The 61,139-nt window shown below is 38.8% G+C and overlaps 6 protein-coding genes across 23 annotated transcripts; 3 read left to right on the plus strand and 3 right to left on the minus strand.

The window, feature by feature from the left end:
• Window positions 1–5,090: 5,090 nt before the first annotated feature.
• On the minus strand, window positions 5,091–16,048 carry LOC131301673 (SNF2 domain-containing protein CLASSY 2-like). 3 transcript variants are annotated; one of them, XM_058328053.1, is made up of 7 exons: window positions 15,752–16,048; window positions 13,581–13,705; window positions 12,323–12,576; window positions 9,867–11,591; window positions 9,439–9,588; window positions 6,500–8,445; window positions 5,342–5,862 (listed from the first exon to the last, which is right to left on the minus strand). In XM_058328053.1, the coding sequence occupies exons 2-7, from the start codon at window positions 13,627–13,629 to the stop codon at window positions 5,838–5,840; spliced, it is 4,149 nt and encodes a 1,382-aa protein (XP_058184036.1). In that variant the 5' UTR covers window positions 13,630–13,705; window positions 15,752–16,048; the 3' UTR covers window positions 5,342–5,837. The 3 variants fall into 3 exon arrangements, with proteins under 3 accessions (XP_058184035.1, XP_058184036.1, XP_058184037.1); XM_058328054.1 differs by lacking the exon at window positions 15,752–16,048 and adding an exon at window positions 14,096–14,714; XM_058328052.1 differs by lacking the exon at window positions 15,752–16,048 and having other exon boundaries at window positions 5,091–5,862; window positions 13,581–14,704.
• A 4,955-nt stretch (window positions 16,049–21,003) lies between these two features.
• Window positions 21,004–24,339, minus strand: LOC131301462 (dehydration-responsive element-binding protein 2C-like). The gene is made up of 2 exons (XM_058327779.1): window positions 24,114–24,339; window positions 21,004–22,632 (listed from the first exon to the last, which is right to left on the minus strand). Exons 1-2 carry the CDS (start codon window positions 24,131–24,133, stop codon window positions 21,651–21,653), a joined length of 1,002 nt encoding a protein of 333 aa, XP_058183762.1. The 5' UTR covers window positions 24,134–24,339; the 3' UTR covers window positions 21,004–21,650.
• Window positions 24,340–32,097: 7,758 nt separating this feature from the next.
• LOC131302034 (putative pentatricopeptide repeat-containing protein At1g17630) lies at window positions 32,098–38,187 on the plus strand. Of its 14 annotated transcripts, XR_009191572.1 has the most exons (6): window positions 32,105–32,228; window positions 32,344–32,365; window positions 32,525–32,656; window positions 33,247–33,325; window positions 33,414–37,173; window positions 37,474–37,850. XR_009191572.1 is itself a non-coding variant. In XM_058328604.1 (3 exons), exons 2-3 carry the CDS (start codon window positions 33,261–33,263, stop codon window positions 35,653–35,655), a joined length of 2,307 nt encoding a protein of 768 aa, XP_058184587.1. In that variant the 5' UTR covers window positions 32,098–32,656; window positions 33,247–33,260; the 3' UTR covers window positions 35,656–37,174. The 14 variants fall into 14 exon arrangements, 1 of the variants encoding a protein (XP_058184587.1); XR_009191571.1 differs by adding an exon at window positions 38,053–38,177 and having other exon boundaries at window positions 32,098–32,656; window positions 37,474–37,640; XR_009191575.1 differs by having other exon boundaries at window positions 32,098–32,656; window positions 33,414–35,998; window positions 37,036–37,173.
• LOC131302038 (alpha-amylase-like) lies at window positions 38,097–39,094 on the plus strand. 2 transcript variants are annotated; one of them, XM_058328607.1, is made up of 2 exons: window positions 38,097–38,675; window positions 38,848–39,094. In XM_058328607.1, the coding sequence occupies exons 1-2, from the start codon at window positions 38,463–38,465 to the stop codon at window positions 38,899–38,901; spliced, it is 267 nt and encodes an 88-aa protein (XP_058184590.1). In that variant the 5' UTR covers window positions 38,097–38,462; the 3' UTR covers window positions 38,902–39,094. The 2 variants fall into 2 exon arrangements, with proteins under 2 accessions (XP_058184590.1, XP_058184591.1); XM_058328608.1 differs by having other exon boundaries at window positions 38,098–38,675; window positions 38,774–39,094.
• A 1,555-nt stretch (window positions 39,095–40,649) lies between these two features.
• Window positions 40,650–45,724, minus strand: LOC131302037 (laccase-12-like). Of its 2 annotated transcripts, none has more exons than XM_058328605.1 (7): window positions 45,383–45,724; window positions 45,098–45,249; window positions 44,752–44,996; window positions 44,520–44,648; window positions 43,174–43,681; window positions 42,429–42,883; window positions 40,650–41,005 (listed from the first exon to the last, which is right to left on the minus strand). In XM_058328605.1, exons 1-7 carry the CDS (start codon window positions 45,512–45,514, stop codon window positions 40,875–40,877), a joined length of 1,752 nt encoding a protein of 583 aa, XP_058184588.1. In that variant the 5' UTR covers window positions 45,515–45,724; the 3' UTR covers window positions 40,650–40,874. The 2 variants fall into 2 exon arrangements, with proteins under 2 accessions (XP_058184588.1, XP_058184589.1); XM_058328606.1 differs by having other exon boundaries at window positions 42,429–42,880; window positions 45,383–45,722.
• An 8,728-nt stretch (window positions 45,725–54,452) lies between these two features.
• LOC131299864 (receptor kinase-like protein Xa21) lies at window positions 54,453–58,191 on the plus strand. Its single transcript, XM_058325438.1, has 5 exons — window positions 54,453–54,661; window positions 54,725–54,991; window positions 55,127–56,220; window positions 56,380–57,003; window positions 57,767–58,191. The coding sequence occupies exons 1-5, from the start codon at window positions 54,453–54,455 to the stop codon at window positions 58,189–58,191; spliced, it is 2,619 nt and encodes an 872-aa protein (XP_058181421.1).
• The last annotated feature ends 2,948 nt before the right edge of the window (window positions 58,192–61,139 follow it).

Genomic DNA, 61,139 nt, shown 5'->3' on the forward strand with positions numbered 1-61,139 from the left:
TGGCTAAATAAGCCACTTATTATTTTATTTTTTTTGTCTTTATTCAAGTTTTTCGCATTTATTAGATTCGCGTCAGATTTTTGGTTTGTCTCGACGATGAATTGGGAAAAAGTAAAAATCTATAGTCCAAACTTAATTTTTTTCTAATAAAGCCAAAAAAGATCAGATTTTTTCGGCTTTATTCAAAAAAATTTGGTTTGTATCACATTTTTTTTACTTTTCCGATTCTACTCGCCGTGACAAACTAATAATCCACAAAAATTTGACACAAAACTAACAAATACCCAAAAAAATTGAATAAAGACGAAAAAAAGCCAATTGGCTTATTAGCCAAAACACCTAAATTACTGAATTTAAGTTCTTACTTAATTTCTCGCTTCCTATATATTTTTTGTTTTCTATTTTCATATCTCAAAATTAAAAAAAGTGATTTTTTGATAGCCCAAGGATGGCGATGTCTTTGCAGTACTTTGAGCTGAAATCTGAGATGTGAAAATAGAAAGGGCAAATTTCACTTAGACCCTCTGAGGTATCTGACAATGCAGAAAGTACCCCTCAGTTTTAAAAAATGACAGAAACCTCTCCTATTTCACAGTTTGGATTTCATTCTGTTAGTTCCGTTAGTGAAATGGACAGAAAACGTACGGAAAATGAAATTTTCAATTTTATTTAGTTCTACAGCTATCTTAGGGCTCTTATTGAACGTCCTAGAGCAAAAAATTAATTATGACCCTTTTGGATAAAATGATCAGAAAAATAAGATCTTCGCACCGATTCAAACGGATTAAAAATTGGAGTACTTAAGTATCTTCTCTTCATTTGGTTCTATGGCTCTCTCAGGGCTCTCATTAAAAGCCTTGGGGCCAAAAATTAACTATGACCATTTAGGATAAAATGATAAAAAAATAAAAATCTTTGCACCGATTCAAACGAATTAAAAATTGAAGCACTTAAGTATCTCCTCTTCGTTTAGTTCTACGGCTATCTTAAGGCTCTCATCGAAAATCTTAGAACTAAAAATTAATTATTGCACTTTAGGATAAAATAATCAGAAAAATAAGATTTTCACACCGATTCAAATGGATTGAAAATTGGAGCACTTTAAGTATTTGCTCTTCATTGAAAGCCCTAAAATCAAATAAAGAGCAAAATTTTAAATGCTCCAAATTTTAATTCATTTGAATCGGTATGAAGATTTTATTTTTTTAATTATTTTATCCTAAATGATCATAATTAATTTTTGACTCTATGACTTTCAATGAGAGCCCTAAGATAGCTGTAGAACTAAATAAAATTGAAGATTTCATTTTCTGTACATTTTCGTACATTTTCCGTCCACTTTACTAACGGAATGAAACCCAAACTGTGAAATAGGAGAGGTTTCTGTCATTTTTGAAAACTGAGGGGTACTTTCTGTCATTGTCAGATACCTCAGAGGTCTGAGTGAAATTTGCCCAAATAGAAAACAAAAAATCTAAGGCATTAATTCATCTTATTATTTTAAAGACTTCTGATCGCACACATTTATTCGGAACATAAATATATGGGATTTCCGATAAGAGGTCCTTGTTATGGTTTAATTGTAAATATTATATAATAACAACTTGAGGAGTCGTACTGATTAAAAACAAAAACTGAAAACCAATTAGTAGTATTTAATTACTGACTAAATTATAATCTGCCTAGCTCATGATACATTGTATGTAGTTCCAGAAACACATTCATGCACAAGTAAAATAATAAACATAAATTTAAGTTTAATTAATTAATCAACACTCAAATACTTATATTTTCATGATCAATTACCACATAACCAGGCTGGTTGAAAGATGTATCCAACATTGTTATTAAATTTGAAAAGAAATAAAAGTGACCAAGTCAAGGAAACGAATCTCTTCTGCCGGGTGTGTGTGTGTGTGAGAGAGAGAGAGAGAGAGAGATGGAATGTTCATCTAAATTTGCCAAATATTGGTTAATTAATTGAATTGTTTGTCCACTAGAAACGAGCTAGTGTTAGGTCCGTTCCAGTTTCTTTAAAAATGAATTTTTAAAAAAAGAAAGTAATTTCAAGCTCAAAAATCATGTGTTTACGCAAATAATTTTTCTACCAATATAAATTTTGTTTGATAGATCTCATTGAAATCTTTTAAACAATGCAAAAAAAATTAAAAAATTATTTTTCATTATATTTGAACTTTAAATTACTTTTTTTTTTAAAAAAAAAATTTAAAAAAAAAGCAGAACGGCACCTTAGACCTGGTTTGAGAATGGTTTTACCAAGAACCACTTGTGTTATATTTTTGAATTATTTAACTAACAATTAGTCCAACATGCATACTATATTATAGTGTAGCAATGATTTTCTGTTGAGCTCATCATTATACTGTAGTATTTTGGAAGTGATCTAAAACTGAGCATGCATGACATTCCTGCTCCAATCCTCTCTCTCTCTCTCACACACACAAATACACACACACATAATTTACTGTTATATTCTCTCTCTCTCTCTCTCTCTCAAGTCTCATTTTAGTATTTCGAGTAAGGAAAAAGTATTTCGTCCTAATTAATGTCAAGTTGGAATGCGTAACAAGTTTTAAATAGTCCACTTGATATATTCCACTAGTAGTAAGTTTAAGAAGCTTGGAATCAATGACAATCTTACTCCTATATATTATTATTAATTTTATCACCTACTAAAGTGTGTGTATATATATATATATTCAATCCCCGACTAAAGCCTACATGCACATATCATATGCTCTCATACATCAATTATAGTTTTCTTCATCTTCTTATAAGCGGATATCCAGACCAGCTTGAGTGCGTCTCAACTAATTCCGAGGTTCTGAAGTTTACGACCGGAAAAACCACAGTCAAGTGGTCCCGTAGTCTGAAATATTTAGCCTCCGAGAAATTCAAACATGAGACCTCGTGGAGGATAAAAACACATTCGTTACAGGTTGCGATGAGATCAAGTTTCGAACTCCAATTTTTTTTGAATAAAATATGGCTTGTTTATAGGGCTGTAAACGAACCGAATTGAGCCGAACCCTGTTAAGTTCGGCTCGGGTTCGTTAAGGTATGAGTTCAGCTCGGGTTCGGCTCGAGTTCGATTCGAGCCTAAACAACTTGGCTCGAGTTCGGCTCGTTAAAATTTTTCAAGGCTCGGGTTCGGCTCGGTTGGGTTCGTTAAGATACTAGTCTAGCTCAAGTTTGGCTCGGGTTCGATTCGAACTTAAACATCTTGGCTCGAGTTTGACTCGTTAAACTCAAATGAATCGAGCCGAGCTGAATCTAAGCTCGAATTGAGCTCGTCAAGACTCAAGTTTGATTCGACTCAGCTCATTAAACTCAAGCGAACTCAAACTCTCCCATTGATCGTATAGAATTTGGGAGAAAAATAACTATTGAATTATATATACAAGCTTAAAATTTTTTACATTTACAAATAGACCTCTATTGAATTATTAATTAAATTTAAGTATAGGTTCGCGAACTTAACCGAGCCGAATACCATTAGGCTCAGGTTCGGCTCATTTACGGAACGAGCTTAGAATTGAGTTTCAGGTTCAGTTCGTTTAGCAGACGAATCGAACTCGAACGAGCTTTTACCGAACCGAGCCTCGAACAGTTCGCGAATGGCTCAGTTCATTTACAGCCCTACTTGTTTACAACATTCACGGAAAACAGTGTCCAGCCCATGGGTTTCTTTCTCTCTCTCTCTCTCTCTCTCCTGCCTGCAGTCCAATGCGATTCTTTCCCTATATATAATTATGTATAATGCGGTGAAATATTAGTAGCTGAGAGTTTTATAGTGGTGTCAGCGAAGGCTACACAAAAGCGATCGATGAACTGAATGTAGTCTCGTTCCGGAAAAGAAAAAAGAAAAAAGAAAAAGAAAAGTCTCGTTCAATGTTATACAGTAATTAACTGTTTCAGCTAATGGTCGTTCGATCTCAACAGTCTGTTTCCTACAGTACTACATGGGATGAAAGTATTGTATGAAACGGGTGCATATCTCCTTGATCTCCTCTCACGTGAGGAAACGGATATACACCCATTTCATGCAATATTCCAAAACGGCATTCGGGAGGACCGAGGGAAAACATTGGTGGTCCCAAATATAATTGATGTGAAATCACGAACTGTCCAAATTAAGCAATTTACGTGAGAGAGGACACTCCTTGTCCTCCAACGTGCATTGAACAATACCTCAAACATTACCTCAGAAACATTGATCTAGAAACACCTAACGAATTTCTCCGTAACACAAGGCGGTTTCGCATACTCATTGTTACAGTGTCAGGTAGATGGGACATATTGGGTCTCCGCTAAGTTTAATTTTTCAAAAAAATTATTGGTCCGTAAATAATGCTTAAGTTGCCCAAACTGGCTCATTTGCCACCTCTACACTCAATATTTGTTGTTACATAATTGTCTGTGTACATCAATATATTGTTCAGTTAATTCTAACAGTACTGTGGGTAAAAAAAACTTGAAAGCCCGAAGTCTTCGCTGGAAGATGTGGCTCAAGTAGGCCCATATTTCAGCCTTAATATGGAAATTTGGGCCTTTGCAGTCCTTTCATCTAGGAATGTGGCCCGTTAGATCTTTTCGGGTAGTTGGCCCATTAGACTTGAGGCCTATTAATTATCAAAACACGTTTTGGACAGTCATTTTTCCATTCCCTTAATGTTAAAAAATTGTACAAATAGTTAATGCATCAAGTATTGTTAGCGCCACAGAAAGATCGGCTTCTCGGCAATCCCAGCTGGAGAGAAAGCCGGTGCAGTTCTATCTCGATCGTCCATCTCGACAATTTACGTGTCGGGTATCCTTCTCTACATTATTGCATCAATGCAAGAAGAAGCAAATATGATGTGATTTTAACTGTCGTCGTTTAGAAGAAGCATATACCATCATTCCTTTTTATATGGTTTTGGACAAGATGATTTTGTGATCAATCTTATGTTTGTTTGTACAAACTAGGTGATAGCCAACGTGCTACGTACGCACGAAAAACTTATGCTCGGTGGTTTGGAAGCGTACGATTTCGTTCGGGTATATATGCACAACACAGGAAAAATAGGAAAGTAAGAACTGTACATATATCACGTATCAACATATTGAAAGGTATCATGACGTTCACACGCCTTTCTTACGGGACATATAATCATTTATCACGGATTTGCGATCGAGCCCCATCTAAAAATCAAACAGTTTAGCTGGTTAAGTTTCTGAACTTCATTGGGGGATCAACTCCCATCTTCTTGTTTAATCTTCTTTCCTACGGGATTCTAGTGCCTCGACTACATAATTAAGTGCCTATACTAGAGGAAAGCAACAGTAAAAAGCGAAAAAACGAGTCTTAGTGCTCAGAGCAATGCTGCAAGATCACTTTAGCTGAAACAAGCTTTTCCAGTTCGAAATCGGATAAATGGGCTTCGAAATCAGCATCAAATAGCACGTTTTGGGGTTTGAGGTCTCCATGTACCATTGAGGATGAGTGCAAGAAGGCCAATCCGCGGCTAATTCCTAGCGCGATCAGGTGGAGCATTGGCCAATTCAGAACATCTCCGTCTTGGTGGGATGCTTCTTGAAGGAGGGTTGCTAAGTTTCCATTGGGCACGTACTTGTCGACCAGGAGTCTAAGGTCCGGTGCGCCTGTGTAGTAACCGGGAGTATCCGGGGAGAACGGTTAGGTTCCGGTGCTTCACTTTTCCGACGGATTCCGCTTCTTTCCTGAACATGTTTTCATCGAGGGAACCATCAGGGAGTCCACGAATTGAGAGAACCATTCCATCGTGGTAACAAGCTTTAAAGATCAACTTTGATCACTAAGAAGGAGTTGAGATGCAGGAGCTGCAAATGAAAAAAAAAATTCTAAATAGCCCAAGATAAAGGAACGGCAACAGAGGAAAGGATTGAAAAGAAACTCAATTTCCAACTACATGCAGATGCAGTAAAATCCTCAGTACCGGTTTTTCTATGTACCCCTCTTCCCATGTAATTTTAGCCCTTAGATTACATGGCAGTTTTGAAACACATAAATTTTAGGACATGATCTAATGGCTCACAACACATGGGTACACGGGAACAGGGGAGATACATTACAGAGGAACTGGCATGGAATCCTAGGAGGGTTTTTCTAAAGCTCCAGGGAATGCTCTAATGGCGGCACAAACATTTCTATTATGTGATGCATTTCTATAGCAAATGGTAGTATTGTCAAGTAAAATGTTAAAACACACCAAAAAGGGACTTATCCTTCCATTCAGCTTCAAGTCTAGGTTGCCCTTAAACAACAGTACATATTACATATAATAAGCTAGGAAAGCAAAATTTTCAGCTTCGGCAAAAAACCATTTGCATACACGTCTTAGGTGACACAAAATGATGGTGATATGTACGGATGCATATTTACCCACATATATACAAATACCTTGTACAAAAACCGAGACAACAGAAGGAGAACAGGGGGAAGGAAGTTATTTGTTACCTCTGACCGCCCACCCATTTGAAGCTTTTTTCATTCTGTGTGATCTTATGGAACAAATTAGCTCCATCTATCTCCACTATCTCCCTTAGTAGATCATCCTCGATCTTTTCTGTTTGCTGCTTTGAATGCTCCTCCACGTGCCCCTCGCTATAAAGAATCATACTTGAAACCCTTTCCTTCCACGCGGTCCTATTATATTTGTCTTCTTCCATACAACCGCTAGCCAATAGCTGATAAACATATACCTCTTTCTCCTGACCGGGACGAAAAGCCCGCGCTATGGCTTGTTTTGTTTTAGAAGGGTTCCACTCTGGATCCAATAAGATCACTCTTGATGCTGCAATCAAATTAATGCCCTCACAACAAGCTGTAATTGAAGCCAGCATTACTTTTGCCACCCCTTCCCTCTGCTCAAACTTATCCATTGCAATTCCACGTTCAAATAGTTCCATTTTCCCTTGAAGGACCAAAACTTCTTCCCCTTTCCTCCACCCGTAGGAAGATGCAAATAAATTAACAAAAAGATCAATCGGGGAAATATTGTGGCAAAAGATTAAAACCTTCTCTTTCCTCATGATGCATTCAGGCACTAGACTCATTACAAACCTCACCTTGGAACCCAACTTGAGGTCAAACTTGTATTTCTCAAGACCTTCAAGTTCTTGCTTATTGAAGTATTGACTGGAAGCAGGTGTAGTTTTGAGCAACCAAGGATGTATTGAAACTAGAGTGGCCAGAAACTCCTTTTCCAGTGGAAACCCTTTGTATTTGGCGACTTGATTTAGAAGTTTTTTCAAAAGCTTTTGTTGTTTCGGCGTCGACTTCATCGTGAGCGTGTAACATTGTAACCCAGGAAGATTGACGGCATTTCCTCCATCATATACATCTATAAAACTACTCGTTAAATTCCTCAACAAATTCAAACCACGCATTCTTTCTTTTCCTACACTTGAATCGATCTTCCTAGCAATTTTAACAATGAATAATCTTCTTGCTTTGTTTTCAATTGCAGTGCGTGTTTTTCCGCCTTTATTTGTTGTCCCGGAGTTTCGGTCCAACTTCCTCAGCACATCATCGACAAACCGTGGTCTTGCCAAAGTGAGAGTGTTGAAATACTCTCCAAAATTATTCTGAAACAACGTACCGGAGAGCAAAATTCTCAACCTCGTCTCAACTTTCATCAGAGCCTTCCTCAACCTAGATTTATTGTTTCTAGGGTTATGCCCCTCATCAAGGATTAGGATCCCAGGGCATTGCCGCAACAACTGGCCTAAATACCGCCTATGAGAATCTTTTGAATCTTCCCGTGTGAGTGTCATAAAATAGGAATAACTCATTAGAAGAATGCTTGGGTGATCAAGCCACTTTTGAATTTTTTCCATGCAGTCCACAAGATGCAAAGCATTGCGGTCGGGTTTTGGGAATCCATGTTCAAGAGATATTCCCTTTTTCTTTCTCAAGACTTCACCTCTGTAGGTTTCACCATCGTGGATTTGATAAACTGGAACAGGAACTTCCCACTTAATGGTTTCTTTGGACCAGGTGTAGAGTGCTGTTTTTGGAGCGAGGACCAAAGGGCGCGATCCAGGGAACAACTTCAAGTAACTCACAAGGAATGCAATGATGAGCATCGTTTTACCAGCCCCAGGAGAGTGAGAGATAACACAACCACCTCTGTTCTGGGTTGTTAGATCCATAAGTATAGGTACCAAAGAACCGGCACAGTGTCGCCAGAGAAATTCAAACGCTCTCATTTGATGCAGCCGTAATTTCCTTTTGAGATCAGGTATTAAGGCCCAGACATTTTTGTCCCCCTCTGATAAGGGCGTGTTTGAGGCAGCAGGAGTGCGGAAAAGATCAGAAAATCCCACATTATCATCCGGATTTGGCTCTGCATTTTCTCTGTCGCGTGACCACTTGTTTGGAGTCCAACTTGGAAATCGCCACTGCATATTAAAGGATCAAGGACTAGTGAGGATGAATTGCATAGATGTCACCCTAACACAAAGATAAAATCCAGAGACTAGGCTAAGAAAGTAGGAACCTAAATCCATGGACCAACTTAAAAATAAAGGCTAAAAGCCAACAAATGACTAGTTCAAGTTGTTCTTGGTCAGTTGGGTTGTGCCGATACTTTCTATTGGACGCTTCTTGTGTGATTGAAGAAAATGTTGGTTTAATTTAATATTTTGCTTTAATGTTAATATTAATTTTGTGGGTTTATTTTAAAGAGGTAATATATGCAATTAGAGATAAAGGAGTGTAAATATCTTTGAAGAGGTCTCCTTGTTTTACTCCTAATTATTAGTAGCATGTGTTGCATAGTAACGGCAGAATAAACCCTGTCCTTGATAATCTCCTAATTCTTTTCCTAAAAATTTGCCACTTTTCTCTTGCCCAACAAACTATTGTTTACTATAAAACAGTGTTTATTGTTTCGGCTGAAAAATAAGGAAAAAACTCTATCTACATCTTATTCTCTCTCCTGCTTTAGAAATCATAAACAGTGACTGATCATATTCGGTTCATATATACATATTTGGTTCGGTATTATATTTGGATTTTGAGTGTCGGAAAACTATACGGTTCGTGAGTTCAATTCACTGCACAGAAGAGAACTTGAAGGTCGATGTATCTTAGGGAAGGAGTACCATTCAACCCTGTGCAAGAGGGGGTATATCGTTAGGAGAGCGCTATCACGTGCCTCGACTACCCCACAGGCTATTCGATTCCTTTCTCTATTTATTCATATTGATGATTTTGATCGATGAATATTATTTAGAATTGTTATTCTACCAGAAAATTCCTATCGCATATATTTTTTCCAACAGAAAATGCCTTTTTCAATCTCAATTTACTGAAAACACCATTTTATCTAGCACAATAGTTTCTAAATATAGCAGTAGAACCTTTATGCCAAGTCCGTGTCTTTGACTTACAAAAGTGGGGGAGACGTCCTTTATTTCTGTGTTCACAAAGCCGCACAATTGGCAAACAATGCCAATTTCTTCATTGAGTTTGTATTCATGCGGGCAAACGTATGCACACTGTATACTTGTATCTTGTGCGACCTCAGCAACATTGGAACCCTGAAAAGCATTGCAGTAGGTAAATCAAGCATTAGATCCCACTCCAGTCACAAGAAAAATGTTCCAATTCAATGGACTTTATATGACCGATATCCTAAAGTTCCCTTCAATTTTGTTTTCAACTATCTGTCATCCAAAACCAGACATCTTATACCCACAAATAAGACATTAAAATCCCAAACCCTCCCAACTTCCAGCTTCAGCATAGGAGATTCTTTCAACCAAGAAAACAATATAAATAATGCAAACAAGCTGACGACAAAGTTTAAACATCATACCTCATCGTCTTGAAGAAGATAAGTTGATGCCCTGCAAAGTTCCATTTGTTTCCACAATACTTGAATTTCTGGTTCCTCTTCCCCATCTGGTGAGGGTGCATTATCTCTGTTCCGTCTGTCTAAGAAATTAGTGGCCCGGAATTCATTCCACTTATCAATAGCTAGTGGATGTTCTTTATTGACAGAGGACTTTATGTTCTCCATACATCTCTTTAACATTTCCCCACATATACTCACACGACTGTTTCTCCTTCTATAAGTTCCTGCATTGTCAAAACTCTCACGTACTGAAAATGAAGAATAGTCCCGTTTCCTTTGGTATTTCTTATGGGAAGTTTTACCCTTCCAGGCACCTTCAGCATCCAAAAAGTCCAACTCGATAGTACCGGTTCTATGTACATTACGAGTACCATTCATGTGCATATACCTGGAACCCACTTCACCATCCTCTCTTGAAAACTCTCCCGTAATGTGAGTATCAAAAGAATCCTCATTGTCGACCATGCCATTAGTTTCATCCTTCACAGGAGAAATAGAAGGTTGGGATTTATGTTTCCTTTCACCTCTAGATAAATTGCCAGGAACATGAGTATCAAGAGAGTCCTCCTCACTGACAATTTCAACAGTTTCCTCATTCACACGACTACTAGAAGGTTGAGGTTTATGTTTCCTTTTACCTCTAGATAAATTGCCAGAAACATGAGTATCAAGAGAATCCTCCTCACTGACAATTTCAACAGTTTCCTCCTTCACACGACTACTAGAAGGTTGAGATTTATGTTTTCTTTGATGAGCAAGGGGAGGTTGATGTTCTCTTGCTTTGGAATACCCCCCTGTTGAAAAATTTACAGGAACACGAGTGTCAGGAGAGTCCTCCTCACAGACCATTTGATCAGTTTCATCCTTAACAGCAGCAACAGAAGGTTGAGATTTTTGTTTTCCATGAGGAGCAAGGGAAGGTTGATGATCTTTCAGATTAGATGCCATTGATTTCAACTCCCTAGATTTGATCTTTCCTTGGCAACTAAAAAACTCTCTTCTATATGAATCAACCCTGCCATCACCCTCACATTCCTTTCTTCTTGTTTTACATGACCCCAACCAAACCACATCAGCATCTGAGTCTAGCAAATCACCACCACCCAAGTAAAGCTCAGGTTGTATGCATCGACGCTTGGATCGCCGCAAACCCATTAGTTCATAAAGTGACGATGGTTCATCTTTGTCCAGGTAACAACCAATTCGCTTCCCCAAAGTAAATGTGACAATGAAAGGGACTGAAATTCCATTCTGTAACTTGAAATTCACAGCCTTTGATCTGGCTTCCGAACTTGGTGAATGCTTGTCACATTCATCTTCCACAAGCTGATAGACAATTTTAGTTTGGATTGACCTGACATCAACTTCAATTTTCTTCTGCACAGATGCCACAAGGAACCAAGAAACATCGTATGAGAACTTCCCTGGAAACAATTTACATTCCTGCAGTGAAGAGCAGTCCTCAGAGATGCACCAACGATAGTGCTCATTTTGATAGGGGTTCCTTTCAAGCTTTTGAAGGATGAAAATTTGATCAGTTTGCACTGTCACGGTATCTTTCCGAAGTTTTTTCTTTGTTACACCAAGAGGGCCTTGTGGAACATAAAAGCTAACATAAACTATGCAAGCACATTTGGATTCATGCGGCTTCCTCTCAATAGAACGTATTTTTGCATCTAACCAGACCTACATAAAAAGGGTATAACAATCATAAAAGATGGCACAAACCCTTCTCAAGGCAAGAAACATATATGGCTAAACAAGCAAGTATTTCTGAAGCAATAACTTGACCAGGAAATCCATGAGACAAGAAGTAAAGTAGGTAATAAATAGTCAACTTCGGCCTATGAATCTTATACAATTTCGACACGACTTTGGTTATCACATCGTTTGAACATTAGTCTCACGGTCACATTGTGCTTCAAATAAGTACAATTTTGTACCACTCGTGCACCAGAATCTATTTTCTGCAAAAGGAACAAGGTATAGAAAGGTCCATATTCTATGATTGCAGCACAATAAATGCTTCAAAAGAGTGCCAAAACTGGTGTCTAAAACTTACATGTACAGTAAAGAAAGTACTGGAACTAAAGCTTAAACAAGACACTAAAATATACACTTGGAATCCCCTCCAGGAGGAAATTGCCCCTACACAATGATTTGAGTTCACTAATAAATGCCTATCACGCAATCTATATATAGACAAAGGAATTTAGGGATACACGAAACATTTGGTCATATCCAAAAATGTAATAAGCCTAAAATGAGTGCGGATTTTAGGTATCAATGTCACATACTTGTAAAACCAATTCAACTCACTGAAATCATGATGCGAAGGTTTTGAGGTCAAAGTCAAACATTACTATTTGATTAAGTGCAAGGTTTTGAAGCTCCATATAATAGAAATGGCTACTTACAGGCTCCTGGTTTTCCTCTTTGCTTGAACTTCCTGTAAGTTGACAGGTTGAAAGCACACAAACATCAAGTCCAGGCCTTAAAAAGCAGCTGCAATCTGACAAAGTTGCTTTTCTTGACCTTATTCGAAGGTTTGTGATGGGAACATTTTCTTTAATCACATGTCCGTCTCCTGCTAAAAGCGTGGTTTTAGCCCCAGCCCTAATTTGTAAGCATTCAACAGTTTTCCACGAACCATGGTAGAACGCCTCGAACGCTGTCATATGCCCATATAAAATAACAAAACTCAGAGACCATACGAGAAAAGAGTGCAAATATGTTTCCTATTGACAGGCAATATAGTACAAATATTGCAAGCAAAATCGTGCAACAAAAGTCTTAGTGGCACACGAAAGACATTCTATTCTTAGTGGCACGTGAAAGACATTCTATCCTTCTGCGTCAAATTTTTTGAAAGAATCCAACTGTTTCTTGCACCAAAAGAAGTTCTGTCGTTTTGGGGGTAGGAGCCACAACCTAGTTTCTACGTCCTACCATCAGTCCTATTGCTCTAACTAAATTCACCCTATCACTCAAGCATACAATAGCAAATTGCCCACAGAAGTTCGAGTTAAACCCAAGGAAACGTTGAAAGCTCAAAATCTGAATGAAGTGGATTGAACCCGAAGTCACACTAGTTCAACCAGAAATAGCTAATACATTTCTTTCGGCCCAATTAGGATTGCTGATTAGATAGGAAAGACTTCCTTTTAATGAACCAGCCAGTTTTAGTGTTCGTTGTGAGAAACCAATTAAGCAAGAATTAAGAGAAAAAGGTTGAGGTGATTAACTCAATAGCATGAATTCTTATATTGGTGCTTCAAGGTGATAAATAGCGTTTTTATAGAAATAACTAAAAGCATCACTATGTAGGCTATTCTAACAAAATCAAAGTCAGAAAATTGAAAGAGCATTGAGATCCTAGCACTTTTATTTCTTTTGGTTTTACAACCTCAAAACCATAGTTTTAGTTATTCAGTCTGAGAAAAAGCTACATTTGTTTCATTTCTTTACCAAAGTCAAGTGAGCTCGGAAATTATTGCATATCAAGTACAGATAGTGTCAAGCCTTAATATGACAAATCTACCAAAGGTTCGACAGGGGTATTACTAAAAATTAACATGAGAACCAAAGTTCGAGTAAATCTGTTTAAACTAAAATGTCATCTGGAAAGAACGAAAATACTGGGAGGAAAGGGGAGGAAAGGGCGTTCATTCTTACGGCATGCATCAAAAGGATGTGTGCTTTCACGTATACTCCTCATCCTCATGACTGCTTAACCAGTGAGATCAGTCTTCCCTGGCAGTCTGGCACCCACCAAAATATTCCTGTGTGAAGTTGTGTACCTGCAATTCATTTGCCAACCACGCAGATCTTTAATCAGTGCTCATGCCTGGTAACATTCATGGTCCATCTGCTCTACAAACACACACAAAAAAGAAATCTCAAACAGAAGTCGGAAAACCTGCAATGAAATAGTAAATTTGCCTTGATACCACGTTTGCAAAAGGTCAGTAAAAAGTAATGTAGCTTAGGCCAAAAAATAGACTGTAACAACCAACATGGTCAACCATGGGGTCCATGACTGGTCCCTGCTAGGAGGCCCATGAAACCTGGGCTAATTCAGCTGACCGCGTCATCGGCTTTAGCATATTCTCAAGCTGCATGCTGTTTTCCTAAATGTAATTAGCAAGCAGAAAACCAAATATACATATGTGGTCCAATGAAATCATTACTGTGTTATTCTTCTTGTAACTCAGACCAGTTGCCAAGATGCCAGAATCACAGCCAAGCCCCTTACACATCCATATATGGAAGGCAGTCAAGTATACAGAATCAATTAAATGATCTGAATGATGAAAATAACAAGTTTAAATGTCTTTGAAATTCCCACCAATCTAACAACACAAATTTATCTTCTGATGATAAGCAGATATATCCTGCCAAAGTGAGCACTCACTCATTTTCCTGTTTCTGTAAATTCACATTAAAATGTACAAATCATTTCCACTTAACAACTTATGATTAACATAGTTTAATGTTAAAACTCAAGTACCCATCTTCATGCAACAAAAGAATTTAATCTCAGCATAGAAGTAAAGATGGCAGCGTACGGCAATAAGCCATCCTTTGAGCAAGACAATTGGATTTCAAAAAGCATGTAAACTAGTACTTTTAGACAGCTGAGCAACAACTGTAGGCACTAAATCTAATTCAATTCTACTATCACAAGTCCTATCACTAAAATGTAACCTTTTAATCACCGAGACCAACTCTATTGACCACCACTACTTCGGGTTATTAAACAACCAAGAACAATCGTGCAAACCCACATACACAATTCAATATCCAAAATTTAATAACCACAAAATCACAAATATGTAATAACCCTACAATTAGGTAGCTGCACCAGTTTCACTAAAATGGAAAAAACTACAGAATTACATAGGTGTTGCTCTATCGCGACGATATATAGGTAAGGTTACAACTACTGTACTATCAAGCTCCACACTCTACAACAAGTGAAGCATAAGAGTCTATTTGTGACACCCATGCACTCTGACATCGAAAGTATACATAGGTAATCTTGGGGAGACAAATTACAAGAAACCATGTAAGTTACCCCTAACACTCGGACATAAGCATTTTGGGCCATTTGGTTCGGCTACGATAAGTTGCTTGGCTGGTTGTCTATCTGAGACGTCTCAGATAGTATAAAAGTACACAATTGTCCGGGATCAAGCTAGGAAATGACAGTAAAATATCATGGTGATTCCGGGCTTGGGGCAAATGTGGCCACAAGAGAGAAAAGACCCACGGAACGTCGAGATAACTCTGGTCACTACAGAAAAGACGAAATATCGTGATGACATTGACTCCAGTGCTCAACTACTCCCAAGGACACAAGGCCATAAAGGTGGGGGATTGTGACATGCAGTCCCACATCAAAGGTCTGCATGAATGATCTTCGGTATACAAACAAACATGCAAACTACTAGTACTACTAATTTAGACCTAAAGCATTTTTGGCCCCATGCCATTAGGTCCAACAAGTTACTACTCTAGTCTCTAATGGTCCACACGAGGCGTCACACTACTTAGCTGGAAAGAATGCAAAAATGTGTTGTATTAGAGCAACTACTGACACAACTTTGACACACACAACTGTATCCGAAACCATGTGCATTGAACATGTGCATTGAACGGTTCCAGACTCAGTTGTGTTCAGAGTTGTGTTTTAAAGTCGTGTGCGTAGATTTTCTCATAAAAAGGGATCAGTCACGATCGTACACGGAACAGTTCCGTAACAGAGTTTTCCAAAACAGGGATACAAAATGCAGTCATTAGCAGAAATTTTCAACGAAAATCGGAGAAAAAGGCGGAGGGATTACGCGTAATTGAAGTAAATTTGTGCCGGAAGTGGGTTGATGATGTCAGATTCAGGCGAGCTGGAGCCAGAAGATTGCGATCAAGCGGCTTTCAGCAAATGTATGAGAGAGAAAGGTGTGGGGAAAAGTGAGAGGGTACGGTTTTGGAGTGGGGAGGAATCGCCGGCGGATTCTGGGTCTTGTCCTTTCTCCTGCATGAAGAATGATGAGAGAGAGCAGAGCAGAGCACTTATTTTAGCAGAGGTCCTTGGGAGTCGCGCGCCAAGTGGACTGTCAATACTCAAAGTAGAACAGTACTCCCTCCTTTCCAAATTTTTGATCTCCTTTTCGCCGTTTAGAAATGCTAAATGCAAAGAAGATGGATAACGAAAATGCTCTGAAAGTATATATGAACGGTTTAGATGCATTGCACAGAGAATTTGTGTCGTTTACGTACATTTTAAGAGTATTTTCTTTGTCCCTGACAATCTTATTCACCGTTTGTGTCACTCAAAATTTTTGAAATCGTAAAATACATTAAAAATTATGAGATAACGCAATTATTTGAGTGACAAAAAAAAAAAAAAAGATGAACAAAAATTCGGGACGGAGTTGCAGGAGTAGCATGTATCACTGATACTTGTTTTTCTTCTTTTTTTAATAATTATAAAAAATGTCCGGATTAGCTTTGATCATGCCCACGTAAGAGGTGTTTTTGGCGGTAAATAAGTTTTGAGAAAAAAATTATCGCAATCAAGCTGTTTTGTGTTTTTTTCGGTAGTAAATAAATTGTTGAGAGATGCCAAATTGTTTCCGATGGTAAATACTTGTAGATGCGGACGTGAGTGAAAAGTTATTGAATAAAGAATTGTTGTTGATAAGTTGTTAGTAGTGTGGACAACAAACTAAAATGTGAAAACTTAATTAGTGTGAATGAGATGATTAAAACGCATATGCTTTTTCCTCAAATTTTTAGTAGAAACACCCCCCAAACAAGGTCTTAAAGTTAACAATAGAGCAAACCCTCTAATGGTTATGAGGAGTGGAATGTTTCGCCTTTATAAAATTTAAGCATGCACCGTCATAAAGGACGAGCACTTGTTTACTTTCTCATACTCATCTGACCAAACTCATTCGGGTTTTGATCTTACTTGTTTTGCATGTTTGAGAATTTTTTATTTTTTTTGGTTACAATTTGTAGCTTTAAGAGAATGTTCCCGTAGAATTACTGACGATAATTCAAACATTTATTTAATAACAATGTATATTTTATAAGATAATAATTAATCAAATATCAAAATTATTTGATTATAAATTGTAACGAACTGCTCGAAATTCGTGGTGGTGAGAGTCCGTTCCAGAACACCTTCTTAAAAAATTATTTATTTCACATTTTCAAACTCAAAAATAATGTAAATAAAAAATAATTTTTCAATTTTTTTTGCACCGTATTAAAGATCTCAATAAGATTTTTCAAACAATATTCGTATTGCATATTTTTAGATTTCAATAAAATTATCATTTTTAAGCTTGAAATTGTCTTCTTAAAAAATAAGTACTTATCGTTGCAGAACGGTCTGAGTAATGTTGGACCATTGTCTCAAGAGCACCCAAAAAAAAAAAAACAGTAGTGTGGGCAAAAAAACTTGAAAGCCCGAGTCTTCACTGGGAGATGTGGCCCAAAAGGCCCATAATTGAGCCCAACTTTTAATATGGAATATTGCCCATTGGACCATTTGGGTACATGGCCCGTTGGACTTGAGGCCCACTCGTTCCGGTATTCGTTTCGGATCTTCTGTCTAATTTCAACGTGAGGAATTGAATGATTTTAGGCTTTTGTCAAGGTCTCGAGTGCATATGCTAATAATCATTAAATGTGAACAATTAAATTCCCTTAATGTTAAAACTTGTAGTACGAGTAGTTAACGCATTAAGCATTGCTAACTGTAGAAAAGTCGGCGCAGTTATATCTCGATAACTAATAGTTGGATATGCTTCTATAGAAGAAGCAAATATGATATGATTTTGGCTATCGTCATTTAGAAGAAGCATATGCTTTTAATTTTTTTTTATATGGCTTTGGACGAGATGAATTTGTGTTCAATCTTATGTTTGTACATATATTGCTTTATATTTGTAACCGGACCCTTGATTTTAACACTCCTCTCCAATAAATGCAGTCACTTTTCATTTTTAATCATCTGAAATTACAGAATTAATTTTTCATGTGAAAAGAAGAATGTATGTTTTTTTTTTTTTTCAAAACGATAACAGATGATATTATAGATCCAAGAACCAGTACAGCAAAAGGAAACTTCATTCCTAAACAAGTAAACAAGGGATCAAGAAATCAAACAATATGGGACTCAGTCAAAAAACTACACCCATCGCTCTAAACAGACATAGCACTGCAAAAAAACAACCAAAACACTCACATAGGGGTGATAGAAGCCCCACAAATGAGGAGAGATCCCACACAGGGGAAACCAAAGAAGAGAACCAAGAGAAAAACCGGTATGGAACCAGAGCAGACTTCATCCATCTACCTAAATCTCCCACTCCGGCGGCAGGAGGACGCCTCCGACAACCACGATCTGCAAGGCACTGCCTCCAACTACCGTTGGACTATACGGCGGAAGAGGCGGATAATGGTGGTTTGGGGAGGAAGATGGGGTGAAGGGGGAACGAGAGAAAACCTTCAAGATTTAAGATCAATAAATGAAAAAACCCCATGAGGGAGAGAAATCCCTCTCCTCCTGTCACCCATTGGGGCATGAAACCTTGGGAGGAGAGGAAGGATGGAGATGGGCGGCGGCGGCGACTTCTTTAGGGTTGGAGAGGGAGAAAGCAAGTCCTACCTGCCAAACAATTAGTTGAGACTTAAGAATGTATGGGTTATCATTCGTCATTTCACACATACAAGGACAGAAAAAATGAGTGCATTTGGATTAAAACGTAAGAGAGTGCTAAAATATTTTTTCCTAAAATTAATACAGATTGCAGACTCTCGTTCTAAGAGCTGCCCCACGGCTATTACTTTGTAAGTCCTCCTTTTTTGCACTGATTTCAAAGTGTGATGTGTTAGTACATGGAAAATACGAGTCCCGAAGTCACATAATTCGCGTGCGTGAGTATGAACAAAGAGAGAGAATGAAATGCCATTCAAAAAAAATTATTGACTAATAAAATTCGTGAAAACGAGGATTGAGAGCGGGAGCATATAGTGAAGATTGCAAGGGCGGTGAGTTCTAAGCGTGCGTGAGTATGAACAAAAGAGAGAGAGTGAAATGCCATACAAAAAAATTATTGACTTATAAAATTCGTGAAAGCGAGGATTGAGAGCGGGAGCATATAGTGAGGATTGCAAGAGTGGCGAGTTCTACGGGAGGATTTTATTGCCTAGGGTGTGAAAGAGGAGGCGAGTTCTACGGGAGGATTATACTGCCTAGGGTGTGAAAGAGGAGGACAGATCTTCCTAAGGCCTAAGCAGCAACACCACGGACACAAAACTGAGCATATGTGCGGGTGCTATGCAGGTTTGGACGTGAGAAAACCAAAACATGTTCCCCTTCTATGACACCTGAAGTAGAGGGATTAATCACACGGAGAGAATCCTATTTCTAGGTACCGAAAGCGCACGTAACGCCTATCTAGGAAAATTGGCTTGGAGTTTTTTTTAGTAGAACTACGACCACACAAAAAAAGAAGGCGACGACAAAGAATCGCAAAATAGTAAAATAGACATCCCTGGGCAATCCAGAAAACAAAACTATGTTCCTACAATGGCGCATTATCTTGTCCCCGTAAACAAAAACAAAAAAAAAAAAACAAAATTGCAACTACTGCTATATGTCCAATAAGTCTATTAAAGTTAGACAACTGAAGTTGTGGTCTACAAATCTTTCGGTATAAACACCATCTATGATAGAATTGGCATCAAAATAACTAATTAGAAAATCCTCTTAGGGATCCTTTGTGCCGGTTTTTCTATGTTACATGGCAGTTTGGAAACACATAAATTTTAAGACATAATGTAACGGCTCTCACAATACGTGGGTACATGAGAATAGGGGATACAGTACCGGACCCGAGTCGGCACAGTCACGTGGCATTTCACATAAGAGTCCAACCAACCACACGACCAACAAGAAATAGCACAGAATAAAATTAAACACAAGTTACCAAATACTAACGAAATCTCCAACATCATTACAAGCTTGAAGTAATGAAGCATTTTGGCCCCATGTTATCAGACTCCAACAAGTTACACTTCAAGTAGCAAATAGGAGAGAAATAGAAACACGAACTTCGCCAAATTGAGAAATAGAAAGTCAAACCGCGAGCACGATCACACACGGAGGAGTTCCCCAACAGAGTTTTCCAAAACAGGGATACAAAATGAAAAGTCATTAGCAGAAATTTTTCTACGATAATCGGAGAGAGGGCGGAGCCACGGAGCGATTACGTATGATTGGAGTAGCTTTGTGCCGGAAGTGGGTTGATGATGTCAGATTCTGGCGAATTGGAGCCAGAAAAGTGTGACTGAAGCGGTTTTTGGCAAATGCATGAGGCAGAAGGTAGGGGGAAAAGTGAGGGATATGGTTTCGGAGGGGGAGGAATCGCCAGCGGATCCTGGGTCTGCCTTTTTTCTGCATGAGAATGATGGAGATAGCAGAGCAGAGCACACTTATTAAGCAGAGGTCCTTGGGTAAATTGGGCCTCGTTTCGCTAAGAAAGGTGACGTATTATGAGAAAATGACTTGTCTCGTAAAACAAGAAATAACTACTTGAAAAATAAGAACTTTAGCAAAACGAGACCTTATTTTTACAAAGGAATATGGTATATGCTACACGAAAGGGTGGTACCTAGATGCTCCCTGTGGTTTTCAGTTTGTTCATGGGTAATTGGGTGCCAATGGTCTGATTATGGTAAGTTAGACCTTCTACATGCCTAATCTCTTCACTCAGAAGTATGGCTGCCCTTTAGATGTTCAATGAAGTCTATAACCACACCAACGCACACTTATATACACATTCATACTCACAAGTACGTGGTGAGTAAATAGTTGTGTAAATGAGCATAGTCCTTGCATTTTGGTTAGATGTTTCTGTTCCGCTTCACCATCCACAGAATTTCAGAACTACATATTTTGACCCCCAAAAGATCACACATAACACCAAAGATCGTGGTACCACTTCCAAAGGACAAGGTCAAGAAGAAGAATCTTTCCTAGACCACGTTAATTTTGAGGACAAGGCCAAAAGACAAGGAAGTAAAGCCGTTGAATTAACTTTAACTCACATAAATCGAACAACACCGGACACAATCGTACCTGGAGCTATGTTTTACAGTCATGTTTTGAAAAATGATTCCCTCCAGACAGTAGGAGACTCCCTTTTTTGGCAGTAAAGAGCAACTAGCAACTTGGAACTTTTCAAGCAGAAGCATAATGAGAGAGACGACTGGAGACTGATAGAGAACACAATGGGGCCAAAGAGGAGAGCATATGGAGCCAGCATGATCCGAGAGCACATTTTATTCATCAACATTTCTTTTGTACTTCAAAAATTTTGCTACAGTTTCACCCTGTTTTCACCTCTTATATTTACATGAATGAAAGAATCATATAGAACCTTTGTCAGTGTAAACCATGAACTCCACCAAGGTGGATTGGCAAAAGAACAAGAATCAAAGCTCAATTCCCCAATCTAAAAGCCTAAAGAGAATCAGCTCGCCATTCCTATCATCTTCTTCCACTAAAGAGAGAATCAGTACAAAAGAATTTTAAGTCCTGCACACCAAATCCAACACACTCTCTTATCCCAAAACAGACTGTCAAAAGAAAAAGGCAGAAGCCAATCCAACCGCAGTGTATCTTCTTCATTTCAACTGAACACCGGCAGAACCCTCTAAAGAACAGAATCAAAAGTCCAAATCAAGAAACCCAAGATCCTCCAAAGCAAAATTGAAGAATTCTTCTCCCTCTGGCCTCAAGAAATCTAAACCATAATCCACCCCTGGAGGTGCCTGCTCCATGTGTTGCAAACTCCCAAGCAGCTTTGCATCAGGGTTCTGCAATTGGTACGACAAATCCAAAGGCATTTCGCCTTGCAAATTATCATAATCATCTGTTTGCCCTGTTCTGCTTAAGTTTTGGCCAGGCCCGATGTTATGATCCTCCTTGTCTAAAACACCCAAAAGCTCATCCACATCAAACATCTCATCCCCAGAGAAATTTTGCAAGACATCTGGTCTACAGTCAAGTTGTCCTGATTTGCCACTAATGAGCTTTTTTTCATTCCCATCGAAATCCACTGGTTCCTCCTTCACCTCCTTTGGTGAAGAAGAATCGATATTTCCATTAAAATTCTCAGCTCCACAATACTCAGAGCCGCTGGAGGAATTCATAGAGTCTGTACTAGATATAGTTGGCTGTGAAGTAGATTCCTTTGAAGATTCGCTCAAGGACCCACCGTTCACAACATTGAGACGGGCAAGAGGACCATACATAGCCTTTGCAGCTTCATTATAAGCTAAGGCGGCTTCACCGGCAGTTGGGAAAGTACCAAGCCACAACCTATTGCCCCTATTTGGCTCCCTAATTTCGGCAACCCATTTTCCCCATGTCCTCTGCCTAACACCTCTGTAATTGCATTGTGTGTTTTGGGGCCCACCTTTGCCCTTCATACATCCTTTCTTCGATCCCTTGGCTGGAACTCTATGCACTGGCTTGGAATCTCCGTTAGACGTTTGAAGTTTGTCATTGTATTCTTTCCACTTCGCTAGGGTCTCTGCAACAGCATCTGGTCCACCACGTCTACTCCGTGACTTCCTCTTTCTGGGATAATCCATTGGCATAATGTTCAAGTTTGAAGTATTATCGAGAAGACCCATCATTGCAATCCTGAGAACAAGAGAACGAATGATTTAATCACCTCTGCCACGAATTAGCTTCCATACTAGCAAAGTAAATTAACTAATAAAAGAGCAACTTCAGTAAAGATAACAATTAACACCCTACAATAGGATTTCATTAATCTGCAATGTAACTCTAAGCACAACTATATAACAAAATCAATGGATAGCGTTTAATCGTCAACGGGTAGAGCTTTTTGGTTTAACATTGTTAGGAATAAAATTCAGCCAAGAGCCTGCACAACTGCCCCTACCCTAATCCTGAAACTTCACCACATACAAACTTTTCTGGTAGCTAACTGTTGAGGAAACAAGCACCTAACTGAAAATTGATACTAGAGGAACTGATAACCAAAGTTAAAATATTTCAGTACCCGCAACACTAAACGCCCCAGGAAAACCCCAACAAACACTTCGGTTGCAAAAGGAGAGGTCAAAAGAAACCAAAAAGGGATTTGACTTATATAACCGGTTGAAAACAAGTATTCTGGAGGTCTTAGTTCCCTTGATGACCAAGAAATTGCAAAAACATGATACAAATGTCTCAACTAATATAATATCCTATATTTTCTTGGCGACCAAGCCAACCAAAACTAATGGGCTTTTTAAGGGCTGTTAAATTTGGGGGAGGCACTGCTTAAGAGCGCAGAAGAAGAAAGAAACTTATTCATGACTCAGCCGTGAACAAGTTCTTTACGGCAGCAACCAATCGCGACTACCAAAAGTGTTCTGGACGGTCCCGATTTTAATAGAACTTTTTCGGGAAAAAGTTTAACACCGTCCAAAATACTTTTGAACAATCGCGATTGGCTCTGTAAATAACTATTCACAGCACAGCTGTTAAAAAGATTTTCTCGCAGAATAAATCTAGGCACGGAAAGACAACGTCCTGCTTACTGCAGAATTTCATAGTGAGAAATTTTCTCAATCTCCACTACGGTACGAAGAGTACTAGTACTACCAACTTAATTGCAAGAGAGAATCAGGGACCCAAAAGGTTTACTCATTGCTGAGAATGTTGGAAATTGTGTTGCACTTCATATTTGGACGAAAACACACATGCCATAATTCCCAGTTTTCTTCGCACCTAAGCAATACCCAAACAAGGGCATCTCAAAAATTCTGTTTTTTCTTCAACATTCTCCCCTCACCAAACAAATCCCAGTTTTCTTCGCCTCCAAGAATCGCATAAATCACTCTAGAACTATCACCCAATACTAGTAAGAAAAACTTCACAAAACCCTAGGTTTTATTTCATCAGATTTTACAAATAAAAAAAAAAGAGAAAGAAAAATCAGATTCAGACTCATCAATTTTCCTAACAAATCAAAGGCTCCTTCAAAACAAAAAACAAACACAAAACCAGTATCTTCAGACGATTGACACCATAATCGACACAAGCACAACACGTACATGCGAACCCACACAAACAAGAGAAAGAAGAAGGGGGGGGGGGGGAAATCAACCAACCTTTCGATTCCAGACGACATGCGCGAAGAAAAACTCCCTTCCCAACCAAATCTCCCTTCCACCAGATTCAAATCTCGCGTATCCTTCACGTAAACCGTAGGGTTCTCCAGTAATTAGTACAAAATAATCGCGGGCTGAATTGATAATCTTTTCGATCTCGTCCTCGCAGCTTTCTTCTCACAACAGAATCAGAAAATCCTCTCTTACGCACAGCTGCGGCCGGTATTTATAGCCTTCTAGTTCTCTAGATATTTCTACGGACAGTAAAATGCTGGATATGGATATTTACACGTAACGGGTGACGTGGCGCGATCCTAGTCGCGGCCGTGGCGAATCGGGCACAGCGTTTGCGGCGCGTGTCACCCCGAACCTTCCCGAATCCCGACTCCCTCGCTCACTGTGACACTGTTCCTTGGTGCCGAAGACTTCCCATTCTAGCCCTCTCGCTTGGGACTTTGCCCAGAAGGGTCGTGAAATCTCGATTGTGCCATTGGGTCGGGATTACGGTCTTATCCCTTGGTGGCTGCTTGATTGGGCCGGAGAGTGCCACGTGTCTGGAGTGACCAATAAGCGTCGTGGAGTGTGCTGGACTTGATAATTTCTGCTCTATTGGGAATTTGAGATTATCCACAAGCTTTTTGAATGAATTAAATTAATTAATGAATTAACCCATCGTATTCGTGGTTCTGGAAAGCACTCGTTTTGTTTTGTTTTTTGGGTAAGTTATTACTACCTCCGTCCCAATTTAATTGTCACTTTTAGAGTTTGTGTCATTTTTCAATTGATTATATTTTGTAATTTATAATGTTTTAGGTGATTTTAAAAATATTGTATTATAGAACAAATCAAGATCTATCAAATAAAATCCATATTGTATATAAAATTCATTACCAATTTAAAAATATAACTAATTTTTTTATCCAGTTAGAATAGAATTGGAACAAGTAAATTGGGACGAAGGAAGTACTTAAAAGCACTCGTTGTGCGGATCCATGTGCTGTAGTGGACCACGCACTCCATGTGCCGATCAGATCGTCCATATTGAAAATAGACAATTTGGATTTTTATACGAACAATTAATAGCTCGGATTTGCTGGAGTTCGGATTAAATCCGAACCATCCATGTCTAGATGGAAGGTCCGATCGGCCGTACTACACGGCTATAGTGCGGCCTCCCAATCCTAATTGTGCAGCATTAATCATGCCCGCACTACAGCCCTTCTCAATCCTCGTTGTGCAGCATTAATCATGCCATAATTCCGTATTAATTCGCGCAAATTAAAAGATCATGTACCAAGAACTCGTCAGATTTCCTTCTTTTTTCTAACTTAGCTTGATCAACAAGAATAATCGTTTCTCACTTTTTATTGGATTAATGGTTCAAAGATTGATTATCGGACGAGCCCACCCAAAGGGCGGAGGATTTAAGATACAAATAGTGTCAAATGACCCCACTGAAGAACTAATTTCCCTCATCTATATTTGATAGTACTATCAGTGCAAATAACATATGGGGAGTGATTTTGTCATTTTTCTTTTTGTTAATGTCACTTCCTTTTCTATCTATATAAAATGATTTATTTTGTGAGAAAAAAGAAAATAATATTAAAAAAAAAAAAGTTGACAAAATCAATTTCCATATTTCTGATCCGCCAGATGCAAATCTCATCCCATTTCCTAGATTAGGGAGTAGTAGTAGAACAAAATTTTGCCTTGTCCAAGAAAGTGAGGTAGCAGGAAGAGACCGGAGGGTCCACTGCTTGTGCAGATACTGGGTTGCATGTGCACCGCGTGGTGAGCTCTCTAGAATGCAGATGATGCGGTAACCATGTTGTTGACGTGTTTATGCCTTTATGGACTGCTAAAAGTTGTTCACTAGTGACCTTTTTGGGTCCAGCCCTTGGGACTTTGGAATGGCAACGACTCCCCGTTATTAAAATGACAAAAACCAACCCCTCGTGGAGAAAGTTTTTGTTGCAAATCGGGAGCCACGTGGTATCTCCGTACAGCACATCTGAATTGTTCAAATATGCAACCGATGGTTCGGAATAAAACACTATTTTCTTTTTCTTTTTTTAAATCCATTCTGTAGTTTTCAATGCAAACCTTCAATTGTATGTTTGGACAGCTCAAATGTACTACACGAGTACCATGTCAGCCGTACTCGATTTGCAACAAAAAATTTCGTTCATTTGTGACTTGTGAGTTGGACAATGTTTATCCAATGGAACAAAACAAACTACGGGCCCAAGTCAAAGTGGGTGGTCAAAGCAATCGGGATTCGGTTTTGCTGCCTGGCGAACAAGCATAGGAGTGACATGTGCGTACTCGCTGACGCACTCTTTTTTTTTTTTCATTTTTCTTTACCCGCTGCGTGCTATGAGAGCAGGACCCGGGACTCTGTCAAGCGCCTGCCGAGCACATCTGGAGTCTGGACTATCCATCTCGACAAACGATGGTCTGGATTGAAAGTAAAATCTTGAAGGGAGAAAAGTTGATTTTTTAATCCAAACCGCTGAAAACACTTTTAGACGATCCAGATGCGATCGACAAAGTACTTGGCAAACATCTCCCAATCCATGAGAGCAACTTAATATCTCCAAGGCTCCGTTCAGTTGTCGAGAAAGTTGTGTGGGAAATTGGTTCCCAAAAAAAGTGAAGTGATGTGAAGTAAAAGAAAAAGAAAATTATTTTCCTATGAATGTTCATTTGACAAAAGAATTTTGCAAGAATAATTAAGGTTTAGTTGTTCATTTGTTAGGAAAAAGAAACTTTCGGAAAAATTTTGTGAGTGTTCACTCATTTTCCTTTTCCCGCTACGCAAAATCCTGTGTTTTTTGCAGGGTCACTTTTGCAGGAAAGTAATTCCTGCAGGAAAACTTAAAAACATGTTTCCCATTACTTTCCTGCCAACTGAACACTACAAAAATTATGAAAAAGTTGATTTTCTCATCCTTTTCTGTACTTTCCTGACAACTGAACGGAGTTAAGTAAAATCCTACTCACCGATCATGAAAATCCGAGTACACGTGGCCAACTCTAAGTCCTGCAAGAATAGTTTCAGACGCTCAATAATTATGAAATACTATTTTCTTTTTTAAAAAAAATCCATTTTGTACTTTTCAATGCAAACTGTCAATTGTATGTTTGGATAGCTCAAATGTACTGTACGAATACCATGTCAGCCGTACTTAATTTGCAACCAAAAATTTCTCTCAATTGTGACCGGTGAGTTGGATAATGTTTATCCAATGGAACAAAACAAACTACGGGCCCAAGTCAAATTGGGTGGTCAAAGCAATCGGGATTCGGTTTTGCTGCGGGGGGTGGGGAGAAAGCACAGGAGTGACATGTGCGTACTCGCTGACGCACTCTTTTTTTTTTTCATTTTTCTTTATCCGTTGGGTCCTATGAGAGCAGGACCCCGGATCTGTCAAGCGCATGCCGAGCACACTCAGAATGGGTTCCAGAACTCAAAAAAAGTTCTTATTTTTTAAGAAAGTAATTTCAAGTTCAAAAATAAGAAACTTATTAAAATCTAAAAATATGCACTATGGATCTTGTTTGATACGATGCAAAAAAAAATTGAAAATTTATTTTTCATTTATATTATTTTTGAGTTTGAAAATGTGAAATAAGCTGCTTATTTTCTAAGAAAATTTCTGGAACGGGATCTTAGATCATCCATCTCAGCAATCGATGGTCTAGATTGAAAGTAAAATCTTGAAGGGAGAAAAGTTGGTTTTTTAATCTGAACCGCTGAAGACACTTTTGAATGATTCGGATGCGGTGGGCAGAGTGCCTGACAAACATCTCCCAATCCATGGAGAAATTATTCGCTGCCCCAAGGGCAACACGTGTATTTGCCCCGCCTCCTACCTTTTTGTTTTTTTTTGATCCGCTGCCGCCTCTCACCTTAAATCTACTTACATGCGTTTTCTTCTATCCTGTCCCACTAGACACAGTCTTTTTTCTAAAATTAAATGTTTCAAATTTTAATCCGTTTGAATGGGTGAGAAGATTTTATTTTTTTTATCATTTAATTCTAAAGGGTCATAATTAAATTTTGACCATAGGGCTCGTTGATAAGCCCTAAGAAAGTCGTAGAATCAAATATCTCTTAGGATTAACCAACGAGAGCCCTAGAGTCAAAATTTAATTATGACCCTTTAGAATTAAATGATTAGAAAAATAAAATCTTCCCACCCATTCAAACGGATTGAAATTTGGAGCACTTAATTTTTTAACCATATTTTTTAATATATAAACTGAAGGTTGAAAAATTAAGTATTTCAAATTTCAATCCGTTTGAATGGATGAGAAGATTTTATTTATCTGATCATTTAATTCTAAAAGGTCATAATTAAATTTTGACTCTAGGGCTCTCGTTGGTTAATCCTAAGAGATATTTGATTCTACGACTTTCTTAGGGCTAATCAACGAGAGCCCTATGGTCAAAATTTAATTATGACCCTTTAGAATTAAATAATCAGATAATTAAAATCTTCTCACCCATTCAAACTGATTGAAATTTGGAACACTTAATTTTTCAACCTTCAGTTTATATATTAAAAAATATGGTTAAAAAATTAAGTGCTCCAAATTTCAATCCGTTTGAATGGGTGGGAATATTTTATTTTTCTAATCATTTAATTCTAAAGGGTCATAATTAAATTTTGACCCTAGGGCTCTTATTGGTTAATCCTAAGAGATATTTGATTCTACGACTTTCTTAGGACTAATCGACGAGAGCCTTATGGTCAAAATTTAATTATGACCTTTTAGAATTAAATGATAAAAAAAATAAAATCTTCTCACCCATTCAAACGGATTGAAATTTGAAACACTTAATTTTAGAAAAAAGACTGTGTCTAGTGGGACAAAAAAGAAGAAAACGCATGTAAGTAGATTTAAGGTGAAAGGCGGCAGCGGATCAAAAAAATCAAAAAAAAACAAAAAGGTAGGAGGCGGGGCAAATACACGTGTTGCCTTTGGGGCAGCGAATAATTTCTCCAATCCATGAGAGCAACTCTAATGTCTCTAAAGTAAAAACCCTGCACCGACCATAAACATCCAGGCACACGTTGTCAACTCTAGGTCCTGAAAGAATAGCTTTTTTTTTTTTTTTTTGAACAGACTGAAAGAATAGTTTGAGATGCTCAATAATTATGAAACAATTTTTCAAGTGGGGCCCACAAAAAATGAGCCTAGGCCCCATTCTGTTGTGATTCATATTTTGTAAGTACTTATTTTTCGTTTAACGAGACAGATCATTCTTTCATAATACATCACTTTTAATCTAAAAAATAATTACTTATTTAAAAAATAAATATTTATTTTAGTTAAAAGAACACACCCTCAATCCAATACACATAGGTCATTGATTCAATTTTCTATTTTTTTATTTAGATTATAGAAATTGAGCGGCTCGAATTATCCATGTGGAACCGAAGTGGGTCTCGCGTGCCGGGGTGTGCACGGTTGGTGCACACGCCGTCGGTGCCTTTTAAGATTTTCGTTAAAACGAAGACTCAAACTACAGTAATTTGTAATTAGATAAAGAGAACTGTGATTTTTAATTCAAAAGGTGCATATAAAATAGCTTTACTATTCATTGAGAGCTTGTTCGTTAGGGGTATTCAAAACCCTTGCGCATGGTCTTCAATAAAACCTCCCTCAAAATCAAAATCCAACAAGGTCTGCAATTTTCAATCCAAAAACTCTATTTTCATCTATATTTAAAACAAATCACGATATTATTTCACTTGTCCTACAAAAAAGTTCAAATCATGAGTTTTTCAACTTTTGATGAAATATATTGAATATGAATCTCATTTTGAAGGTCTCATGAATATCTTTTTATAACATGAATACTGTACAAAAATTGTGAAAAAAATATAAATGCTATTACTGTTACGGCCACAAAAATTGTGAAAAAAATTATACACACTCGTCTCTACTCCAATTTTGGAGTGTGATGTTGTTTCTCCACAAAAAGTGTAAAAACCAAATGGCTAAAGTTACGGGCGTGTTAGGATTGGATTGCAGTCCAAATTCGTATAAGGCCTGGACGTCTCAAATTTGACTTCGTATTGAGCGGATTGTGTACGACCTAAGGGGTGATGCCGTATGTGGTTCGTGATTTTCCTTGTCGGGATAAGAACTTAGAATTTCCTAACCGTTGTTAGAAAATGGAAAAAATAAAAGAAAAAGATTGAAAGATAAAGATAAAACAAATTTTATTAAATGGCTTAACAAAATTTGGGTACAAGAAAATGAAAGACAAGATCTAGGTCGGGCTAGATTGAACATGAAAGTAAAATACTTTGCTGCAAAGTAAATGAAAGATAAATTTGGTAAACCCTGGGCTTAAGAGAAAATGACGGCTAAGGACTTGTTTGATAATTAATGCCCGTCAAAGACATTTTTAGCATTAATAAATGTTTTTGGCTTGTCCTTGACGGGCATTAATTATCAAAACACGTCCTGGGCCGACATTTTCCCTGGGCTTAATGGTGCTGGGACCTTTGCCAAGGCCTTCAATTCTGGTATTTATAGGCAGAAAACTTCAGGCCTTGAGCAGCTTAAGTTGCTTCTTCCTGTCCTTATGCATCCGCCAAGTGTCATTCTAGTAAAGGCCTAGGCTTGAGCTGCTTTTACCTTCTCCAATGAGTGATTGTCACATGTCCAAGCCTTGCTCTCTATTCTAAGAAATCGGTCGAAATGCCTGAAAAAACTCTCTTCCCTTCATAAATGCCTACAAAAAGCAAAAGGAACTTCGGCTGTGTAGAATCCCTAAGCCTTTTAAGCTGCTTGTAAGCTACTTGAATATCTAGATAGCTGTTGAAAAGATAGATTTTGGGCCCACCAAGGTTAAAGGCCGAAATTTTTCCAGGCGAGTCCCTCTTGATGGCCTACTTGCTATATATATACATATACATTTATATATGGAATAGAGAGATTTCATGGGACTTGTGCCCTACCACTTACTTTCATACAGCAGACCTGATTGAGCTGTTTGTGGGCAACTTATGGAGATCTGGACAAACAGCTACATGAATGCCACATGTTCCAAACCTTACTTCATCTTGAAGGATGACGGCTGTGTGCCTAGAGTTGCTCATGTAAGCATGACTAAGCATCTTTTGTAGGCCTGTATATGGCTGCCAAGTGTCTTCATGGCAAAGGCCTTGAGTTGCTTGACATTTCCTCCAATGGATGGTTGCTATCTGTTCCAAGCATTGCTTCATGTTGAAGGAGGATGGCTATCCGAAGCTTGAGTTGTTTGTGAGCAGCTTACTTAGACATGCTAACGAGAACCTTCTAAGCTTTCGAGCTGCTTGTGAGTAGTTTACTTTCCAAGTATGACTAGACAGCTTATGGCCTTCTTGACTTGGTCAGTTTTAGGTCTAAATAAATCTGAAAAACTAAGCTTAGACCTGAAAAACGAATCTTGGCCTTATTGGGCTAAATAGGTCTGAAAAACTAGTCCGAACTTTAATTAGTTGGGCCAAGACCTGAAAATGGGCCCAGATCTAAAAATCAATTTGGGCCTTGACTACTTAGGCTATGCTCCAACTATTATTGTAGCCTAATCGATTTTCAAACTCTCTCCAGCCCTTCCAAACTCAATTAGGCTTAATTGTGGCCACTTTAAATTCTACCATAGGCCCAATTCAATCAGGCTTAATTCTACCAAGTTCCAAAATAACATTTTTGGTCATTAATCCATTAACAAATTCTTTTTTAGAATTCGGCCAAAAAATGGATGTAAACAAATGTCTCTATATATAGATCCAAAATCAAATCTCTATCCAAAATTGGTGCCCGTCATTTCATCCGAACCGTCCAATCCACGTTTGGACGGGCCAGATTTGAGGGCCCCTCACCTTTGAAATACGGCTCCTTAACCCGCAGATCCGACGGTTCTAGCCTTAAACCCTAAACCCCACTCCCTGCGGCACAGTGTCTCCCTCCCTCTCTCTCTCTCTCTCTCTCTCTCTCTCTCTCTCCCCGATCCAGCCAATTGAATCTCCATTCTGCTATCGCTCTCTCCCAATTTCTGTATATTTCCGCCATGTATCGAGTTGGTGCAGCCCTAGCTTCATCTATCAGGTATCTGCTCAACACACAGAAACATTACACATTAAACATCCTGTATCTATTTATATGCCTGTATGCACGGGCTCGCATCGTATAATGACTGATATCCGCTGCCACAATTACTCAGGTCCTCTGCTTCCAGGAAACTGGTTTGACTTCTTCCCAAAACTCGAGTATTTGCTCTTTTGTATCGGATTAGATTAGATATGAGTTGATTGAATCTATTCAGCTTTTCTACTTGAAGATTTGATTTTTGATGGTGCCTGAGGTTGACGATTGGGTATGGTGATTTTTGATTGATTTGGAAGGTACAAAGTAGAGTTTTACACGACAGAAATTATGTGGCTAAAGATATCAATTTTGGTACCGGGGCTCAAGCAGCTATGCTACAGGGTGTTAATGAGCTTGCAGAGGCTGTTAAGGTCACCATGGGTCCAAAGGTAATTAGACGCGCCTCTTTTTCTTTAGGTAGTTGCAGTATCCCTTTTGTTCACAACTGAGCACATAAGCAGGGGTGGAGGCACCGTAACTTGTTCATACAAATATGTAAATTGACATTGTTGTGAATTCACTTTATATGTCTATTCACACCCATCATAATCCGTCAAGAAACATGCAATAAAAATATTAAACTTGTGGAAAGAAATTTCATGTCGAATTGGGTCACATTCCTCTCCGTTAGCGGAAAAAATTACAGGGAATTTATCCGAAAATTGAGAGAGAGAGAGAGAGAGAGAGAGAGAGAGAGAGAGAGAGAGAGAGAGAGAGAGAGAGAGAGAGAGAGAGAGAGAGAGAGAGAGAGAGAACATATAACAGTGCCAGAGAGTTTTGAACCCTGGTGCGAGCGTCAAACACCTATCATGGCACACGCCTTAATGACTCAGCCGGTCAACCAACGTACACTTTGTGTACACTTTGTATTTAACGTTTTCCGTGTAAACGCCCCCTCACATAATCCCTTGGTACTTGTACCAACTAGCCTGTCAACCAACTAGTTTATGCACGTTTGTTGTTTGTTACATTGAACCAGGCCAGTACGTTAACATGGTGAAGGCTGGAATTGTGGATCCTCTCAAAGTAATCAGAACAGCCTTATTAGATGCTGCCAGGTGAAGATCATAATATTCTAACATGGCATTATTGTATGTTTCTTTGATCCTTCAATATGCGTAAACCAAAATTGGGGTTGCTTTGCAGTGTCTCTTTGTTACTGACAACCACAAAAGCTATTGTTGTTGACCATCAAGGAGAGAAAAACCCACTTGTGAATGGCATGACGAATATGGACGACTTGCTTCATGGCGCTTCCTCAAGGCGCATGATTTCACTTTCACCATATCTCCATCTATCCAAGCTCTCCTACCCACCAATTTTCAACCATCGGATCTCTGATTCCCTCCACCATCAGACCCACAATGAACTTCTTGATCACCTTCTCCGAAAATCCACAACCATTCAACAATGTCAACAGCTCCACACCCAAATCATCCACACTAGGGCCCACACGTCCTCATTCTTGGTTGCCAGACTTGTGGCTACCTATACGCATTTTGGGCTTCTTTTCGATGCCCGAAAAGCATTTGAATCTGCCCACGTTGATTGCTTTTCAAGCTTGCTTTTGTGGAACTCAATCTTGAGAGCTAATGTAACGTGTGGGGAACATGAGGAGGCCCTTAGGGTTTATCTTCGGATGCGAAAACTTGGGGTTGGGCCTGATGGGTTTAGTTTCCCTTTGGTTATAAGGGCTTGTGGGCTGATTGGGGATTCTAGATTGTGCAGGAATGTTCATAGTCATGTTTTCCAGATGGGTTCTCAATATAATCTCCATGTTGTGAACGAGTTGTTGGTCATGTATGGCAAGGTTGGGAAGATGGAAGATGCTCGCCGAGTGTTTGATAGAATGGCTGAAAGAACCCACATTTCCTGGAACTGTATGGTTTCAGGATTCGCTATGAATTTTGATTGTGATGGTGCTATTGAGATGTTTCGTAAGATGGAATCCGAAGGTTTGGAGCCAAACCTCGTAACGTGGACTTCATTGTTATCTAGCTATGCCAGGTGTGGGCGTCGTGAAGCAACGTTCCATTTTTATGGTGAGATGAGAAAAATGGGAATTGGCTGTACGGCTGAAGCACTTGCTGTGGTCATATCTGTTTGTGCTGATTCAGGTTCACTTCACAAGGGTGAGGTAATCCACGGATATGTGATAAAAGGTGGTTTTGAGAATTATTTGTTTGTGTATAACTCGCTCATATGCATGTACGGGAGAAATGGTGCTGTTAGAGATGCAAAAAATTTGTTTTCAGAAATGGAAATGAAGAATGTAGTGAGTTGGAATGCTTTGATAACCTCCTATGCAGAATCTGGATTGTGTGATGAGGCTTATGCTATATTTTCACAGATGGAAAATTCAGACGTGTATCCAATGGTGAGACCTAATGTTATAAGCTGGAGTGCTATTGTTGGTGGGTTCGCTTCTAAGGGACACGGGAAGGAGTCTCTAGAACTCTTTCGTCGCATGCAAACAGCTAAAGTATTGGCCAACTCCATTACAATTTCCAGCGTTCTGTCCGTTTGTGCAGAGTACTCTGCACTTGGTCTTGGCAGGGAAATCCATGGCCATACAATTAAAGCAATCATGGATGGGAATATTTTGGTGGGAAACGGCTTGATTAATATGTACACTAAATGCGGTAGTCTTGATAAAGCACTTTTGGTGTTTGAAGAAATTGACGGTAGAGATTTGGTTTCATGGAACTTAATGATTGCAGGGTATGGAATGCATGGACTTGGTAACTATGCTCTAGAAACTTTTGAGCAGATGATGAAAGCCGGATATAACCCAGATGGGGTCACTTTTGTTGCTGTTCTTTCTGCATGTAGCCATGCTGGGCTTGTTTTTGAGGGTCGCAAGATTTTCAAGCAAATGGAATCAAAGTTTAGGATTGAACCCCAGGTGGAGCACTATTCCTGTATTGTTGACCTCCTTGGGCGTGCGGGGTTTTTACAAGAAGCTAGCGAAATGGTCAGAAGCATGCCGATTGAGCCCAATTCTTATGTCTGGGGAACTCTAATGAACTCATGTAGGATGCATAAAAACACAGACATTGCACAAGAAACAGCTTCACGGATTTTTAGTCTTGACTCAGAGACCACTGGAAGTTACACGCTGCTGTCTAATATTTATGCTTCTACTGGAAGATGGGATGATTCTGCTAGGGTGAGAATTTCAGCAAAGGCTAAGGGTTTAAAGAAAATCCCTGGCCAGAGTTGGATTGAGGTGCAGAATAAGGTACATATGTTCTCAGCAGGGAATAATAATACACTGGAAACAGGGATGGAGGAAGTTTACAATATACTAAAGTATTTGGGGCTGCAGATGGAGATGGAGATTGAAGGGTCTTCACCTGACAAGAGTTCTGTGCTACAGGATGTTTAGGAAGAAATATTTACTCCTATATGACAACTAGAGTTGGAAAGAATCTCTAAATTTATGGTGATTGTCATAACTCAACAATCTTCGCCAAGACGACTTGGTGTTATTTCCTGCCAAGGTAACAGGTAAGCAACTTGACTCTCTTTTTGTTATACTGCCAAGGAAAATGCATGCTACTCAAAGAATGCCTTGGAAACTGATTCCCCTCCATCAAACTCAGAGCAATTGAGATTTTTTGGTTGGACAATCAGTCAAGTGCTTAATCCCTTTCATCACCTGGAACAACAGTGGGTAAAGTCAACCACAATTCAATTAGTCAATCATCCCGAAAGCTTCAACCAAATAGGTTACCTCAGGTTTTTTTTTTTTGCTTGGAAAAAAGAAATATTTTATTGAACTCAATAAAGGACATGAGAGGGAGAGAAAAGAGGCAATAAGTTAGCTCAGTTGCACTTGCACCTATGCACAATGTTTGGTTGGTTCTCCCCATCACAGGGTTTCCTTTTTTAGTGTGTGCTTGACGTCATGGTTTTGGGGTCAATTATGTATAGTGCATGTATGTTATGGCTCTCTTGCGTAGTTGACTGTTCAGCCTAATGTAATTCACATGATATTCTTAATCATCCAACTGATTCAGGGAAAAATATCGTTCATAGAGATCCGTGTCAAACTACTTTCGGTGAATTTCAAGAGGGTATGTTGCCATGAAATGAGTGGAGATTTCGGGAGTATGAAACACTTAAGTTGAATTTTCTGTTAGAGCGTCTTGGTCCAATTCTCCATTTCTTCCTCCATTTTTTCCATTTGAGAGGATTTAGATATATTTTTATATTCATAAAGTGGATTCGGAGGAATTCATTATTCACATCAACTCCAACCCACACATATCTATTTTCATTTCTAAATGTTTCCCTCCAATATTAATTGGTTGATTTTCACTTTTTTGAAATTCAAATAAATATATTTGATATTAGTCTCATTTTAAAGATATCGTCATTATCTTTTCCAGGACACCAACTTTATAAATAGTGAATGTATATATTAAAAGTTATAGACAATTTATCAAATTACAACAAAATGTATAAAGGACATGCTTGGTGTTTAAATTAGAGTCAAATGCTCATGGTGACAAAAATGAAATTTGAAAAGGTGAATAATTTTGATACTCCATATTTTGGAGTATGGAATCTCATCCTCCCAAATGGAGGATGGGTTTTACATTTTCCTACAAATTTTGGAGAAATGGAGCATGCATTGGAGATGCCCTTATCAGATGAGTGCTTTTGCGGACAACCAAGCATTTAAGTGGCGGCTATTGAATTACTCCATGTGATCTGCTTCTTAGACAAGTGGATGAGTGTCGTTGTCCTTTGTTGGCTTCAGTTCTTGTCAAGTCTTGAAGGTCTAAGGGCTGTTACCTAGACGGAGGGATATCTCCTAGCAGTTAGGTGCTTGATGATTCCAGTGTGAGCTTGAGCTGCAGCACTAGAATGAGAAGCTGTCTCCTCGCGCAGCTGAAAGGTCTGATCTTAATCACATATACCCTTGACAGCAATATTGGCTGATAAACAAGGATAAAATTTGTGCCTTATTTACAGTTGTCAAATGAATAGAGATAGAAAATCCATGACTCACTGGGAAAAAATAAAAGATTTGAGAAAGAAAAAAGGAGAGATGAAATTTCATTAGTTCAAGGAAACCAAAGATCGCAAAAAAAAAAAGAAAAAAAAAGCAAGCACAAACCACATTATGGACCACGTGCTCCATTTGGGATACCCCAAACAGCTCACAATTAAATCTAGTATTTCACGTGTTGGACAGGAAAAATAGAGGCCTTCTTCAAGTCTATTTTGGAAAATTGCATCATCATGCTACTATTACATGGACTTCATTGCATGGTTCCAAAACTGGAGTAACATTTTCCTGGAAAATGAAGGTCTCTTTGGCTGTTCTGTGAAAGAGTAGTCATCTCCAGACGGGAAAATAAGGTGATTGCATTCCAGTTTGAGCTAGAGCTGCAATGCTAGTGTGAGGAGCTGTCTTACTCTTCTCTCCACCGCACATTTGTGTGGGGGGCACACAGACAAGGCCATGTGGTGCCCCAACCCCCCCCTCTCCACTACACATTTGTTGGGACTCAATTCCACAAAAATGTGTGGTGGAGAGAGGGTTTGGGGCATCACATTTCCTTGCCCGGAGGCATTGAATAATCTCTCCCAAAGATGGGTTGTTCCTTTATACTCGTTTATTTGGAATAGATAATATCTACCTGTGTCCTTTGTGTTTTCATGCCTGGGAAAGTATACCTAGAAGAATCATGGCTACTGTTGCTCTGCTTTCTTTACTCGTCTCTCCCTCTCTCTCTTCCAGGCAATCGCAACTCCTACCTTGTTGTTTCAGGTGCCCCAAACACCATTACAGGGACAACACCGTGCAACTTCCGGGGAGGAACTGCTGACGGCCGCCTAGATTGGGGCCCATCCTTCATTTGTAAAGGCAACTCCAATTGTTCCAATGCCACAGGCAATCTAGACACGGGAGATGACTTTCCGCTCGCTCCCGATGTCGACCACCTCAATCCGACGGTGCCGGAAGGATTTAGTGGATTGGATGAACTGGCTCAAGACTGAAATTGGATTCGACGGATGGCTCTTTTCTATGGCCACCGGATATTCGCCAAGGATCACCTAAATCTACATGGCGAACACATCACCTGATTTTGCCATTGGAGATTATGGGAAGTTCTTCACGTACGGTCCAGATGGAACGACAACTACTAACGCGGACAAGCACCGTAAACAGTTGGTTCAATGGGTTCAGCTTTTGGAGGGGAGTGGTCGAGGTTGAAGCACTTGAACGGAAAGCCTCTGGGAATGATAGGAGTTTTACCTCAGAACTCGGTGACATTCATCGATAATCAGGACACGGAGTCGCAGAAGATTTGGCCATTCCCAACCGATTATGTCATACTAAGATTATGTCATTCCCAACTGATTATTTTGCCTCTCTCTCGCCGTCGCAAGGTGATTAATTTGTTATTTCTTTTCGCTTAAGCAAGAAAAATGGAACATTATTATCATCCTTTTGATTTTGGACATGTTTTTCTTGTCCTCTTTTCCAGAAACATGATATGAGGTTGGGTGAGGAAAATCCCAATTTGCCCTAATTTTTTGAAGATCCCCAAATCTGATTCAGTTAGATCGTGCATTCTTGGATGTGCTTGCCATAGTGCCAGTTCACGACCTGTAGCTTCAGAATTTTAAGTATACAATTTCCTGGTAGTAAGTTCTCTCCATTGCCTTTTGTATAGAGCGCTACTTTCAGCCGTAAAGGGTTAAGCCATGGTCAATACGTAGATCTGATAATGAGATTGTTGGCTGTTGTTCATTTGTCGGAAATAAAACTAAGTTGGACTGAATTTGCTATTTCTAGTTCTGAGCTATCTTTTTCTGCTTGAGGTATGAGGGAATGGATTCTGTGCTGAAAGTGATGAATCACTGATTATTTATTTCTGTACAAAGATCTGTCAGCATCCACACAACAAGCAGATGAGCTACCCAGCAATGGCTCCACTGCTTTCAAACACCCTATACTGCCAACGCTTCTTTTCTTATTACGCTAATGTTCTTTGTGTCTTCGCATACGATGTTTCCTCGTAGATCTCAGACACTGAGAGTTCCACTGTTTGATTCTACTACAAACTGACTCTCCAACCTTCATTGAAGGTTAGCCTTGGCACTTGAATTCATCACTGTCTCAAAGTGATCTTTTTATTTCTTCTTGCTTCAGCAAAAAAAAAAAAAGGAACAACAAATTAGGATTATCATCTTTCTTATTATGGTATTATGTACCATTTTCAGGCTCTAAAAATGGTGCTATCAATAAGCTGATATTCAAAGGGTTCTGTTGGGATGGGGAAGTTGCTGCCTTGATGCTATATCTGTACCTGTTGGTTTGCCGGTGCTGTTTTTGGTTCCACAACTGGTGCTACAACTATAAGGTTTATGGTGATGGTATTGAGACTCATAACTGATGTCTCTAGGTTTTGAAATTGGGGTGGCATTTCTCTTAATTGAAATGGGATGTACCCTCAACCGAACCTTGGACTTGATCGCCACATTTAGAAGATTCTTTAGTTGTTTTAGAATGTTGCTGAGAGCCTGTTGTAACAATGCTACACTAGTTCAGATTTTTTGGGAATTTGAACCTAATTTACCATTTGCTTGTGTGCACCTAGCCACCTGTTGTAATATGGTTTTTTTTTTTTGATATTTGTTTTTGTGTGTGGCTTAATATGATTTTTTTGATATTTGTTTTTTTGTGTGGCTTAATATGACGATGCTCATTGCTCAGCTTTGTACCCTCATTTTAAATGATAATTGGGATGAGAATGGTCCGGCGTGAACTCATATATACTTTTGTTGTTTCTGATGTTTGTTGTTGCTATTGTTAGTTTGAGACGCAAGGCGTTGGGCTAGGCCATAAAGCAAGAAATCTTATTGAAAATTTTTGAAACAAACAAGGAATGGCAGCTACTCATCTCTGGAGTCATTAGCCTTTTTTATGAATTCATCGCTCAAAACAAAAAAGGAGCGGCAGCTACTCATCTCCGGAGTCATACAGCTCAACTTTCTTAGTCCTTTTTTTTTTTTTTGGCTAGTGTGATCGGTTTGCGTTTACAATGAAATTTGACGTACCTAAAAGAGGTCTAAAGACTCCAAAGCAGGACTTATTTTTTTGCTAGTGATCGGCTATTCTTGATTGGACATCATTTTTTTTTTTTTTTGAATTTTCATATGTATATGACAGCGCAACATTTTTTTTATAGCTAAGCTTAGATAGAATTAACTCAGACAATATACTACTTACTACTTATAAATGGGGTTTAAAATCATCTTGTGGAGAACCAGAAGATGATTTTGGATTATGAATTTTCATGTTTGCTACAGACCTTTTTTTATTTTTATTTTTATCAGCGATTGCTATAGACTTTGCTCTTGGAAAAATCACAGTATCTAGTAACAACATAAAGATCCGGCTACAACAAAGAAACCAGTCCGGGTCTGATCTCTTACCGACCCGGTTTATCTATCGAAAAAGGAACAAAGAACTATTAATCCCAATGTGGGTTAAAAATGAAGAATGGAAAAAAAATGGTGACGCCATGATCATATATATCCAATCTTCAGGCAGTGCCTCTCTCTCTGTTGAAGATGATGATTCTAACATACAGGAAAATCCACCGGAGGTGGTTCTAGTGATTGTAATTCCCCGACTCCATTGTCGACGATGAAAACCATGGCAAGACCCCAGCCTATGTGAACGTCCAAGTGACAATGCAAAATCCAAGTACCTGTTTTATCCAAAACAAAATATTTGAACATTAATTAGATGCTGAACAATTGAGATTTATCAACCGTAAGGCATGAAATTATCTGTCGAAACTTTTTGTCTGGCATTTCATTTGTACAATTCATCGTTCCTTGAGATTGTGTTTTCAAAATTCTCATTTTATTGTGTGGTTGGAAATGCATTAAAGATTATATCATTTATTCGGAAGGACATAATTGGTACTCCCTTCGTCCCCTTTTTAAATGTTCCATACGAAAATTCGTGCATTTTCGAACTCAAATTTTTTTTTTGTTGTATATTAAATTACCCAATGAATACTTTAATATGGTGTAAAATGATAAAAAAATAACAATATATAAAAATACATGTTTTTGGAGTTTGAAAAATGAACGAATTTTCATATGGAACATCTAAATTGGGAAGGATGGAGTATCAATTTTTATATTCGTACTTTTATTTTTTGGAGTTTCTAAAAAATTCATCAAAATCGTTTTGCCAACTAGCTTGTAACTTTCAGAAGATTTTCAAAGCTTGGAATGTTATGAAGAGATTCTTTCTCAAAGAAAAAGTTATCACAGGGAAATGACTGGTGCCTCTGTTTTCCAAATGAGAGAGATGCTACATATACTACACCAAACCATAACACCATCTATTACAGTTTTTGTGGGACCCATTTTAGGTCCCACAAAATTCAGAAAAATGTCTATAACTTTTAAAATAATATTTTATGGAGCTCTGTAATAAATCAACTCCAACGAATGTCGGTAAATATTATTTTTAGATTTGTAACAGTTTCGCCTTTACGAATCCAGAAAATACTTACCGATATTTGTTGGAGCTATTTTCTTACAGAGCTCCATAAATATTATTTTAAAATTTAAGAGCGTTTTTATGTATTTTTGTGGGACTCAGGGTGGACTCCATAAAAAATGAAAAAAAAATGTAGTGGGTTTGGTGCAGTGTATTTCGACTAATATCCTTTCCAAAACAGTTTTGTGAAAAAAGATTAAATTCTTTCCACTGAAAAATCTACTTTTCCACCAATACATTTTTCGGTCTTACCGTGTAATTATTATTGATATGAACCGTTCATCTTGTAGACCCCACATAATAGTGTATCTATTAAAAGACATCAATAGGAATATTAAAAATTGAATTTTGCTTTGTAAAATAGATAGTTTATCTTTATTATTATTGACAGAAATTAGATCGTCCATTTTATAAATTATAATTCAATTTTTGATAATATATCGACTTCAGATCAAGCACCAACCGAAACATGCTTTCGAAAACAGTTTTTTTAGTAAGAATTTTCACGCTCCTTTTTTTTCTTTTTTGATAATTGCACTCTTTTTTTAGGTGAAAACCGTTTTCCTTTTTTTATTTATTTATAATTTTTATAGCCTTTTTGCCATATTCTTTACCTGGATTATCAGCAACAAACCGAATAACAGCCCACCCACCAACCGGCAAGCTGACCGTATTCCTCATCGGCGGATCAACAAGGTTAAACTTGGCCGTATCCCTCTTCCGGTTGAAGTTCCCGAACCCCTCCGCGACGATGTAGAAATCATACCCGTGGAGATGAATCGGGTGGTTTTCGGCAGTGAATATGCTCGTCCCCTGCAAAACCACCTCAACTTGCGAACCGTACTTGAGTTTGTAAACCTTGGTCGCTTTCACCGGACTCCACAGAGCCTTGCTCACGTTCCCTGTGTAATCGAATATCACCGGGGGAGATGCCGGGAAATCGGTGGTGAATACTCCGGGGATGCCCTGCTGGTGGGCCTGGAGGAGGGAGAAGCTGGAGGGGAGCACGAAGGATACGTTGTTCATGCTCGAGGCGAATCGGGTGCCATTCGGGCCTTGGCAGTTCCTGCTGGTAGAATACAATTCTGTTAGTAAGTTTTCAAATACGGAGTAAAAGATAAACTTATTCACGGAGGAACTGAATAAGCAAATTATAGAGGTGTCAATTCATAGTCATTTGTTTCGGGGATCAACGGTCTGGATTTTAAACAAATTTTTTCGAGAAAGAATTAACAAACTTTTCCTATTAACTCTTCCCAAAAAAATTTGTTCAAAATCCGGATCGTCCAATATACTTTGGATGTGCGCAATGGTGCTCTGTAAACACTTTTTCACATAAAACTCCCCTTTTTTCCATACCTTGCTCGAGCACCTGGTGGGCAATTAAGAAGTCCCAATCCGACCGTAATAAACAAGCTCTCATCAATCTCCGTCGGCACCGCAGCTTTGCTAGGACTTCGAAGGCTAGTCGTAAACTTAGTAGCCGTTGCCGTATCATTGAAAGCCGGCAAAGTCGCGTTAATCGGCTTGATCGGGCCGCCACCTGTGGCCGGACACGGTGCCGTTTTGTACTCCAGCACGGCGGTGGTCGTGGTGTTGTCAAACGGTGCGCCTTGGGCGCTGGCATAGGCGCGTGCGGCGATGTAGTACCTGGCCGGCAGCTGGTCGGCGGTGATGATGACGTCTGTGGTTTGGCCGGGGCCTAGCATGATTGTGTCGGTGGTGAAGGGCTTGAGGTAGGAGGCGTCGGCTCCGACCACGGTGAGCTTGTGGTTGGCGACGGTAAAGAAGAGCTGCTGGTTTAGGCCGGCGTTGATTATGCGGAGGAGGTTGGTTTCGCCGGAGCCGATTGGGACGATTACTGTGTCTGCATGGAAATGATATGATCTGGTCAGTTTCTTGAAATCATGAGTTCTTTTTTCCCCTTTGGTTTACTACTATTAGGCATGGCCCAGGTTCAAGTCGCCAAATTTAACTGTGGTGAATCTTATTCATTAATGCACTACTGATCTTGAGAAATTTTACAGTGACAAGTGGATATATCCCACGTGGTGTCTATTCGGCACTCCTGAGTTGCCTGATGCACTTTTAAACGGCTCAAATTAAAACCTTTTCTCTTCTCCCACCCTTCCTTTTCTCTGTCACTTTTTTCTCTCCAAATCTAAATCATCCAAAATTGCATCGGACGATTCGGATGTGCTTAGCACGCACCACGTGGTAGCCTCCTGGCACTGAAAAAATTCTCACTGGTCTTATTTGACATTAGAATAGAGTGTCACATGACAATATTCTCTCGTGTACTTTATATGCTAATGTACACACCGGCAAATAGAACACCTTTTCGCTAATGTACACATCGGTGAATAGTTCACCTTTTCTCCCAAATATTGCATATATCAGTGGGGTTAGTGGATAAATTAATAAGTTAGTTCACACGAGGTCCATAAGCTATTCATAGTACTGAACTCCAAACGTCTATAACGAGGCTCAAACGCTAGTCTCCCATAAGACAGATTTGATCAGTTTAGCCTTTAGTTGGTAGAGAGTTGGTTTCAAAAATTGAGCTTGCCAAACGTTTTAAACCTTGGACTTGGGGGGTCAATGGAGGTTTGCCTGATCATTAACTTTAGGATCCCGAAATTATTCGAGGTGTGCGCAAGCTAACCCAAACATCCGGTTGTAAAAAAGAAGAAGAAGAAGCATACCTTGGCTGGAACAGTTGTAAAAATCTCCAGGCTGACCATTGATAGTGTAAGCATCAGAAATATTAGGAGCCCCCCCTGTTCTTGTTGCTTCGTCAATCACATCCACAGGATTCGCATCCCACCATTCCCCTGCATCATCATTTTCACATTTTCATATAAAAGTCCCATTTACAGATTAATTTTCTGGTAATCGAGTCTACTCTGCTGAGATTATGAAGAGTTGAGTAAGTACCTAGGAGAAGGGGTGTTTCACGGGTAGGCTTGGGGAATGGGTAGGAAGAACCTTCCTTCGGGTGAATGATGATAGCACCATAGACGGTGGCTCTGAGCCACGAGCTGTGGGCATGCCACCATAGCGTCCCTTCTTGGCCTGTAATTGTATACCTGTATGTGAAGCTCGTTCCTGGTCTGATCGGGCATTGAGTCACAAATTCTGGCCCGTCGGCCCAGGCTGTTCTAATCTGCCTAATGCCATGCCTGCAGAAAGAATTGTATTCATTTGTTTTTTACTAGTAAAAAAGTAGTATGTTTTAGACGAGTTCTTTACTTGTACTGCGTTACTATGCATGCAAATATACCAGTGAATGGTGACATTGTATCGAGCTCTATTGACGACGTTGATCGCTAGCGTGTCTCCATCGTTCACTTCCAGCGTTGGTCCCGGGAATTGCCCGTTAACCGTGATGGAGTTGTGGGTTTTGCACAACCTCTTCACTTTCGTTGCTTGAACCTGTTCCATTAATAATTAGTAGGCATTCATTGTGGTTGAACTTATTGCAATAAACCAGAAACTGTGCCACACAAGTTTGACAGAATTTTCGAGACCAGAGAGAGAGAGAGAGAGAGAGAGAGAGAGGACGTACAACAAAGTCATAAGAGTGAGTTTTTGCATTAGCAAACAAGGGCACTGAATTGGCAAAGAGGAGCAAAAGGCCCAGGAAGAACAGAGTGAAGCTGGGATTGGCAATGCTGGTACTGTTGAAAGCTGCTTCCATCTTTGCTTTGCTTTGCTTTGCTCTGTGTTTACTTTTATCTCTTTTCAGTTTTAGTGGCCGAGTACTTGGCCTTTTCCCTTGTGTTTTCGTGAGTGAGTTACAGATAGTGGGTTTGAAGGCTGATTATATAGGTGGAGAAGAGGGGAGAGAGGGTTGTTCTGAGGTTGGCAGATTAGGTTTTGATTCAAACAGAACTTTTAATTAATGGTCAGATCAGTGGGCAAGTCTTAGTTCAACCCTGTACGAGAGAGTTGGTGCACCCACTGGCCTATCACAAGTGCATAATTTCCTGAATGCTTGTTTCACAAGTCTTCTCCCATCTTGGGGTTTGAATATTTTTCTACTAATTAAATTAAGCATCAGTCTTTTTTATAATCCAACTACACAGTTAAAAATTCCTGCTTTTAAACCCCATGTCTAGAGAGCTGGTCAAATACTACAAATTTTATCTCTTCTGTAGGGTAAGAAATACGTTGTATCTACTTTTTTGTCATTTTTGTAATACCAACTACTGATGAACTACTCGCATACCAAGGGCTGTGACATTAGTCAAAATCTTGATTTATATATATAAATGCATCTCAAAAGTACTCTCCAACTCTTACAATACAGATATCTAGCTAAGTGATCAGTACCTGAGTACGTGTAACATGGTATACCATCGGTCCATCACCACCCATGCCATATCAAATCTCACGGATGATCACTAATTAGCTCTAGACAATGTTTAAAAGCAAAGGTTGTGTCTATTATAATGATGGGTTTGAAGAGGAATAGAATCGATAGATCAATCTTTGTTCTAGATCTTGTCGAATTTGACCTTCGATGAAGGTCAGGGGTCAATCATCACATCGACTGAATCACATGGCGCTAATAGAATTTTAATCCCAAGTAGTTGGTTTGTTGATCTTGGTCAGAGACTTAGGGATTTGTTCATTCGTTAGTGGTTCGTTTGCTGATCTTGGTCAGCCAGAGACTTAGGAATTTGCTTATTTTCGTTCAAAAACTTCCAAAATTGAGGCACCCGTTCTGGTAAAATTGGTCTATTATAAATTCGTCGATGTGTGCGTAAAATTATAAAATAAACTTTTTTGACCTTGAATAATACTCATTTCTTGCTGGGGTGGGGAACAGAAAGGCAGGAATCCAAAGCTGATACTATGATACAGAGGAAAAGCTAGCTTTGCATCTTCTTGTCGTTGCCATAATGGAAACCCTTTTTTGATGCAATGATGTGGCATGGCACAAACACAACAAATTATGATCTCGAGGTTTAATTAAGGACTGCTTTTCCAAACTTACATGTTTCGGATTAATTATGGGTTAGTGAACTTTAATTAGAAGTCCAAAAACCTGTGTTTAACTTCCCTTTCTATCTACTTGATAATAAGGCCGGAGTTGGATTAATTGACATATTTTTGTAATTTTGTTATCATTAGAGTTTTTATTAATTTTCTGTATTTTAACCAGGTTTTTGGTTAAGATATTTAGTTCTCGGATTCCTCTGAACGATAGGAATCAACAAGTAAAATATATGAATCGAAGTTATAAAGTTCTTAAAAATACAAAAATAAAGATACAATCGGTGTATTTTTTGACTATTATATATAATGAAAATTTTGAACTTTTGATCGTTAGATTTTTTCGTCTCTTAAGGCTCCGTTTGTCTGGATGTAAAATGTTTTCTCAGAAAACAAACTTCAAATTTTTATTTTTCGGTGTTTGGTTGACACTTGAAAAATATTTTCAGAAATCAACAAAATAATGTAGAGAGAGAGAGAGAGAGAGAGAGAGAGAGAGAGAGAGAGAGAGAGAGAGAGAGAGAGAGAGAGAGAGAGAGAGAGAGAGAGAGAGAGAGAGCTTAAACGGTAGAGAGATTTGAGAATATTAGAATTGAATGTGGGTCAGACCTAATGATCGAGCAAACCGAGCAATGAAAATTGCAGTAGAAGGCAGCAGGTTAATTTCGGAAAATAACTTACAGAAGATTTAAGGGTAAGTCATTTTCTTCCAATTAATGAAAAATATTTTACATGCAAAATATTTTCCTCATTTGTTACACAACTAAACACCGAAAAATAGGTAAAATATTTTACCGAAAAGTATTTTTCGCCCAAACAAACGGAGTCTAAATTTCTCTGTTCAAGACAAATCGAAGAAAGGAAAGTTGATGTAAACCTAATAAAAATTTATAAAATGATAATAGTCCACAACCAATATATAGTAGTACAAAGTTTTGCATTTTGTTTCAGAACGTGCATGCGCCCAACTAAATTCAGGTAGTGGACCAGGGTTTCGAATCAGTTGACTGTACATCGGGTAGAAAGCATGCATTGCGGACAGGACAGAAGAGAAAAAGAAGAGGAAATTAATAAGAAACTTTCCATTCTACCTTTTCCTCAACTTTCTCTACCTTTTCCTTCAAAATCATTTTCCTCCTCCTTCTTGTTCTTCTTCTTTTTTTTTTTTTTTCTCTTTCTTTCCACAATTTCCAAACAGTCCCCTATGAAAAGAAAGTCATCTTTCGCTAGGCGGGTGCTCCCTACGTAATTTTTTAATTTTTTTTTCAAGATATTATGGAGTCTAATTAGCAACAAGTCAGAGATACTGGACAATTAGGTGCAAGGGTTGCCCGTGAAAAATTAAAAATCGGGGCAGTATTTTTAGAGAATCTGACTTTTATTTTGAATAAAAAGGGTATTCTGGCCGGAGTCTGATTTCCTCTATCATGAAAGCTCCTGTGCCTTTGTGCCGAGAGATTTTTGGCCGTTGGGTAAAAAAATCACACAATTCAACGGCCGAAAAACCCCTTGGCGTAGAGGCACAGAGGATCCTGTCTCATTCTGGCCGGCGGACGCTGCATAGAGCAATGAGCATGGAGAATCATGTTTCTTAAAAGATTTGATTAATTGTAATTTAAAGTATGCAACAAGAAAATGATTACCGTGAAACGCTGGGACAATGAGATTGTCAATCAACTCCAAAATTGGAATTAAGAAATACAGATAGTAATTAATTAATGCGTGGAGAATTGAAGTTAAGTAGTTGAACTGTAAGATGGACCTTCATACAACGTTGTTAGCATTGAAAAAACAAATGCTGGACCGGGGAAACAATTAAACAATAGTAGTAATTCATCTCCTAATTGTGTGAAAATTGATCACGACTCGATTAATCCTGGGGACCAATTTTGGCTACCGCCAATATGTAGAGTGAAATTGGTCACTATTTCTTAATACTGAAGTACACAAGGGCCAGTACTTTTATTTCTACGTTCGAGCAACTCCAACCTCAACATAACTCCGCCCCTGTATATATATATACAGTCCGGATCAAGTCCACACCTCTTCCCGTCCGCACCACCCCTTTTCCGGTCGAATTTCAATGATCCAAGTCCACACCCCTTCCCGTCCGCACCTCCCCTTTCCCAATCGAATTTCGATGATCTGAGCCGCTCAATGTGATCAGAAGATAATTTTAAGAGTCTGCAATTAGAAATCGGCAAAAAAAAAAATGATCGGAAAGGGCTTCATTCGAACAGTTTTTGTTTGTATTTTATTGAACGGTTCAATAAAAAACTAATCAAATCAAACCCTTCTCGATGTTTTTTTTTGCTAATTTCTTGTTAGTACCCTCAAAATCACGTTCTGAACACATTGAGCGGCTTGGATCATCGAAATTCGATCAGGAAAGGGGAGGTACGGACGGGTGCGGACGAGAAGAGGTGTGGATAGGAACCGGACTGTATATATATATAGAAGAGAGATAGGTCAAGGTCTTTTAGGCTTTAGACTGTTGAATGAGCAACAAATTAAGCAAAAGCTAGAACTTAAACTTGCCAAAAAGTCGGTGAGTTTTTTTTACTGGCATATCCAAGTTCTTGGAAAACCGTTAAGAAATATTATAGACAACTAAAATTGATTGAACACCCAAAGGTTACCCCATTGTTGTTGTTCCGATCTCAGTGGTTTTGCCTATCGTTTTCTTATTCAGCCTTCATTTTCACAGTTAGTTATAAGTTGGTAGGAAACTTCACAAGAATCGTTTTGTTGCATCAATCCAAATCACACGCCGGCCACCGGAGTTCAAAAATCAAAGGCTAGCTCTAATAGTCTAACTTAATGGTTTCGTGAACTTCACACATACTAGCTAGCTAGATAGCAACTACGTACTGCACAATATTGGACGTCCCTGTCTGAATCCAGCAGCTAGCTAGAATTAAAGGGCTATTATGGTTGCGGAGGTTAAAGTTTGGGCAAGCTGAGCTTTCATGTCACGAGTTAATGGTGCTTAATGAATGGAGCAATATATTGGGGCTGCAGAAGGGCAAAACGGTAATTTCACGGTCGGGCCGGGATTTCCAGGAAGTACGTATTCGGAAAACTCATGTTGGATTGGAAATACGTTAAGTACTGTCGAAGCTCAGCGGTTTGTTTGTTTCGGATCGTTTGCTTAACTTATTTCAATTTCAAAAGTTCGATTCGTTAAATGTTTTCTTCTCTGTTCAAAAAAGGTGTTATATTTTCTTTCCTATGGTCAGTTCTTATTTGGTTTAATGAGATTGGATGACGCTTTCAATCCAAATAGTATTTCTAATTATTCGGTCAAATTTCATCGCGAAGGCTTAAAAGTTGAAATGTTTCTTTTCTTGAGTAGTTTCATTTTTTTTTTTTTGCATCTACATTCCTGAGTTTTTTTTATTTAATTTTTTTCTTAATTATCTTTACTGAATCTATCAAATGGTGAAGTTGTACATGCTGATCAAGACTTCTTTCAAGATTAATCACTTCGTTTTGCATATCTCGACTCAGCTAGTTCGTTTCGGAATCTTTCTGATATGTTTTCACCTTTCATTCAAAATATTTTACATTGAACGACAAAGCGAAACGAAAAGCAAATTTATAAACGATGTACTCCTACTAGATATTAATTTTGAAATACTCTAACAATAAGTTTTTTTTTTTTTTTCATAATTACCTTCTTTTAAGCAGATTAATTTGTGTGTTCAAATCAGTTGGGTTATGGGGGCTGCATAATTATTAATTGGTACATGGTCTCAATCAAATCAAATTAAAGTTTGCACCTTATTATATACTGTATAGTAATTATGGTCAGGCAATATATATATTATCCCATGTGCTTGCATGGTGAATATTTAGTAATACCTTGATAATCAAGTGATTCCGAGGCCCGATGGGACGCATCAAATCATGCTCTCTTGGAGGTACATAGCATGGGAACATTCATCAGTCATAAGTACTCAAGCTGGTACAATTCGCTCTCATTTCATTGCCTGCACAAGGAAAGAAATGAGAAATCCTTTTCTAGCAGCTTGGAAAGAAATTATTAGTAGCAATGATGAACAACACATGCACGCCCTTTTCGCGGGGGATTGGTTGTGTGGTATACTTGGAATCAGGCTTGTCTGCTGTCAATGTTTGGACTGTAGCTAAATGTGCGATTTGAGTGATCGTAACCGTCGGATAGTGTTTTTAATGGCCGAGATTGAAATAAAAAATTTTCGGGAAAAAGTCAAATACAAAGATGAACGGCTACGATACAACTGCAGAGACTCTCTATAATCCAACTGTAGAGAATCCGTGTCCTATACTTGAGGGCGTTTCCGCTAAGGTGTTTTTGTTTTTTGTATTTTTGTTGTTGAAAAAAGCATTGGTCAATTTTTCCCCCCGGAAAATGTACTCTTCCATATAAGCCCCAAACAATAAAATATCATGGTCCATACAGGACTCAAAAAACTATCTCAGCCAACTCCTTTAAAGGAGCCGCCAAGCAAAAGCGTGGGTTATTTTTCTATATTGTTCACACAAGTTTTGGTATTTTTATCTAACAACTTGATTGCTATAATTTTTTTTCTCAAACTTTATTAACGATCGGAAACGCCCCATAATTATTAGCGTTTAATGGATTGTTGGGATAAAGAATGACTTACTTTGGGTCAAATGGACCATGTTCTTAGTTGATGTAGATTGGGCTCAGTTTTCAAGAAGGGCTCAGCACTAGTGGAGGATTTTAGGCAGCTATTTTTTTTCCTCGGACACACAAACTTTTGCATACAAAAAACAGTGCGATTTTCCAGTAACGCTTAATCCAACATCATTAGGTGTCGATTCGTTTGGAAAAAATTAAAGACCTTTAGAACTTCATCTTATACAATAATATGTCTCATGATCACAATCAGATTATTGTAAGATGCGCCGATGACATCTTAATCTCGATACAAAAAAGTAAATAAAAGATGGAGTACTAATAATACCGGAATGATAAGATCAAGCGTCACATGTTAGCGGCTGAACCGGTTCCCTCTAGAATCGGTGATCCACACATCCAATCCACTATCAGCAGCAAAGATCAATGTTAGAGATTCATCCGGAGAGTTAAGCAGCCATGTCGTTCCATTCCTGTACATTATTTCTTGGTGCTCATCCTCACAACAATATATACTTGTGATACTATCTAGCATTTGTTTCTCTGAAAAATGAGCATTTGTACCTAGTACTACAGAAAGTACAACCTGGTACCAGATCAATTGTACTAGCATGTACACTTTAGTAGGCACAAACCCATTGTACATTCGTGCTGCCTCCTACATTGGAAGTTTAGATTGTTATGTGCTGGTATACAAGGGTCTTTCACTACTTACCTAGTTAGTAGTTGCCTAGGTAAGTTGGTGTGTGGAATTACTCTTATACCATTTTGCAAAAAAAAAAAAAAAACCCATTGTACATTTATTGCTTTGTCTTCTCTTACTAATGATGGTGAGACCTTCTAAATAGTGTTGCGTATTCCGCCGTCACTCGTGATAGAGGATGCAAGCACTAGTACTTGCATGAACACATAAAAGAACACTCAAATGGCAAACCTAGCTACTCTGTTTTGTACTTTCCTAGTATTTCTTTGCACCACTGCCGACAAAGTTTTCTCAAGGAAAGCACAAAATTTTGGCAAACCTGTTACTCCACAGTCCACATGAATACGTGCACAAATGATATATGCATAAAACTAGATGCAAAATCACTTATAAGTGGGAGGTTCCCCATTGAAAAACTGTGGGACTTGCTCCTTGTATTCAGTGCCTGAGACATTATTCTACCGCTCAGTTATTTGGATTAGTTTATGCGCACCATGATTAATTTGGAAAACTAAGCCCGACACCCACTTGTGCAGGGGTCCTAATTAAGGTACATCTAAGCTTTGTATGGACTGGTCTCAAAAGACTTGATAACACTTGAAAGATTTCTAATCTGAGACCTTAGAAGGAAGCAAATTCCCAAGTCCGAGAACTTGACCATTAGGCCAACCCATTCGGGTTACGGTTTCAAAGTTGAGTATTTCTTCCACCAATTGGAGGATGGTGCTTAACAGTGGTGTGTGCAGCACCGTGTTGCACACCTCCGAGCTGTCGGATTGTACGTCCGACGGCTCGGATCTCATCTCGACAATGAACGGCTCTCGATCATTGGTTGCCGAAATGAGATCCGAGCCGTCGGATGCACGATCCGACGGCTCGGAGGTGCGTAGCACAGACCTCACTGCACAGCACCAACCTGAAGTCCTTCCATAGCACCCCAATAGGTTTTCGATCATGTGATTTCCTTGTTCTGAAAATGTCATGCTTTGTGGAAGCTACTGAAAATCATATTTTCACTGCAAATAGAGTAAAACGATGACCATCGTTTGAACTCCTCTCTCTTTGTTTTTGTGATTTTGGTACATTTTTGTGCACACTGATATCTCCATAATGTGGATTTTTTGTTTGATGATGATGTGAAGAATTGTGCTCTCTTTTTTTGGTCAATTGATCTAAAATACAACTCCTATCGAATTTATCGACGAAGAGAGTGGAGGAACCCGCGACGTGAGAGGATTCTAGGATGAAGTTCTAGCTGGCTCGCGCTCTCCCACTAGCTTGCCCACACATTATGTGACTAATTAGGTCTTTCCCTTGTCTTAGGTCGGGGCTGGAATATAGTATATCTATATATATTTTGATAACTGGATGTCTGAGCCAGCTTGCGTGCATCTCGACTAATCGGGGAGCTTAAAGTTAACAATTGGACAAACCCTCTAGCAGTGCCCAAGGTTTGGAATGTAGAAGGCTGGAATAGATTGTTGATTCCCCCGTAATGCTAAATGCCTTGCTATGCTCACCGAGATGTTTGGTTGGCTAAAAAACCGACGTAATATGTGTTATCAACTGAATCATTATTTGGAATTTTTGAAATTCAAAGATCGCAATTCAATTCTTCCCCAAAATTATTCCAGCGATCCAAACACAACCTAGGAGTTCAGACAGGAGTATGGGACATTTTCTTGGAGTATCATTTTAGTTGCCAAATTGCTTTTGTTCTTTACCTTCCCTTGAATGAACTCAAACTTAAAGTTAAAAAAAAAAACCCTCAAACTTAGGATGTGGTTTTTTGGGCCTACATTCTGCTCTGGATCCAAAGTAGTGGGACTAGCCTTTCAAAAACCAACCATAAGCCCATCAGAAGTTATCAAGAGGGGAAGAAAAATAGTTATTGGAATACTTAATATAATAAAGCACACATGACTTGACTTTGTGGTACTGGACACTACTAATTATTAGGGTTAACGAATGTAAGCAAATTAATATCAGCTTGACTAGAACAACACCACTATCTTAAATTACGGTTATCAGCAAGCACCAAATTCTGTGTGAAGATTCCTATTACCAGATGGGTATGGCAGTGCTAAAAATAATCTTCCTTTTGGGGCACGTTGTTTTTCTGTTGGTCTTGCATTCTGGTTCTCCTGTTGTAGCGGGCTTTATGCAAGGCCGAAACGAGACTGACCATGCAGCCTTGCTGGCATTCAAAGCTGCAATAACGAGTGATCCCTTCGGAGCTCTGAACTCGTGGAATGAATCCATCCACTTTTGTCAATGGGTTGGTGTAACATGTGGCCGTCGACACCAGCGGGTAACTGTGTTGAGGCTCGATCATCGAAAGCAATCCGGGTCAGTTTCGCCTCACATTGGAAATCTGAGCTTTCTCAGCCTGGGGAACTATGGCTTCGCAACAATAGCTTTAGTCACGAAATTCCCCAAGAACTCGGTCACTTGCAAAGACTGAAAAAGATGTCGCTGCAAAATAATTCTATTACCGGGTAAATTCCCACCAATATATCTAGTTGATCTAACCTTGTTATCCTAGAACTTTCCGGTAATAGGCTGACGGGGGAAATTCCTCCGGATCTCGGTTGCTTGACTATGCTAGCGGGTCTGTTTATGAGCAAAAACAATCTAACTGGAGGTTTGCCTTCTACTCTCGGGAATCTGTCTTCTCTTACAATTTTTAATGCAGTTTTTAATAAGATTGGCGGTACCATACCTGATACTCTTGGTCGATGGGAAAAATTGGAAGCTCTCTTATTGGGAGTGAACAATTTGGTCGGTACCATTCCTTTCTCAATCTATAATATCTCTTCTATCACAATGTTTGAAGTCCTATATAACCAAATTGAAGGCAGCCTTCCCTCAGACCTAAGCCTCACTCTTCCTAATCTCTGACACCTAAATATTGGTACTAACTTGTTTACTGGTTATATTCCTTTAACAATATCTAATGCCAGCAAACTAAGTTACCTTAACTTGGCAGAAAATGGATTTAAAGGAAAAGTCCCTGCCTTGGAGAAGCTACTTGTTCTTTGGGACTTAGAATTACACCAGAACAATCTAGGAACAGGGGAAGTCGATGACTTGAGCTTTCTTGACACTTTGACCAATGCCTCTAGATTGTCTGTTGCGTCTCTAGCCTACAACAACTTTGGAGGTGTCTTACCTGAATCAATCAGCAACTTCTCTTCTGAATTCTTGAATTTAAGCTTGCATCAGAATGAATTAGTTGGGAGCATTCCATCCGGGATAGCAAATCCTATCAATTTGCAAGTTCTTGACTTATCCAACAACCAATTAAGTGGTAAAATTCCTTCCAATATCGGGAAGCCCATCAATTTGCAGGTTCTTGACTTGTCCAACAACCAATTAAGTGGTAAAATTCCTTTTGATATCGGGAAGCTTCAAAACCTGCAGTATTTGACGCTGGAAGATAATAAATTCCACGGAGAGATGCCATCTTCGCTTGCAAATTTACCGTTGTTAATATGGCTTGATGCATCTGGAAATTATCTTCAAGGCAACATCCCAACATACGTCGTGAAATACCAAAGTTTGGAGACACTAAGTCTTGATCACAATTATCTTAGTGGTATCATACCCAAAGAAGTTGGCAGTCTCTCGTCATTGTTGCGGCTAAACCTAGCATATAACAATTTGAGTGGTTCCCTTCCTCAGGAAATTGGACTTCTTCAAAATCTGGAAATGCTTGATGTTTCTAAGAACATGTTGGTTGGTAATATTCCAAGTTCTTTGGGTAGTTGTGTAGAGTTGACGTCATTGAACATGGGTGGAAACAAATTGTGGGGAATCCTTCCTTCTACTTTAGCTTCTTTGAGAGGTATGGAGGAGTTAGATCTTTCTCACAACAACCTCTTAGGAACAATCCCCAACTACTTGGATGGCTTTGTCTTCTTACGAAAACTAAACCTATCATTCAATGATTTTGAGGGGGCAGTACCAGAAAAAGGTGTATTCAAGAATGCAACTATCATTGTCGTTAAAGGAAACAAGAAGCTCTGTGGAGGAATACTTGAATTGCAGCTGCAGAGTTGCAACTCCAAAGAGTCCAGAAACAGAGGATTTACTCTTACCATGAAATTAATTACTTCTATATCTTTAGGGCTTCTAGGGCTGCTAATGTTCTTGTGTTCCTTATATATTTGTTAGTTTAAAAAGACAATCAATGTACCGTCCGTCCAATTCTTAGGAAACAATTTTCCCCAGCTGTCATACCAAAGTCTACTGAGAGCTACTAATGGCTTCTCTCCAGCCAATCTGATCGGTGTGGGTAGTTTTGGTTCAGTATATAGAGGAATTATTAATGAGGGTCGGAAAGTTGTCGCAGTTAAAGTACTAAACCTTCAACTTAGCAGTGCTTCCAAGAGTTTCCTTGCAGAGTGTAAGGCCTTGAAGAGCATCAAACATCGAAATCTTCTAAAGGTACTCACAACATGTTCAAGTGTCGATTACCAGGGCAATGAATTCAAAGCTCTTGTGTATGAGTTCATGGTCAATGGGAGCCTAGAGGAGTGGCTGCATCCCAATGAGATCAAACAAGACGTGGACAGGCAATCAAGGCATTTACACATGCTACAAAGGTTAAATATTGCAATTGATGTAGCATGTGCACTTGATTATCTTCACCATCATTGCTCCAACCAAATACTTCATTGTGACTTGAAGGCAAGCAACATCCTTCTAGATGATGAAATGATTGGGCATATAGGTGACTTTGGGTTAGCGAGATTCCTTCGAGAAGCTACCCATACCTCTTCTACAAATCAGTCAAGTTCAATTGGCATAAGGGGTTCTATTGGTTATGCGGCTCCAGGTAATTGTTCCTCTTAGATGCTAGTATTTCTCATTGTTTCCTTGTTAGCTTCTCTTTAATTGACATGTTCTTCTCTACAATTCCTAAAGTTTGAGTTTAACCTATATTATGTGATAAATGCGGGGATATACATGCTTCTATAAACCTTTGTCAAAGTAAATACGTCACAGTATCTAACTGTTGCTTGTCTCCTGTGGTTGCATCCATAAGGGTGAGAGAGAGAAAAATCTCTTGTTCTAGAGTCATTTCTAGGGGTATCAATACCATAAACGAGAATCTTGCTAGTTATGCATTCAAGTAGCTATGTGGTACAAGCCCTGGATGGCTGTAAATTAATCCATGTGTGAGGTTGATTTATTCTGTTATTCCTTCTTCAATGTAAGTGAAGTAGGCATCAGTTGAAGTATTGGCGTCGGAAACACAAAGTAGTTCTTTTATTAGTTTCTTTCTTTTGAAGACAAATATTGCAACATAGAGAGTTGTCAAATTCTGAAATAAATAGATTCACCTGATAAAGACTACATACTTCGTACAAGTTATGGTTAATCTATAGCTAGTAAAAGGAATTCAATTAAACTGTCCCAAGCTTTGACTTCTAAAAACCTTCAACTAAGTGGTTTTAAAAATCTCACTGGAATCAAGCTTGTTTCAAGTATGTAAGGTTTTTCTTATGACAAAAGCCCACAAACCAACCACTGTTACGATGGCAAGAACAAGAATAAGCATCGCCATCTTTCTTATTCCTTTGGTGCCTGAATTGCAGAGTATGGATTGGCAAATGAGGTGTCAACATGTGGTGATTTATATAGTTATGGCATCCTCTTATTGGAGATGTTTACCAGGAAGAGACCAACCGACCGTATGTTTATTGATAGTCTCACTCTACATGACTTTGTTAAGATGTCGCTTCCTGAAAAAATAGTGGAAATTGTTGATCCAACAATGCTTCAACAAAGAGAAATGGGGGAGGCCGGTTCTAGTACCAACAACAATAAGAGTCAGAGCTCTCTTAGCAGTTACAAAATTCAGGAATGCTTGATTTCACTGCATAAACTTGGAATCGCCTGTTCTGAAGAACATCCGGATGATCGACTCGACATTAAGGAAGTTGTTCCTCAGTTACGTGAAATCCGCAAAAACTCTGCTTCATACCAGAGTTCATTGAGGCAAAACCGCTGGTGTTGTTGATCATCACGAGTAGGTATGACCCCTTAACTATCTTAGGGACTTGAGAACAAATATTCATCAAGAGGTAGAACCATTGCATTTTTGGCACTCGGTGATAACATCCTCCAGCATCAACATTTTGGAGCTTGCAAAAGTTAGCCATGATCCTTTAATTCAAGCATGATGGCCCCATTGTCAAATGCAACTTCCATTTTAATGTCCGTTTTCTGTTCTATACAATAAAATATGAGGAACGGTATCTATATATGACACCATTAGCTGGCAAAAAAAGGAATTTGACTACATACATATAGCAAGTAAACTGTTCGAATTATTCTTCCGACTTTTTTTCATAATAATACATCCAACTGTTTAGTGATCTATTTGTTTCTCTATCTTGTCCTAGCTAGGCACCTAAGGCCTTATTGACATTAAGACAGCATTCTATAGATTAGTGTCACAGAGGCTAGAGTTCTTGTGAACTTAACTTTAATTATTTGGAACTTATTTTTGTTTTTTTCATCTTTTTATATTTTTTGTTTAGTTTTTCGTCGTAATTTTTGAGATTAATCGTTTGTCTCGACGAGACGAATCGGAAAAGTATAAAAATATGGTCCGATGTTGAAAAAAATTAAAATAAGATGCCGGTCAAACTTACTATTCGTCGTCGGAGTTTGATCGGCATCGTATAACAAATGAGAATTCCCCATTTTCTTGCAAAAGTTCCTTCATGAATGAAAAATTCATTGTTCCTTCCAAAACCTCAGTTCTGAATGAGATTTTCTCAGCTAAATGAATAGCTCAACCTAGTAGGCTTTAATGATTTTGAAAGGGAGAACTTTTCTGTTCATCAAGCATCCCTTCAAGCCAATAAAAACAAAACAAAAAACCCCCATAGATACTAGCACCTGCACCGGAACCCACTCCGAAAAAAATTGTAGAAAAGTTTGCAGAAGATTGGCCGCCGCCGGCGATGCACCGGAACCCACTCCGAACTCGGCGCAGGGTTGGACAACTGAGTCAAGTCGACGGCGATACGTACGGTGGAACGGAAACTATGAATCGATGAGAGATGGTAAAGGATTTGACGGAGTTAATAGGAACTCTGGGCATTGGAGAACAGAGAAGGAGTTTTTACTTACTATAGAGAACCTTGACAAATTTAGGATAAATTTCACTTACGTCCTTGAGGTTTCAGATGATTTTGTTATGATATTGGAGTAGGGCTGCAAACGAGCCGAGCTTTGCAGTGCTCAAACTTATTTATTAAGTTTTTTTTCACGAGTTCGAGCTCGAGCTCAAGAAAAACTCAATGAGCCGAGCTACCTGAAGCTTGACTTGAGTTCGAACTTATTCACGAACCTTAACGAGCCACCAGAAATTATACATTTATACTCTCACACACATGTCTAAGATTATAAAGAAAACTATGATTGTGTAGGTATGTGTATTTTAGCTATATATACACTAAAAAAAAATTATATTGTGAAAACAATAACATCTTACTTTATTTTATTTTTTTGGAATTACAAATCAAGATGTTAATTTTGGATAAGAAATCATGTTACCTCCTTATATTAAATATTAAATGGAAAGTGAGCTATATCAAGCCAAGATTTAGAGTGTTCGGGCTTGTTTATTAAATTTTTAATGAGTTCGAGCTCGAATTTAATAAAAAGGGGGAATTACCAAAACATGGATTTCGGTGCTGGTGAGATGTGACGGCGGAGGGGTAGGGGTGTGGTGAGAGAGAGAGAGAGAGAGAGAGAGAGAGAGAGGTGTGATGATCTGTGTTGAAAGAAAAAGAGCCGTGTGTTTTAGAGAGAGAGGGATATTTTCGGTATAAATTTTGTGGGGAATCTTTCCGCGTGTTGGCTGGACTGAGGCGTGCATTGTGGATATTTTCTAGACCGACCCGTAAATTCCCCCTATTAATGGCCAAAGGTTTGGGCCGCCCCTGCCCTCGGCCCATCCTAGGTGGAAGGGGCTGAGCAAAAGGATTGTCTATAACTAAGATGACCAAAAAAAAAGAGAAGATCATCTGTATTTCTATACCTAGGACGGCTATAAAAGATGAAGTTCATAGACCTTCCACTTCCCCTTTGAGGTACGTAGACGGTATACCCTTTATAGGTCTTGAGTAAGGAAGTAAGGCGGTTAGTATTTGCTTCGGGGTGACTTGTCGGAGGTGGGAATTAACTTCGCCATTCACTTTTTTAGTTCCTTGACATCGGTATAGAGCTAGATGACTCATACATTGTTATTTGTTGCAGAGCCAGCCCTATACATTTAGAGGCCCTAGGCCATCTTACATTTGTCGGAAGAAATCAATTAACAAAGAAAATATAAATGTATACTCCAAATGATTAAACGAAGCATAACAGTCGTATGAGCTTGTACAAGTATAAATACAAATATAACCCAATTCAGAAAATACTTTTTGTTTATTTTAGCCAATTTAAGCTTGTAAACATTTGATTAAACGAAGCATCATGCAAAACATTAAGAAAATATGAATACTCTTTTTTTTTTATAAAAAAAGCTTTAACATATAATTTGTTTCTGGTTCAGAACATTATGACATTGACTGGATTGTGAGGAAGATTTTTTACCCCAACGCATCAAATAAAAACTGATTGGTGCTGTTCAAAAAACAACATAAAGTGATGCAAGTTTTGAACTCACAACCACTTACTAAGAGGGCCAGATTATTACAAGATGGAGAACTTGTTATAATTTCAGCCATTTTATATATGTTACTTACCCCAAAATTGGGCCAAAAAAATGGAGGACCTAGGTGGCGGCCTATTAAGCCTTGCCCTAGGACCTGGCCCAGTAAATAGGTTATGATGCTTTGGCGGTACAAGGGATATCAAGTTCGGCGTAATTCATGTTTTTTTTTTTTTGATCCGCAGAAAAAGCCTAAGAGGCTTACAAAGGTTCATCATTACAGAGAATGGAAAAAAGCG

This window comes from Rhododendron vialii, chromosome 9a, assembly GCF_030253575.1.
Source record: "Rhododendron vialii isolate Sample 1 chromosome 9a, ASM3025357v1".
Classification (NCBI taxonomy): Eukaryota; Viridiplantae; Streptophyta; class Magnoliopsida; order Ericales; family Ericaceae; genus Rhododendron; species Rhododendron vialii.

What these genes read in the sequence shown, in the direction of transcription:
- LOC131302037 (XM_058328605.1), bottom strand. Translation starts at nt 45,514, where the DNA reads ATGGAAGCAGCTTTCAACAGTACCAGCATTGCCAATCCCAGCTTCACT. An exon ending in CTCACTCTTATGACTTTGTT is followed by an intron (nt 45,250 to 45,382) that starts GTACGTCCTCTC and finishes TTAATGGAACAG; the next exon opens with GTTCAAGCAACGAAAGTGAA. An exon ending in TACAATGTCACCATTCACTG is followed by an intron (nt 44,997 to 45,097) that starts GTATATTTGCAT and finishes TTCTTTCTGCAG; the next exon opens with GCATGGCATTAGGCAGATTA.
- LOC131302038 (XM_058328607.1), top strand. Translation starts at nt 38,463, where the DNA reads ATGGGTTCAGCTTTTGGAGGGGAGTGGTCGAGGTTGAAGCACTTGAAC. An exon ending in CTCTCTCTCGCCGTCGCAAG is followed by an intron (nt 38,676 to 38,847) that starts GTGATTAATTTG and finishes AATCTGATTCAG; the next exon opens with TTAGATCGTGCATTCTTGGA.
- LOC131302034 (XM_058328604.1), top strand. Translation starts at nt 33,261, where the DNA reads ATGGTGAAGGCTGGAATTGTGGATCCTCTCAAAGTAATCAGAACAGCC. An exon ending in GCCTTATTAGATGCTGCCAG is followed by an intron (nt 33,326 to 33,413) that starts GTGAAGATCATA and finishes GTTGCTTTGCAG; the next exon opens with TGTCTCTTTGTTACTGACAA.
- LOC131301462 (XM_058327779.1), bottom strand. Translation starts at nt 24,133, where the DNA reads ATGTCGTCTGGAATCGAAAG. An exon ending in ATGTCGTCTGGAATCGAAAG is followed by an intron (nt 22,633 to 24,113) that starts GTTGGTTGATTT and finishes TCTTGTTCTCAG; the next exon opens with GATTGCAATGATGGGTCTTC.
- LOC131299864 (XM_058325438.1), top strand. Translation starts at nt 54,453, where the DNA reads ATGTGGCCGTCGACACCAGCGGGTAACTGTGTTGAGGCTCGATCATCG. An exon ending in AATATCTCTTCTATCACAAT is followed by an intron (nt 54,992 to 55,126) that starts GTTTGAAGTCCT and finishes ATCTAATGCCAG; the next exon opens with CAAACTAAGTTACCTTAACT. An exon ending in TATTGGTTATGCGGCTCCAG is followed by an intron (nt 57,004 to 57,766) that starts GTAATTGTTCCT and finishes CCTGAATTGCAG; the next exon opens with AGTATGGATTGGCAAATGAG.
- LOC131301673 (XM_058328052.1), bottom strand. Translation starts at nt 13,629, where the DNA reads ATGAGGATGAGGAGTATACGTGAAAGCACACATCCTTTTGATGCATGC. An exon ending in AGGACGTCTCCCCCACTTTT is followed by an intron (nt 8,446 to 9,438) that starts GTAAGTCAAAGA and finishes TTTAATATGCAG; the next exon opens with TGGCGATTTCCAAGTTGGAC. An exon ending in AAATGGGTGGGCGGTCAGAG is followed by an intron (nt 5,863 to 6,499) that starts GTAACAAATAAC and finishes TTTCATTTGCAG; the next exon opens with CTCCTGCATCTCAACTCCTT.